Genomic DNA, 65208 nt, shown 5'->3' on the forward strand with positions numbered 1-65208 from the left:
AGACATGAAGAAGAGGGGACACATGTTGATGAAGAAGAGACATATGAAGAAGAGGGGACACATGTTTGATGTAGAAGAGACATGAGAAGAGGGGACACATGGTGATGAAGAAGAGACATGAAGAAGAGGGGACACATGTTGATGTAGAAGAGACATTGAAGAAGAGGGGACACATGTTGATGAAGAAGAGACATGAAGAGAGGGGACACATGTTGATGAAGAAGAGACATGAAGAAGAGGGGACACATGTTGATGAAGAAGAGACATGAAGAAGAGGATTTTTCACAATAGGTGACCTTTAACTTTTAAATACAACCATTGTGTTTATGGTTCATTTCATCAATAAGGTTCTTTATAAATCTAGCATCTACATTTTGCTCCAGATAAATGCATTTCACTTAAAAAATGTACCGAATGTTCTTGCAGTGCAGAAAGCCCCCGGACCACCCTGGAGGTCCACCCACCATGATTACATAATTCTACAGGAAACTCAAAGTGAAACATTTGCAATTAAATTAAAAAGCAATACTGAAAAACAATCCCAAAAGAAGCTCACTGTTTACTGAGAAGTTTCCAGCTGGCGACGACAGAAAGAGAGAGATATCAGGGCGGCTGCGGAAAGCACTACTTTTAAGAATTAGATCAAATATGAAATCTCCTATGAATACATGAAAGAGTCGTTCATTAACATTTCAGAGCATCTGTTTACAGACTTCAAAAACAAAGTGCCAAATAATCAGAAATAGCCAACTTCAGAGAACGACATGTTAAATGTGACGGGGCGCTGTCCGTGGTGCTGATCCTGAGAGTCTGCAGTGACTCTCCTCACTGCATTATGACATTAAAACACGCTCATCTTGCCCTATCAAAAACATCCATAGGCTATTATTTTCTTTTGGCTTCAGAATCGTCTTTGATTTCATGAAATGGAATCCAGTCAAATCAAATCAACATTTCAGCCTTTTATGTAGCACTTTATCCAGTCTTTAAAACTCCTCAAAGAGCTTTTTAAGTCAGCATTCACCCATTTATACAGAAGCAGAGGAACAACGAGCTCAAGCAATGCAATTATTATTAAGTGGGTTTAAGGATACATGACATGTTGACTGGAGGGGATCGAACCCACACTAATCCGATTGAAAGACGACCCCACCACCTCACAGCCACAGTTGTGACTGTTCTTTAAAGGTCCCTATTGTACTGTTTCTCATCAATATATCACAGGTCTCAGATATATCCAGAACCTGTCTCTGATTGGCTGAAACACCAAACAGATCATTGCAGCATTACCCATAATCCCCTCTGTTTCAGCCCTGTTTCCAAAGTGCTGATTCTCTGTCTGTTACTTTAGATGAAAATAAGGAGCCCCTCCCCACGCCCCTCTGAGAGACATTTGGTTACAAAGAACTCAATGGTGCTCTAGGAGGAGATTCAGGTGATAAGGGGGGGGGGGGGGTTACCTTGGTTGCTGATTGGCTAATGGTTACACAAGACAAAACATCGTTATGACATCATCAAGTGGCCAAAATCTGATCAGCTCATTTTCAGACAGGTTTTTATAGAAATGGATCAAAAAGAGAGAGAATCTTTGTTCCTGAAACTTTCAGAGTCTCTTTCCACAGAGGGGACACATGGTGATGAAGAAGAGACATGAAGAAGAGGGGACACATGGTGATGAAGAAGAGACATGAAGAAGAGGGGACACATGTTGATGTAGAAGAGACATGAAGAAGAGGGGACACATGTTGATGAAGAAGAGACATGAAGAAGAGGGGACACATGTTGATGAAGAAGAGACATGAAGAAGAGGGGACACATGTTGATGAAGAAGAGACATGAAGAAGAGGGGACACATGTTGATGAAGAAGAGACATGAGGAAGAGGGGACACATGTTGATGAAGAAGAGACATGAAGAAGAGGGGACACATGTTGATGAAGAAGAGACATGAAGAAGAGGGGACACATGGTGATGAAGAAGAGACATGAAGAAGAGGGGACACATGTTGATGAAGAAGAGACATGAAGAAGAGGGGACACATGTTGATGAAGAAGAGACATGAAGAAGAGGGGACACATGTTGATGAAGAAGAGACATGAAGAAGAGGGGACACATGTTGATGAAGAAGAGACATGAAGAAGAGGGGACACATGTTGATGAAGAAGAGACATGAAGAAGAGGGGACACATGTTGATGAAGAAGAGACATGAAGAAGAGGGGACACATGTTGATGAAGAAGAGACATGAAGAAGAGGGGACACATGTTGATGAAGAAGAGACATGAAGAAGAGGGGACACATGTTGATGAAGAAGAGACATGAAGAAGAGGGGACACATGTTGATGAAGAAGAGACATGAAGAAGAGGGGACACATGTTGATGAAGAAGAGACATGAAGAAGAGGGGACACATGTTGATGAAGAAGAGACATGAAGAAGAGGGGACACATGTTGATGAAGAAGAGACATGAAGAAGAGGGGACACATGTTGATGAAAGAAGAGACATGAAGAAGAGGGGACACATGTTGATGAAGAAGAGACATGAAGAAGAGGGGACACATGTTGATGAAGAAGAGACATGAAGAAGAGGGGACACATGTTGATGTAGAAGAGACATGAAGAAGAGGGGACACATGGTGATGAAGAAGAGACATGAAGAAGAGGGGACACATGTTGATGAAGAAGAGACATGAAGAAGAGGGGACACATGTTGATGAAGAAGAGACATGAAGAAGAGGGGACACATGTTGATGAAGAAGAGACATGAAGAAGAGGGGGACACATGTTGATGTAGAAGAGACATGAAGAAGAGGGGACACATGTTGATGAAGAAGAGACATGAAGAAGAGGGGGACACATGTTGATGAAGAAGAGACATGAAGAAGAGGGGACACATGTTGATGTAGAAGAGACATGAAGAAGAGGGGACACATGTTGATGAAGAAGAGACATGAAGAAGAGGGGACACATGTTGATGAAGAAGAGACATGAAGAAGAGGGGACACATGTTGATGTAGAAGAGACATGAAGAAGAGGGGACACATGTTGATGAAGAAGAGACATGAAGAAGAGGGGACACATGTTGATGAAGAAGAGACATGAAGAAGAGGGGACACATGGTGATGAAGAAGAGACATGAAGAAGAGGGGACACATGTTGATGAAGAAGAGACATGAAGAAGAGGGGACACATGTTGATGTAGAAGAGACATGAAGAAGAGGGGACACATGTTGATGAAGAAGAGACATGAAGAAGAGGGGACACATGTTGATGAAGAAGAGACATGAAGAAGAGGGGACACATGTTGATGTAGAAGAGACATGAAGAAGAGGGGACACATGTTGATGAAGAAGAGACATGAAGAAGAGGGGACACATGTTGATGAAGAAGAGACATGAAGAAGAGGGGACACATGTTGATGTAGAAGAGACATGAAGAAGAGGGGACACATGTTGATGAAGAAGAGACATGAAGAAGAGGGGACACATGTTGATGAAGAAGAGACATGAAGAAGAGGGGACACATGGTGATGAAGAAGAGACATGAAGAAGAGGGGACACATGTTGATGAAGAAGAGACATGAAGAAGAGGGGACACATGTTGATGTAGAAGAGACATGAAGAAGAGGGGACACATGTTGATGAAGAAGAGACATGAAGAAGAGGGGACACATGTTGATGAAGAAGAGACATGAAGAAGAGGGGACACATGTTGATGTAGAAGAGACATGAAGAAGAGGGGACACATGTTGATGAAGAAGAGACATGAAGAAGAGGGGACACATGTTGATGAAGAAGAGACATGAAGAAGAGGGGACACATGTTGTTGAAATAATGTCTGTGGTTAACACAAGATGAAGAGATTTTTATTCCAAGACATAAAATACGTCAGTAAATAAATTCCCCACTGGTGAAATTAAAAACAGTGGTTGCTAACAAGTGACTAAATGAGACGACTGAACGTCATCACGCCCCAACATTAGCCGCCTTCAGCTTCCCTTAACGTTAGCTTTTTACTTTCAAAAGTCCTAAAGTGGTGATAACGTGTGGAGATGATCCTGCAGAGCACAGCATGGAGGAGTTATAAACGTTTGTTTGTCAAAGCTCTGATTGGGTTATAAGATAGTATGATGATTTGAATGATTGAAAAGTATATCGTTCCACAAAGCTCAGGTTTAAACCCAACTTCACGGTAAAACTGCCGCTGGCCAGATGTGACCCAAGCCGTACAGCTGTGGTGAAGAAGAACAACAACAACATGAAGAACAACAACAACAACAACAACAAGAAAAAGAAGAACCACGTCCAAATGTACGACTGAATAAGATATGCATGAGCACACATAAGGAAAGGATCTGTTTGACTTCTCTCATGAAAACAAACCTAATTCTCTGTTTGTTGACCAAACTTCATTCAATCAGACACAAAGCACGACTCAATTCAAGTCTGATGTCCAACAGTAATTAGTTATTGGATCAAATCAGTGAAATACTTTCATCAAATGTTATTGTTGTTGCTCATTTTAATTCTAAACCTACATTACAACCTGACTCTCTTTAAAGGCCCGGTCACACCGAGCCGATTGCGGCCGTCGATAGATGTCTGGCCGTCGATTTCGCCCTACTCAGATGGGTGTGTCCCGCACATAGACTGTATATATAAATGGACGTAGGGTCCGTGACGTCACCCATAGGATTCTGCAGAGTTGCCGAGAAGCCCTTAGTAGGCGGAGTCGGCCACTAACGGCTCGACAGTGACGTCAGAGTTCAACCCCCGCCTGCTCCAAATAAGGGCAAAGAGGCGGAGCCGAGGCGGGACCTGCTGCCTCCGGCCTGGAAGTTCCAGAGCTAGCTGAAGCTACCAAGCTAAGCTAACATGCTCCCCATCTGCACACTGCCGTCACATTTTACGTTTCTAAGGTAAGCGGACATGAAACTATTCAGCAAAACTATAAATAATAATCTAAGTTATTGAGTTTTTAGCATAATACTTCAGAATCTTAAAATCCCTTAACGTTTGTATGCAATGTGCTAAATGCAACGCTGGAATCAAGCAAATATTAATATGTTTGCATGACATTAGTTATTTATATTTTGCCATCACTTAATTATACGTTTAATACATTTAAGTTAAGCTAAGGTGCATGTGATGATAGCTAGTTAGCAGCGACGTGCAGTCAGTGGAGGCAGGGGAGGCAGAGCCTCACCTGTCATACTCCAATGTAACGAAAAACAATTAAAGAAAAACTAAATAATAATAATAATAAAATGTCTCCACTGATCTTGTGTAAATGTGATTTCTGTATGATTCCAATCGCATTTTATAGTCAAAATCAGCAAATTTGCCGAGCTCCGCTACGGGAGCGATGAGAAGTGAGGCAAGCACGAGCTCTGCCTCTCGTAAGCCCACAGTAACTTGCTGGAGCACGGGCACTAATTTAGCGCGGCCACTTATTTTGTGAGCGCGCTCAAGCCAGTTACTGTGAGGTGAGGTGAGGCACAGATGAGATCTGCCTCACCTCAGAATGCGTCACCCCACAGAAACTGGCTGGAAAGCGGGCCCTAAGCGCATGCCTGTTACCATCTCACTGTAGGTCACCAATGTAATGTTTGATCCCTTTATTACATTTATCCTCGCCATCCATAGTCTCTAAATAACTTATTTCACGTATATATGATATTTAGGCCCGCTGGTCTCATCGTACAACGGCAATGAAAAAATCACCAGGAGAGGCAGCCATAACCTCTGCCGCACTGCAGGGGGCGCACGTGAGCCCACAGGTTCTTGTTGCTACTGTTATTCTACCGCAAACAACAAAGAAACTAGACTTTTGAAACTACAGGAAGATAAGGAGGACTTTTACAAAACAGTAATAGAGATTGTTGTCCAGAAGGATAGCATGGACTTCATCTTCAAGTCAAGGTAAGACCACAACTGTAATGAAAATGGGATCTTACTTAGAAAGAACAATCCAATATTTAGATATTGGGTATCCTTTTGTTGATAGGTCTGTTTAAAATTAATCATAGCATCAGACTAAAAAAGCTTTTGAAAATAACAGAATATTTCGATTAAGGTCAAAATAGGCTATAATATTTGTAAATCTGACTCTGAAAGAGTCAGTGCCTCACCAGCCATGAACCTCACCGCACGTCACTGCTAGTTAGTGCTCTTACCTGTGAGGCCTCCTCCAAACAGCATTATAACCAGACTGTATCATTAAAACTACAAGTACCAGTTCTAGATCCTTGACTTTAGACAAACAATTCAAAAGACAAAATGTATTTAAAGACCAATCTTTATTTGAAGGTGCCTCTTAACCTGAGATATTAGTTATACAGTAATAGTATTGACAATCTAAAAAAACTGAGCAACTCAACGGTTCACTTTTATATTTCTTATTGTCTAAAGCATTTATTATTTTCATTTCCCCCTCTCATATTCAGTGTGGATGGATTGAGACAGCGTGGTGTCCAGAGAGCTGCAGAGACTTCAGGGAGAAACCTCCGTGTGATGGACGGATTGAGACAGCGTGGTGTCCAGAGAGCTGCAGAGACTTCAGGGAGAAACCTCCGTGTGATGGACGTCCAGTCTGTTGGTTTGGAGAGGACTGAGGGTCTTTCCTCAGCGAGGAGGACCAGGCCTGATGGAGGAGCCCATGCATAGCTGATACCAACTGATCAGGCCTTGTCTGTCACTTTATTTGACTAAATGTGTTTACTTATACATTTAATAGGGTTACACCTTCTGTCCATATGTGCTTTTTATTTAAAACATGTTTGATTAACTTTTGGTTCAGATTTCAATAATTTGTATTTGCACTCCTTTTGTCCATTATTCTTACTGAAAATGTTAGATTACACATTCACATCCGACTGAAGATTGGCCCCATTTATTTGCGTTGCAAACTCTGCGGTACAAGGTACATGTTGTGAAGCTCATAAAGTGAGGCAAATAGAATTAATCAGCTGATGGAGTGTAGATGTGGAAATAGGTGCATTCGATCAGCTGACTTCACAATAAAAGTAGTTTCTTAGTGAATGTCCTGTACTGGTCTTAACATCTCATAACATCAGCTTTTCATTTTCCTCTTGGATGTTCTTCTTGACCCTCAGAGAAGGAGAACATGTTGAGTCGTGTCTTTCAGGCATGTCCTTTCCTAACAGAAATTACAGGAAACATAAAACATATTATTATTGTGTTATTTATGAAAGCGGTGTGTTTGTGTTTAGGGGCTGTAGATATAATTATTTTATATGTTGAACTACAAAGACAATCAGATTATGAATGAACAGTATTAAATTCATCAACATTGAAATATATTATCAAAACTTAGTGCAACTGTAGAAGCTTGCTCTGTTGTCTCACTGAAAGAATCACTTTTACCACGTTTTTACAGACAATATTGAGAGATAAATAGCAGTTCTCACTATGTGTTAAATATCTTTGCCTTCAATACATTAAATTAGAAAGCTGACCGTCATATTGCTTGTTAACATCTAAATGGAAAAACCCCTCAACTTCACTGATGTGTAGGTGATCTAGTATTTAGTATTGTTTAATGGAATGTATATCAGTGTATTAAAGTCAATACTTCATTTATTTAAACCAATATCTTTCTTGATTCTTTGTACAGTATGAAAAAAGAGTATTTGTACCTGTGCTGAAGTTCACTGCTGTGAGGAGTCCAGTTCTGTCTCTCACTCTCTGGTCCAGCCTGTCTGCATCACCTGGACACTTTAAACAAACAGATATATATGTAAAGAACCATGTGTACAAACAATATAACTTATTCTCTTCTGTTGAACATGTTGGATTGTGTATTGGCCGAGTCAGGGTCCTTTTTATTTTACTGTAACTTTGGAAGTTGTGTGACCAATGCTTACTGTTTATTTGATACCAATTTGGTAATGCAATTAATAAAAACAACAAGGTTTGGGTTCGTTCTTCAGATGACTGTGACGTTAATGTGTAAGCTCAATAATGAACTCCAGCTCAACCAACCATATTGTAATATCGAAGTAATCATCTTGAAATATGACATTAATAATTGTAATATACACACATCTTATTGTGAGGTTGATTTCACATACACTACTTCGACGTTAGCTTGTCTACATACTCGAGCATAGCCAATTTAAATGAACCTTAGCGATGCATACAGTTCCTACCTACTTAATAAAATATCTCTCTAAGTTACAAGGATGACCTTATTTTATCAACCTCAAACAGAAGCCTTTTGTTCTCCAGTATTATCCCACTTAACGCTTAACACTTGTCTATTTCGTTTTAACCTTTATATATACAGTCTATGGTTTTAAGTTAACTTGGAGGCTACGAATAGCATCGTTAGCACCGATGTAGCTACCACTCGCTTACACGCTAACACATTCATTACGTAGCTGATTAAAATCATAAACACATAAATAAAGTACTCGAATTTCACTTACCGCAAAACGGCATTCATGCACCGTCTGTTTTAAGCGCAGAGCGAGTCACAATAGTCCGATATATAAGCATGAAGAACAAACAAACACGGCCGGGGTCAAGTTGTGTTCCCTGGATGAACTGAGCAGGCAGAGTCCCTGTAGCTTCACGGACGGAGCAGCTAGCAGAGAGACAAGAAGCTAACAGCAGCAGTCACTTGACAGAGCTGTCACTCAATGTGACCACGCCCTAATTTATGCAAAAACTTTAAGACCTAATATAAATAAAAGGGTCAAGTTAGAAAACAATTCACTCACAGATTCATAATCATGAAGGTGGAATCTAACTATATCTATAATAATATGTATTGGATCCATGGGTAGAAACATGTTTTTTTAGGCTGTGAAATTGGGCATTTTAACATTGGGGTCTATGGAAATTGCTCCTTTCTGCAGTCAGCGCCTATCGGCCAATATATGAACTGCAGTTTGTGGGCACTTCCGTATTGGCGTCCCGGCTCTTCCCCAGAGTTTGCCGCTTGGTCCCGCACCGTCGTGTCTTTTCGGGCCGTGCCGACACCTTCCGGGAGGCTGTCGGCAAAAGAAATCACTCTGATTGGCTGTTCAGCTCAGCGATTCAGAGCATGAGAAGCGAAACGGAAGTGAAGAAGGCACACACAGACGGCTATTATTTTTCATTTTCTAGTAACGCACTAAACATGTTTTAGATTACAAGTCGTTATGTGAAACAGTCTGTGATGGACGAGAGTGAAAATGGAACGCACGCTATTTGTTGTTTGTATATATCACGCAGTCTGTCTTCCGGTTGTTGCCTCTTTTGAATGACGAATACACACTACCGCCGCCTGCTGGTAAGGAGAGTTATTGCCACTCACGCATGCGCAGTTCGTACGTGCTTCTTGGTCGTCGGCTGAAGTCTTTGCGGTGTGTTCCAGTGCGACACATGGCCAAGACGCAGAGACGTGAGGCGACGCAACAGTCGGGTCCGTCGGGACGTGTTCTTTGGTGTCAGTTTGGTGTCAGTTTGGTGTCAGCTCGGTGTGTCAGGGCCTTTAGTGACATTGAATGAATTTGGGAAACGAGTGACGACGATTAAAATATTATAACTCTTTTAAAACACAATTAATTACATTTTTTGCCATTTTGTGTTTTATATCTGTTAGGGTTAGTTTATTTTCAGTTTTATTTTCTAATGTCAAGTTCTGTCTTTGCTTCCCGTTTGACTTTGAAAGGTGTTCACACCCCATGTCTCATGTCTGCCTGTGCTTCCTGTCTGTGTCTTCCCTCCTGTCTGATTGTCTGATTGTGTTCACCTGTTGCCCCTGTGTCTCACCTGCCCTCTCCAGCTGTGTCTCACCTGCCCTCTCCAGCTGTGTCTCACCTGCCCTCTCCAGCTGTGTCTCACCTGCCCTCTCCAGCTGTGTCTCACCTGCCCTCTCCAGCTGTGTCTCACCTGCCCTCTCCAGCTGTGTCTCACCTGCCCTCTCCAGCTGTGTCTCACCTGCCCTCTCCAGCTGTGTCTCACCTGCCCTCTCCAGCTGTGTCTCACCTACCCTCTCCAGCTGTGTCTCACCTGCCCTCTCCAGCTGGGTCTCACCTGCCCTCTCCAGCTGGGTCTCACCTGCCCTCTCCAGCTGGGTCTCACCTGCCCTCTCCAGCTGTGTCTCACCTGCCCTCTCCAGCTGGGTCTCACCTGCCCTCTCCAGCTGGGTCTCACCTGCCCTCTCCAGCTGTGTCTCACCTGCCCTCTCCAGCTGGGTCTCACCTGCCCTCTCCAGCTGTGTCTCACCTGCCCTCTCCAGCTGTGTCTCACCTGCCCTCTCTAGCTGTGCCTCACCTGCCCTCTCCAGCTGTGTCTCACCTGCCCTCTCTAGCTGTGTCTCACCTGCCCTCTCCAGCTGTGTCTCACCTGCCCTCTCTAGCTGTGCCTCACCTGCCCTCTCCAGCTGTGTCTCACCTGCCCTCTCTAGCTGTGTCTCACCTGCCCTCTCCAGCTGTGTCTCACCTGCCCTCTCTAGCTGGGTCTCACCTGCCCTCTCCAGCTGTGTCTCACCTGCCCTCTCCAGCTGGGTCTCACCTGCCCTCTCCAGCTGGGTCTCACCTGCCCTCTCCAGCTGTGTCTTGTCTTGTGATTACCCTTGTGTGTATCTAACCTTGCTTGCCCTTGTGTCCCTTGTCAGTTTGTTGTCGTTGGATGGTGGTTTGGTTCCTGGTGTTCTGGATTTCCCTTTTCTGTTCGTTCCGGTTTGTTTGTTTGAGACTTTGTCTTTTGTTCCGCCTGCTCCTGTGGTTTTTTGTATTGTCAACAGCTTCTTATTTGACATCCCCTTCTCTGCCTTCTTTATACTGCTTTTGGGTCCGCATCCTTGCCAAACCTGACAATATCTTTGTCTCTTCTGGGCTGAAACTTTCCTCCTGGCATGTTTTCAGATGTTCTCTCACTTGGTATTTATAGAGAATGTATAGTTATTTATTTATAGTGCTCCATGTTTAATTCCTGCAGGCTATAAAGGTTGACATCCACAATAGATCGGCTGCATATGCATGACACGTACATCAACCCTCCCTGCTTTAGAACGTCTGCCTGCAGCAGATGAATACATCAACGTTTACTTTATTAACCTGACCCAGGAATATCAATTATAAAGCTGTTTATTGCACATAACGTTTCATTTTCATACTGAACTATTCATTTATTATACAGCTTCCAGAGATGTGAAGTCCATTCAAAGTGTTTCAGCTCCAGATGCGAAGCTTTGGGAAGCTGGTGTAGAAATGTTAGAGTTTGCAGTAAAAACTCACTTGTTATTCTGTATGTGTTGTCCTTATCTTATTCAACTCAAATACAAACAGAAAACATTGCATGGCTGCAGATCGATCCACTTCCTGCTGCCGTCAGGAGTCTGCAGAGAGTTCATGAAGGGCAGGAGAAACTTTTTATACAGCATTTAAATCAGCTTTTGCAACTCACACTGTGAAATCACTCGTCCTGGATGTATATACAAACACACAGTGATGAATCATTCATGGACTAAAGTGAAACTCTCTTACCGAACACAGCTCCTCACTTTGACAGGATGTTGTTGATGTCTTACTTCGACAGAAACAGAATTCCCTCTGAGAGTCAAACATGTCTGCAGCTCTCCGACTGCACATTAAAACAGAAGGATCTGAGCACACAGGCACCGAAAGATCTCTTCCCTGTCTAAGTAGCACACCACTTAGCCCTTCTTTCATTTTGGCCGCATTCAAACCAGCATTATTTACTCATGTCATAGGAACTATTATAATGACTCACATGTGTACAGGTAGGTCGCTGATTCATCTCCATCTCTCCGGCTGTCAGTTTGTGAGTTTCTCTGAAGGTGTTTCTCAATGTCGAGGACGCTTCCTTGGTAGCACATGTCCCTCCGAGTCACTTCAGAAGCGAGGCAAGAATCCTTCCTAGCCTCGGAAAACGAAGAATGGGGGAACAGGTGTGCAGCTGTGCAGGTGTGCGTCATATGTGAGGCCCCGCCTTAAATGGAGCGCGATTTCCGCCAAAGATTTTGGAAATTGGTCCGTGCGCAAAGCATTGTGGGTGTTGGGGAAATATTTTCCAAGGCCCATAACTTTGACCCAGTTCATCAGTTCATGTCCGTTCATATTTCGTAAAAAAAGAAATTCTAACTTTATTGTAAGAAAAACATTTTTTTTAGAAAATTCCAACAATAAAGTATTGCTTTGAGTAAGAATTAGGATCAAAGAATTCTTAGTCAAAGCAATACTTTGACTAAGAATTATAGTCAAAGTATTGACTATAAAGAAACATAAAGAAAGAAAGAAAATAATGACTCAATATTTAAAAAAAAAAAAAGTATTCAGAAGAAAAGAGAAAAACTAAATAAAAAGGATTTTTTTTAAAAGTGAGTTTTAAAACAACAATTGCATTTTTCACTTTTTAAAACCAAGTTGTTGTCATTTTTGCAATAAGGTGCATTTCCCCAAAATTAGTCATTTTTGAAAGAAATTGTGATTTTTTTAAATTAAAGGTCCCATGTCACGGCCATTTCTACTGATCATAATTCCATTGTTGAGCTCTACTAAAATAAATGTACATTGTTCAATGTTCCAAACTCACATTGGTTTCTCATACAGCATCTCTGTATAGTATGTGTATTCACTCTGTCCTACACGGCTTGTTGGAGCTCCTGCCCCCCCCCCCCCCCCCCCCCCCTCCCTGTGAGCCCATTGGCCGTCTGCGAGACAGCGAGACACAGCGGAACCCAGCCCGAAACACACACACACCCGCAGCCTGGCTGGGAGTTTGTGTGTGTGCCCAGGCTGAGTTCCACGGTGTCTCGCTGTCTCGCCGACCCCACAACAGTGAGCCAGCTCACACTGTCCCACTCCTCACAACGTCCCGCTGAGAGTGTGTGTGTGTGAGGAAGTCCGCGGATTGGTCCAAACGTAATGGCTCCGCGGACGTTACGTTACATCACTATACCCGAAATACGTCACTATACCCAAGAAGTAAACAATGGAAAAAGAGAAATCCCCAACGAGGCGTTCTGGGGCAGCATAGAGAGGTCTTCTCTGTGTTAGAGTTTACTCTCTACAGCAGGGCTCTCCAACACGTCGATCGCGAGCTACCGGTAGCTCGCGGGCAGCTTTTCAGTAGCTCGCCGCTCGATTATCGATTATAGCGTAGTAAGGTTGCTTATTGATTTTTCGGCCGCGGCTGGACAATAACGTTTTTTTATTTTAGAATTTTTTCTGTCACACGAATATCAAATGGTCGGTGATGCAGAGATCAAGGAACAGACGTGACAGCAGCACAGCGACAACACACACGGAGCAGTCTGCTTTCTCCACCAACACCAGTCCAGAACCAACAGCAGAATGACCCGCTCTGAATCAGGCCCTGTCGCTGCGCCTCAGAGACACACAGGGAGGGATTTGTGTTTTTTGAAAAACACTCGTTATCGTCATGTCAGGTTTTTGGTGGATTTAATCAAGTCTTGGATTGCAGAGTATGAATGTCCTCTTGCTATTTTCAGTTGATAAATACTTGTGTAAAGTTTGTGAAGGCAGGAGGAAAGCTTCCGCGATCACCGTCTCCTCTCCGTTCCTCCAAACCCCGCCCCCTCCTGAAAATAATGAGTGACAGGCTGATAGTGACCCGATAGAAACTTTATTATTCACTTAATCACTGATTGAGATATGATGAAGCTAACTTAATCTCATACATTCATGGGATTTATGTAACAGTAAGACAGAGAATGTAAGTGTGCACCCACATGCACTATTTTTGTTTTTATAATGCTGTTGTAAATACTCCTGCTGTGTTCAGACTTAAGTCACGTGTGTGATGCCACATTCAAGACATTCAGTGTCTTTTTTTTAACAGAAGACCGTAGCTAGAAGCTGCAGCTAGACTGCAGAAGTATTAGTTTTTTGTTTTTGAGGATGGAACCATTTTCACACACAGATATAGGGAGGCTAGACCTATACAATTGATTTATTATGGTTTATAATTTAATGTCAAGACGAAGAAGAAGAAGAAAAAGATGGCTGAACAACTGTTCAGTGTCAATCCTGTGGAGATCTCCAAAATCATGTTCAGCTTAAGTCTCAGCAAAACTCACAACATTTCTGGAGCCTTGTAGACCCAGAAAACTATAGAACATTCACCAAGCAGCACTGAAAATGTCTGCTTTATTTGGTTCTGTTCTACAAACCTTTGTGAAGCAGCTTTTTCTGACATGAATGAAATCTAAATACAGAACAAGACCGACTGATGAACATTTAAATGACTCTATTAGAGTGAACCTAAGTGGGTCCAGCATACACCTGTATGGTGGACTGCATGCAGTGCCATTCATCTCACTAACAAAAGAGTGAAATGCTTGTAAGATGGTGATTAAGGACACTTATGTGAATGTTCAGTGATGTACTTATTATGTGGGCCATAATAATATGTGAGAAATCTTCGTTTTCTTGGACCTTGATGTGAAGTTAAGATTTTTGATAAGCTTTAGGTATTGCAATTTCACACGTGTACAAAAGTATAGCTTAATTCAACTGATGAGGGCTATGTGAATAAATGTAAGCGATGTGATGCAAGTAGCTCTTGGCCACTTTCATTTTTTCAAAGTAGCTCTCAGATGAAGAAAGGTTGGAGACCCCTGCTCTACAGGGTGCACTCTGAGGGTTTGTGACTCTGCAGACCGTTCACATGCAGAAGCTTCAGAACACAAGGGGACGGGTCAGAACCAGAAAAGCATGACATGGGACCTTTAAGTAAAAATTGGAAAATAACTTATTTTAAAATGTTGTTTAAAATAAATAAATAAGTGATCATGACAAAATGTAGCCTTTTTTGAAGTATTAAATATTTTATGAATACAGACCCTAACCCAAAAACAAAACAAAAGGTCTTTACAATAAAGCTCCTGCTCTGTGGTCTATAGTCGTTATGGACTGAAGAGGACTCTAATGGCGCGTTTCCACTACACGGCCTCGCTCGGCCTCGCTCGGCCTCGCTCGGTATGGCTAGGCCTCGTTAGGACTGGCTCACTTTATGGCGCATTTCCATTACAGTTTAGGAACTGGGTAGTAACTATAGTAACGCAGTGTAGGCGGAGCCGTGACGTCATCTTCAATGAGAACCCCAGAAAAACAACACAGCCGTTAGCTGTTAGCACTCAGAGCTCACAGCTCCTCATATCTGTTCAGAAACTAGACAGAAGTGAAACAAGTACAAACCACAGACTGCCTGTGTCATGGTGAATACAGTCGCTGCTTTATTTATGTCTGTATAGGCCGTTGTTGTGAGTGTGGACGGTCGGAGCATATACTGCGTTAGCTTAGCCAATCTCCATTTAGAAAACACGCATTTTAAAAGGTGTTTCTCCTGCCGTCTGTCTGCAGACTTGTCAAAGCATTAATTCATGGTTTTTACTAACCGGTATCAGTATGTTGTTACTTCGGCATCATTTTGAAACGTGTATTACAATTAAATCACGGTCAAATATGTCCATCTTGTTGTAGTTGTAGCCCCCTTGCCAGCGATGCTCTCTCTAGTTTAGCATACTCAGCCCGACTCAGCCTCGTTGTCTCTGGCCCTAGACCCACGATTTTATGAGGCCAGAAAAACTGTGAATTAGGACCCGCTAGCCGGTACTAGGCCAAGTGGAAACGCAACCAAAGACGGGCCGCTGACGTCACAGCCCTCTTAAACCGTGCTCCGCGCTGTAGTGGAAACGCGCCATAAGAGACCATCAGGACTCAATATCCTGCAGACTGAAGGTTTACAAACTCTCCCAGGAGCTCGTTAATAGAGGAGCTCGTTAATGGAGGAGCTCGTTAATAGAGGAGCTCGTTAATGGAGGAGCTCGTTAATGGAGGAGCTCGTTAATGGAGGAGCGAAGAAGTTGAACACAGTTGTGTTTGTGTTTGTTCCTGCTAACCTCTGAACATAAAACACAGTAAAGTGTTCCAGTCAGTCCGATCTGAAGCTCTCTGGGGCAATTAGTGGGAGCTGATGCTCTGTGCTTTTAATATGAGAGGCCACAACCACAGAAGAAGAAGAACAAGAAGGGTCTAAGGACAGGAAGACATGTGGGGAAGTTAGGAACATTCTTGCTGTTGAGGCCACTTTCTGCAGTGAGGACAGTTTGAGATACAACAGGACATTTCTGGATCAGATCATTTAAAACAAGTGAGAACATTTGAGGTTAAACATCGAGGCTCGAACATGAACACTTAACAGAAGCTGCAGGATCTATGTCATCTCTGTGTGAATCAGTCACAAAGCTTTCATTGTTCTCTATTTAAATAGAATAGAATAGGGAGGGATGAAACCCTCTTTAATGGTCACACATGCAGAGCACACAGCACACACAGTGAAATTTGGCCTCTGCTTTTAACCCATCCTAGTACAAGGAGTCTAGTACTAGGAGCAGTGGGCAGCTATTGTACAGCGCCCGGGGAGCAATGGGAGTGGGGGGGAAGGGGGGTGTCCGGTGCCTTGCTCAAGGGCACCACGGCAGGGCAGGAGGTGAACTGGGACCTCTCCAAGTAGAAGTCCACACTCCATATTTAGGTCTGGTCGGGGACTTGAACCAGCGACCCTACGGCTCCCAGTCCAAGCCCCTACTGACTGAGCCACTGCCAAACACAGCGACACTGAGCTGTGCTCCTGAGCGCTTTATAAACTGATCATGAAGCCACTGATGGTTAGGTTTATGTCTTCCTGCTGATACAGAAACACCATCACAGGTATGAAGAGGCATTTCCCCACCAACTGCTGACACATGCTCCCCGCTTACCTCAGACATATTCAACCTGAGCATCCTCTTTCTTCACTCCACACACACACACACACACACACACACACACACACACACACACACACACACACACACACACACACACACACACACACACACACACACACACACACACACACACACACACACACACACATTAATAACCCAAACGCCTATATTACATGACATGTCACTTGTTAGACGCTTTTATGCAAAGCGACTTACATACTCAGTACTGTGGGCAATCACCACAGGAGCACTTTGGGGTGAAGTGTCTCAGGGACACAACGACATGCTGACTGCAGTGGGGTTTGAACCTGTGACCCCCTGATCCGAACACCAACGCACAACCCACTGCACCACACGCCTCCCTATGGACAAAGAACAAATCATCATCGCCATGTCCACATGTTAGTTTTAGAGTGGTGCAGGAATGAGTCATACAACCTGGGAATGAGTTAGCATTTCATCCCAAGCTAAATAGATTTTTACTTTAAAAATGATACATTTGTGTTAATATGTGGAGATTATTCCGCTTAACAAAACGTGTGTTCGATATTACTTTCTGCAGGAGCAGTGGCGATCCTAGAGTCGGTGGGGGCCCTAGGCAAACATTCACTGGGGGCCCCTCGAACCAGCTTTTCATCACCACGCACAGCCGACAGCACGGCAAGGCAACGAAACTTAAAATAAGAAGCAGCATTTTACGGCGCGCTAAGCATGGGGCGCCTTGAGGGGGTTTCCCGACATGTCGTTGCAGTAAATTAAAGGGTGTTTCATGTTGTCGTTGCTGTGGACCTTCTTAATCTACCTTCTTTGGGGGCCCTCTTCTGCTCCGGGACCCCAAGCAGTTGCCTGCCTTGCCTGTTCGCAAGGAGCGCCCCTGAGTAGGAGTGGGTGTGGATGTGAACCTCACAACGGTACCTTTGATTTGACGGATAATAAATAAAAAAGTGAAAGTGTTTTTGTACGAAGCAGCAGGGGTATCCTGTGTCAGCAGTTAGAGCTTCTTCACTGAAGTCAACATCTCTATCTATTATTAACAGAGCAGAAATCTGCCCCTCGTCAATAATGCAGAGAGCTGAGAGGACGGGAAAAGTTAGGAAGAGTTTTCCTGTTTGGATGGAGCTCAGTTTCCTCTGCTGTGAAGACATTTATTTTAAACTGAGGACCGTATTAAATTGATTTATGTTCCACTTTCCAGAAATCTCTTTCCTTCCTAAACATAAACTGAGATCCCTATAAAGGGACATTTTTCAAAAAAGGTTTTCAATCATTATCTGAACTTCCCAAAAATCGCTTCACTTGCAAGAAAATGTGTTCACTTCCCGAACAATTGGCCCAAAACGTTCCTGACATCCAAAGAATGGCTACACTTTTTTAAAGGTCACCTATCATGCTATCTGTAGGCAATAGCATAGGTCTCAGATATATAACAATATATAAAAAACATGTCTATGAAGTGTTTTGCTCAAGATACCAAACAGATCATTCTAGCCATGCCTCATATCCCTCTATTTCACTTCCTGTTTCTAAAGTGCTGATTTGGGTATAAAGCTTTAAAGAAATAAAAAGGAGGGGGTTGAGCTCATGCGGGACCCGGCAGCTACTGTCTAAACTAAATGCTGCCGTGATGAAACGCCATATCATGGATTATCAAGGATTCTCTCTGAAACAGTATGGAGCTCAAAGGCTTTCTCTCTTGCCGGTTATACCACAAGGTGAGTTCCTTTTTATTTCCTGCTTCTTCACACACATGCTCTCCAGTACAGGTTAGCTCTGAGTGTTAGCGATGCTAATGTAAACACCGACCATATTACGTCCAAAACAGTCGGGCATTGTTTCTGATAGCAACGTTTCTGATAGGGCCGTGGGTCCACATTTCAGATATTACGTCATATCGGACGCTAATCTGGATCAGCTCCGTTGTTCCCCCGTTTTTAGAGATTTGGGTACGGAGGAAAAGAGAGAGGGTTTTATTTCCTGGCGCTGCGTGAGTTCCCCGACACACCGGGGACACACCGGGGACACACCGGGGACACACCGGGGACACACCGGGGGACACACCGGGACACACCGGGGACACACCGGGGGACACACCGGGGACACACCGGGGGACACACCGGGGACACACCGGGGACACACCGGGGACACACCGGGGGACACACCGGGGGACACACCGGGGACACATGGTGATGTAGAGAAGACATCAAAAAGTGCATTTTGCATGATAGGTCCCCTTTAAAATGTCTTCACTCTACAAAAAATGCTCCACTTACAAAATGTCCTCACTTCCCAAAAAATCTGACAAAAGAAGATGATAGGAACGTACTACCAAAACATGTCTTCACTTCCAAAGATGTCTTCACCTTCAACACAAATTACATCCACTTCCAAAAAATGTATCTCAAAATATCATCCATTTTAAAAAGATCTTCATTCTCCGATGTCCTCCTTTCCAAACAGTAAATCACAGTCAGTGGCCACCGTGTCATGTGACCCCAAATTACACGATGAACTCAATAATTAAGTAATTACCGGGGGAACAAAGTGAGCCTCCATCTTTCCTGTCTGTGAGAGCATCATGGAGACTGAACCGGTCCATCTGCTGGTTCCGCTGATGTCATTAAGACCTCGTTAACCTCGTTAACCTGCTAATGAGGAGAAGTGTAGCATAATGAGCGCCGCCAGAAGCTAACAGGGAGATAGATACAGGATGCTACTGTACATAAACACATCAACACATCAACACATCAACACATCAACACATCAACACATCAACACATATCCTGCTTCTTCTCCTTCTTCTTCTGTGGTGTTTTCTTTTGATGGAGCTGCTAACAGGTTGTTTTAGTCTTGCTGTTCTGATCAGCTGTAAAAGAAACACCCAGAATCCTCTCTGAATGTGAGCAGCTTGTTCTTACCTGTCTCCGACCGGAGGGCTTCTGCTTTATTAATGTTTGGGGGCGGGTTGTTCTGAGGTTCTGCAGAATATAAAACATATTTTATTCATCGCTGCTGTGCTCTGAGCGGTTTCCTGTCCCCTGAAGAAGAACATGAATATGTGGGGGTGTTTGTGACAGATCGATGTTGTTCTCCGTCGTGTCGCTGTCGATTCACATCCAACTTTAAAGACAGGAAGGTGGAGGGAAGATGGAGTCTGTGTGTGTGTCAGTAATCAGGACACAATTTATAATTATAAAAGACAGCAGAGATTTAGTGAATCCTTTCATTATGCATATTAATAACACAGGAACACTTTCATTTACATTACTCAGTGGTGGGAAGCAAATAACCTTTACTCAAGTACTGCACTTAAATAACATGTTGAGGTACTTGTGATTTACTTGAGTATGTCCATGTTATGCTACTGTGTTCTACTCCTCTACAGTTCAGAGGTAGATGGTGCACTTCTCCTCCACTCCATGTATTTAATCCCTTTAGTTACTTTACAGATCTGGATTAATGATGTGAAATATAATCATGTATTAAAGGTTTCCTATCATGCAAAATGCACTTTTTGATATATTTTATACATAAAGATGTGTCCCCGGTGTGTCGGGGAACTCACGCAGCGTCAGAAAATAAAACCCTTTCTCTTTTCCTCCGTACCCAAATCTTTTAAAAACGGGGCTACAACGAGCTGATACAGATTTGCTGCCGATATGACGTAATATCGGATTGGCTAACACTCAGAGCTAACCTGTACTGGAGAGCACGTGTTTAAAAAGCAGGAAATAAAAAAAGGAACTCACCTTGTGATAAACCCGCAAGAGAAAAAGCATTTGAGCTCCATACTGTTTCAGAAATAATCCTTGATGTGGTTTAGAACAGGATGGCGTTTTATCACAGCAGAATTTAACTTTATCTCCGGTAGAATTCTGATCAGGCATTAGCTCCGCCTCCTCTTTTCTTTTCTTTTGGAGCTAAGGACCCAAAATCAGCGTTTCTCTAACAGCTGGAATAGAGGGGTTTGAGGGATTTCTAAAATGCATGATCTGTTTGTATTTTGAGCAAAACACATCATAGACATGTTTTTATATATTTTTTTATATATGACACCCATAATATATGCCTAAAAATAGCATGATAGGTGACCTTTAAATCAGACTTTAGTTCCACCTGGAGTAAATTCACAAGCGACCCTGCAGTATACTGACATTGTTGAGTGTGAGATTTGATGTGCACGTTCTGCCCTCTGCAGGAGACACTGTGAAAACACTCAAACCATATTTAAATAATGATGCATTATCCAGGCAGTACTGACACTGGGCTGCAGGGGGAACCAAAAGCTAAGTATTGATATTTATAGTCTATTAGCTGTCAGAGAGAAATTATGACAGGGGTGTCAAACTCAAGGCCCGGGGGCCAAATCCGGCCGGTGACTTCATTTAATGCGGCCCCACAAGAGCTCTGAAAGAATATAATATGTTTATATGGTTACATGCCGATTTACGGAAGCACGTTGCCCATAAACTACATGTCCCACAATGCATCTCAAATATGACTTTTTTTTCAAAATGTCACTTTTTAAAATATTTATTTAGACTTTTTTTCCAGAATTTTTCTTTTCTTTTAAAATCATTTTGTGACATTCTCATTGAAGAGACTTGCAATTATTTGCCCCAGGCGTAGTTAATTATGAAGTTATTACCCTATCCGATAATAATCCAATGCAGAGGCAATAATGTAATATAATACATTATTTTATATATATTATATATGTATTTTTATATAGTCTTAAAGTTACAACCGGCCCTTTGAGTGCAACCATAATGCTAATGTGGCCCGTGATGAAATTGAGTTTGACACCCCTGAATTATGAGGACCAATCTGACCAATAAACTGGTATCTGAACATGACTGAGCAGCAGCTGGTTAGCTTAGCTTAGCATACACACTGGAAACAGAGGGAAACAGCTAGCATTCACCTTGTTTAAAGCAAACACAAATCAATAAGAATCAAATATGTGTATAAAACACAATGGATGATGAAAGTATAACAAGCAGTTATCGTACATTTAATGGAATCAACTTTTTAGTAAAGTGACATTTTTCATTCTTCCCCCACCCCCCCCCCCCCCCCCCCCCCCCCCCGCATCAGTTTATGGACTCACACGTTAAAAAGACATCAGACTTCATTTTGATTTGCTTAGTTTTTATTTTTGTTTCTGCAGAATGAACACAGACAGTGAGCAGGTGTGTCATCAGATTTATATTCAACACTAACAGTAAATGTGAACGAACAGCTGACATTTATCTAACACGTTAACCAGATCATTCGATTCGAGCTCCATTCAGACTGCGGTGGATTTTCAAGCCTTTGATTGTTTGTTATTATCAATCACTTTATTTTTTCATACTCTCGCTGCTAATTCAAAACAAATTCTTACCATGTATTGAATTGTATTAATGTGTGCTTCCCTCCTAATTCAATATGTTAGCTATACCTACTGTGTCTACCTTTTCATCTGTTCCCTTTAACATTTCTCAGGGACGGAAAATTGAGGATTTCTGATTCAGATTATTTTAAACTGTCTCCATTCAAAGTCTGCTAAATTCTCTTTAAGCAGTAACATGTTGAACATAAGGTATTCAAACCCTCACTCACTCAATTATAAATACTAAAAGTCACACTTGATGAGATCAGATTTTTATATATGTGTGTGTTGAATTTCAATAAGTCATCAAAAGGGAGATTTTGTGTCATCATGGTTTAAGAATAAATGAAATGATATGTGAGCACGGTGAGGCTCCTCCCGTCTGAATGGAGCTGGAACCCTCATGTTTTTCTGGACCTACAGATATTGGATCTAAAGTCTACCCGGTGTAGGGAAACCTGAGGAGCGCGGCCTGCTGGGGGCCGAGCCGCAGCTCCTTCAGGTCCACGCTGCTGTCGCCGGGCAGAGCGCTGCTGTTGGTGCTCAGCACGACGACCGCCTGCGGAGGAAGAGCCGCGTCGACCAGCTGCAGCACCGCAGACTCTGATGCAGCGAAGTTAAAGGCCGCCACGTAACGCTCGCTCTGATCCCACACACGCAGGAACGCCAGCGAGGAGGAGGAGGAGGAGGAGGAGGAAGAGGAGTTAGAGAGCAGCAGAAAGTCTCCGAACATCAGAGAGCGCTCCTTCACTCGCAGCTCGCTCAGAGTCCGGAAGAATCTGCGGAGCGACAGGCGCTCGACTCGCTCCTCCTGTAAAGAGAGGAAGAGGAGGAAGTCAAGAAGATGAAAGACTATAATAGATGTCTGAAATAAGGTCTGTGGTTAGCACACACTGAAGAGATTCACATTTTCTTATTCCATGACATTAAATACGTCAGTTAGCCACCTTTAGCTTAGCGGTGGTGACGTGAAGTCATGTGACCGTGCTGTAGTTCCTTTATAGCCCAACATTAGCCACCTTTAGCTTAGCGGTGGTGACGTGAAGTCATGTGACCGTGCTGTAGTTCCTTTATAGCCCAACATTAGCCACCTTTAGCTTAGCGGTGGTGACGTGAAGTCATGTGACCGTGCTGTAGTTCTTTTATAGCCCAACATTAGCCACCTTTAGCTTAGCGGTGGTGACGTGAAGTCATGTGACCGTGCTGTAGTTCCTTTATAGCCCAACATTAGCCACCTTTAGCTTAGCGGTGGTGACGTGAAGTCATGTGACCGTGCTGTAGTTCCTTTATAGCCCAACATTAGCCACCTTTAGCTTAGCGGTGGTGACGTGAAGTCATGTGACCGTGCTGTAGTTCCTTTATAGCCCAACATTAGCCACCTTTAGCTTAGCGGTGGTGACGTGAAGTCATGTGACCGAGCTGTAGTTCCTTTATAGCCCAACATTAGCCACCTTTAGCTTAGCGGTGGTGACGTGAAGTCATGTGACCGTGCTGTAGTTCCTTTATAGCCCAACATTAGCCACCTTTAGCTTAGCGGTGGTGACGTGAAGTCATGTGACCGTGCTGTAGTTAGTTTATAGCCCAACATTAGCCGCCTTTAGCTTAGCGGTGGTGACGTGAAGTCATGTGACCGTGCTGTAGTTAGTTTATAGCCCAACATTAGCCTCCTTTAGCTTAGCGGTGGTGACGTGAAGTCATGTGACCGTGCTGTAGTTCCTTTATAGCCCAACATTAGCCTCCTTTAGCTTAGCGGTGGAGACGTGAAGTCATGTGACCGTGCTGTAGTTCCTTTATAGCCCAACATTAGCCACCTTTAGCTTAGCGGTGGTGACGTGAAGTCATGTGACCGTGCTGTAGTTCCTTTATAGCCCAACATTAGCCACCTTTAGCTTAGCGGTGGTGACGTGAAGTCATGTGACCGTGCTGTAGTTCTTTTATAGCCCAACATTAGCCACCTTTAGCTTAGCGGTGGTGACGTGAAGTCATGTGACCGTGCTGTAGTTCCTTTATAGCCCAACATTAGCCACCTTTAGCTTAGCGGTGGTGACGTGAAGTCATGTGACCGTGCTGTAGTTCCTTTATAGCCCAACATTAGCCACCTTTAGCTTAGCGGTGGTGACGTGAAGTCATGTGACCGTGCTGTAGTTCCTTTATAGCCCAACATTAGCCACCTTTAGCTTAGCGGTGGTGACGTGAAGTCATGTGACCGTGCTGTAGTTCCTTTATAGCCCAACATTAGCCACCTTTAGCTTAGCGGTGGTGACGTGAAGTCATGTGACCGAGCTGTAGTTCCTTTATAGCCCAACATTAGCCACCTTTAGCTTAGCGGTGGTGACGTGAAGTCATGTGACCGTGCTGTAGTTCCTTTATAGCCCAACATTAGCCTCCTTTAGCTTAGCGGTGGTGACGTGAAGTCATGTGACCGTGCTGTAGTTCCTTTATAGCCCAACATTAGCCTCCTTTAGCTTAGCGGTGGTGACGTGAAGTCATGTGACCGTGCTGTAGTTCCTTTATAGCCCAACATTAGCCTCCTCTAGCTTAGCGGTGGTGACGTGAAGTCATGTGACCGTGCTGTAGTTCCTTTATAGCCCAACATTCAATTTTACTTCTGGAGATTGCATTAAAACTTCAAAAATCATAAAGTGTTTTTTGCCACAGAGATTATTTTCCTGCAATATTCCAAATTGGAAAGCTTTTTGTTCTGGGAGCCATCATAGCTTCCTGATTGGTCTACAAAAACACGTCATCATGCATAACTCTCCTTCTGATATCTCTGGTACGTCTACTGGCTTCCCTTCACCTCTCAGTTCTCATGTGACCTTTAGTTATAACAAGAGGCGGTTTCTCCATCTTTAGTTTCTTTACCTGTAGAGTCCCGTTCAGCTCCTCTTCAGAGTCCCAAAGCATTCTGGGAAACTTGGTGTCCTTTAGCACAGATAATAAAATGTCAAGATCAATTACAAATCATCAAGTTTAAATAGCTTTTGGGAAATATCTAGAAAGGTATTATATCTGACCATATTCTATAGATCCGAACACACACGCACACACACACACACACACACACACACACACACACACACACACACACACACACACACACCACACACACACACACACACACACACACACACACACACACACACACACACACACCACACACACACACACACACACACACACACACACACACACACACACACACACACACACACACCTCACTTCACACCTCAATGATGTAAACAAAGACATAACAAGTGTCCTCACCTCGTCCATCAGGCCGATCTCGTCCCCGTAGTTGAAGACGGGGGTCCCGGGCAGCGTGAGCAGCAGCAGCTGGTGGAGCCTGAGCAGCGCCGCCCCCCCCACAGAGGCCAGGTGCCCCCCCGCCGGGCCCCCCAGGCTCCAGGCCAGCTGGCTCTGGCTGTGGGACGAGTAGAGGAGCTGGAGGGACTGAGAGGGGTCTGCAGCGGGGGGGCGGAGGACCCCCGAGAGAAGGAGGTCCACCCCGGAGGAGGAGAGGAGGGAAGATACCTCTTCAGCCGAGGAGCGCTCTGTGATGCCGATCAGGACCCTGCACACACATGAGGATTCATTTCATTATTATTTATTGTTTTATTCTTTATTTATTCCAAGATTCAAGGCTTTTATTGTCATTCGTGCGTTAGCTGTAGATCACAGGCTCCAACAGATCACATATTTAAATAGTGCAAGGAGTGTCTCTATACAAGTAATTAGAATATGATATACATCAGGGTATATGCAGGAATCCTGAAGTCACATGTAAGACCTTTTAAGACCTTTTAAGACCCTTTCCATACATTTCAAGACCTCATCTCCACTTTGAGTTTTAACCGGTTACCTTGGCAACACACTTTACCTCACATTGACTATATACAGTATTGATTGTCCTTCCTCCTTATCTTCCAACCATTTGGACGCAGACTTGCATTTCCCCATAACCATGTTGTTTAACAACCGGCGTAAACGGACCTTCGCGCGCTATCAAGCAGTGAGCGTGCGATGTCCTGTTCAGATGACGTCAAACCCAACGGGATGCCATCAATAAACTACACAGAATCACACTACACACCTACGCAATGATTACATTCAGGCAGACTGTAGAATACAACCTCTTTGGACAATTCATATACTTATTGAAAACAAGCTACAAAATGTAATACCTTGGAAAATGCCCTTTAATACTTTTTAATACTTTTTAATAGCCTTCATTTTCACTAAATTAATTTATCAACTTGTAATACTTTTTAAGACCCCGCGGACCCCCTGTATTAGAAACATAATTTGTAAGTTGCAAACAGATGAATGTTATGGATGATTTCTTTTTTGTATCTTTAATATTTGTTCTGCATGCGTCTTAGTTAAAGGGGACCTATCATGCTATATTTGAATAATATAGCATGATAGGTCCCCTTTAACATGAAGCTGTCTTCGGCTCTTTCCCCTCTGTGGGACGAATAAAGGGATTCTGATTCTGAAACTCCCTCTGGAGGGAACACGGGATTTTAGCCTCTGCAGACCATTTACATGCACTAAAATAAGATAAGAAGTACTTTATTGATCCCAATTTGGGAAATGTTTGCGTTGCAGCAGCATAAAGAGACAAGGCATAGAGAGTCTCAGTGACGCGTCCTGAACCCGGAAGTAAGTTAGCATTTTACCTCTTCCGGTTCCTTCAAAAAGCAATGAGATCTCTCCAGAGGGTTTAGGATAATATCTGTAACTAAGGTCTGTGGTTGAAACACATTGAAGAGACGGGTCACGTTCTGTTCAGCCGGATCATCTCCACACGTCTACCTACTTTGATCAGTTTCTAATCATAAATCTATCGCCATCGACATGTGGAAGGAACCGGAAGGACTTTACTTCCAGGTTTGAGGACACGTCACTGTGGCTCTCTATTGGACATTAGAGAAATTAAAAGACTATAAATAAACATCCCAACATGTGAACTTCTCAAATAGAAATAAAATAGCATTAAAAAGGTAGAAAATATACATGTTGAATTACACATTTACAGTAACAAAATATGAAGCAGGAAAAAAGACAAAACTCTATAAGACACAGGTCGCTGCTGCAACCGGCTGAACGAGCACCTGTAGAGCCCAGAGAACAGGGTCTCTGTAAAGTGTGTTCCCTGACCTCTTGTCGGGACCCTCGTCCGTCCCGTTCTGGACGATGGCTCGGATGTCGGCCCACAGAGTCGGCACCACGGCAGCGACCCGCTCCACCCCCGACAGCTGCACCCCGTCCACACCTTCCTTCATCCAGAACACCAGAGCAGACTGAGGACAGAGAGAGCTGTGAGAGACCAGCACTCACACGGCAACACTCTCTGGAGACAACCAGCTCTTAAAGGGGACCTATCATGCAAAATGCACTTTTTCATGTCTTCTCTACATCAACACGTGTCCCCGGTGTGTCCCCGGTGTGTCCCCGGTGCGTCCCCGGTGCGTCCCCGGTGCGTCCCCGGTGCGTCCCCGGTGCGTCCCCGGTGCGTCCCCGGTGTGTCCCCGGTGCGTCCCCGGTGCGTCCCCGGTGCGTCCCCGGTGCGTCCCCGGTGTGTCCCGGTGTGTCCCCGGTGTGTCCCGGTGTGTCCCCGGTGTGTCCCCGGTGTGTCCCCGGTGTGTCAGGGAACTCACGCAGCGTCAGAAAACCCTCTCTCTTTTCCTCCGTACCCAAATCTCTAAAAACGGGGGAACAACGGAGCTGATCCAGATTAGCGTCCGATATGACGTAATATCTGAAATGTGGACCCACGGCCCTATCAGAAACGTTGCTATCAGAAACAATGCCCGACTGTTTTGGACGTAATATGGTCGGTGTTTACATTAGCATCGCTAACACTCAGAGCTAACCTGTACTGGAGAGAGTATGTGTAAAAAATCAGGAAATAAAAGTTGTGTCTTGAAAAACATAATAATAACAACAGTAATACTTGTATTTATTTTATTTTGTCATTTTGTAAAAACATAAGAACATAAATAAAGTTATTCCTCAGGTCATTGTATTCACCTTGAGTCTCTCGGCCACGCTGGTCACACTGGTGTTGGAGAACCACGGTCCAGATGTTCCCTGATAGTTCGGAGTCAGATCCAGAACCACAGAGATGCCTGCAGAGACACACAGCATGTGTTCAACTCAAACCTCTTATTTATTTCTGCATGATGACGTTTTTTGTAGGCACATAGTAGAACAAAATGTGAAAATCTCTTCAGCTTGTGTTAACCACAGACCTTATTTTAAGCTAACAACTAAAAACACATACAAAAAAACTTCAAGACGAGGTGTTGGGAAAACACTGAATGTACTCTTCCAACATGAGAGTAACATGCTAACAAAGGTACCCCAACTGTAGCTGTGAACATGACAGGATGTATGATTACCTAGAAGAGCATCAGGACTGTTTGAGGCATATGATAGCTATGTGATTAACATGATGATTCAGCCTCTATGGAGATAGACATATGACAAGCATGCTCATTTCTGACGTGGAGCTAATCTGAAGTAAACATTGAATACTGCTTTCTATTCCTCCATCTTGTGACTGTGTAACTCCCTCTCTTGGATATCAGCATGTGAAGGACACTGTTCAGGAACTACTTGATGCTCTGTATGTGATGACTACTTCCAGATTTTGAGGAAAAGTTAGAATTTTGAGATTTTTAGAAAAAGTCAGAATTTTTAGGGAAAAGTCAGATTTTTGAGATTTTGAGAAAAAGTCAGAATTTTTAGATTTTTAGAAAAAGTCAGAATTTTGAGGGAAAAGTCAGATTTTGAGAAAAAGTCAGATTTTTGAGATTTTGAGAAAAAGGTCATAATTTTGGGAACATTTTTTAATTTTGAGGAAAAAGTCATAATATTTAGGAACAAGTCATAATTTTGGGAAAAAGTCATAATTTTGAGGAAAAAGTCATAAGTGGAGATTTTGAGAAAAAGTCAGAATTTTGATATATAAGGTATTCTGTATGTGATGACTACTTCCATTCTGGAGAGGATCAGAGATACATGGATCCTGAGATTGAAGCTCAAGCCGGGGACCAGTGATTATTAACATTTTTAAGTATTTTAAAAAAGTCATAATTTTGAGATTTTGAGAAAAAGTCATAATTTTGAGAAAAAAGTCATAATTTTGAGAAAAAAAGTCATAATTTTGAGAAAAAAGTCATAATTTTGAGAAAAAAGACATAATTTTGAGAAAAAAAGTCATAATTTTGAGAAAAAAGTCATAATTTTGAGAAAAAAAGTCATAATTTTGAGAAAAAGTCATAATTTTGAGAAAAAGTCATAATTTTGAGAAAAAGTCATAATTTTGAGAAAAAAAGTCATAATTTTGAGGAAAAAAGTCATAATTTTGAGGAAAAAAGTCATAATTTTGATAGAAATCAGATTTTTGATATTTTGATAAAAAGTCATAATTTTGAGAAAAAAGTCATAATTTGATAAAAAGTCATACTTTTGAGAAAAAGTCATAATTTTGAGAAAAAAAGTCATAATTTTGAGAAAAGGTCTGTATTTTGTATATGACAGGATGATTAACTAGTTGCATCTTGTGACTGTGTAACTCCCTCTCTTGGATATCAGCATGTGAAGGACACTGTTCAGGAACTAGTTGATGCTCTGGATGTGATGACTACTTCCATTCTGGATCAGAAACACATGGATCCTGAGATTGAAGCTCAAGCCGGTGACGAGTGAGATTTGTCTAACCTCAGGGAACGAGGAGTGGTAACATCCTGACTAATTTCCTGGTGTTAGGACTCATTCCTGCACCCCTCTTTACAGTCTGACTCCTGATAGTTCTCACCCTTCTTGTGCGCGGCCTGCACGAGGCTCTTGAACTGCTCCAGGCTCCCGGTCTCAGAGGAAACCTCTTCGAACCTCAGACTCATGGCATCGTCAGCCGGAGCGACGTGGACCGGCCCGAGCACCAGGCCCCGGACCTTCAGCTGAGACAGACTGCTGATCTTCTGCTCCACACCTGAGGGGGGGGGGACAAAATGTCTTATTATCTTATATTAAAGGTCACCTATTATGCAAAATCCACTTCTTCATGTCTCTTCTTCATCAACATGTGTCCCCTCTTCTTCATGTCTCTTCTACATCAACATGTGTCCCCTCTTCTTCATGTCTCTTCTTCATCAACATGTGTCCCCTCTTCTTCATGTCTCTTCTTCATCAACATGTGTCCCCTCTTCTTCATGTCTCTTCTTCATCAACATGTGTCCCCTCTTCTTCATGTCTCTTCTTCATCAACATGTGTCCCCTCTTCTTCATGTCTCTTCTTCATCAACATGTGTCCCCTCTTCTTCATGTCTCTTCTTCATCAACATGTGTCCCCTCTTCTTCATGTCTCTTCTTCATCAACATGTGTCCCCTCTTCTTCATGTCTCTTCTTCATCAACATGTGTCCCCTCTTCTTCATGTCTCTTCTACATCAACATGTGTCCCCCTCTTCTTCATGTCTCTTCTTCATCAACATGTGTCCCTCTTCTTCATGTCTCTTCTTCATCAACATGTGTCCCCTCTTCTTCATGTCTCTTCTTCATCAACATGTGTCCCCTCTTCTTCATGTCTCTTCTTCATCAACATGTGTCCCCTCTTCTTCATGTCTCTTCTACATCAACATGTGTCCCCTCTTCTTCATGTCTCTTCTACATCAACATGTGTCCCCTCTTCTTCATGTCTCTTCTTCATCAACATGTGTCCCCTCTTCTTCATGTCTCTTCTTCATCAACATGTGTCCCCTCTTCTTCATGTCTCTTCTTCATCAACATGTGTCCCCTCTTCTTCATGTCTCTTCTTCATCAACATGTGTCCCCTCTTCTTCATGTCTCTTCTTCATCAACATGTGTCCCCTCTTCTTCATGTCTCTTCTTCATCAACATGTGTCCCCTCTTCTTCATGTCTCTTCTTCATCAACATGTGTCCCATCTTCTTCATGTCTCTTCTTCATCACCATGTGTCCCCTCTTCTTCATGTCTCTTCTTCATCACCATGTGTCCCCTCTTCTTCATGTCTCTTCTACATCAACATGTGTCCCCTCTTCTTCATGTCCCCTCTTCTTCATGTCTCTTCTACATCAACATGTGTCCCCTCTTCTTCATGTCCCCTCTTCTTCATGTCTCTTCTACATCAACATGTGTCCCCTCTTCTTCATGTCTCTTCTTCATCAACATGTGTCCCCTCTTCTTCATGTCTCTTCTTCATCAACATGTGTCCCCTCTTCTTCATGTCTCTTCTTCATCACCATGTGTCCCCTCTTCTTCATGTCTCTTCTTCGTCACCATGTGTCCCCTCTTCTTCATGTCTCTTCTACATCAACATGTGTCCCCTCTTCTTCATGTCTCTTCTTCATCAACATGTGTCCCCCTCTTCTCCATGTCTCTTCTACATCAACATGTGTCCCCTCTTCTTCATGTCCCCTCTTCTTCATGTCTCTTCTACATCAACATGTGTCCCCTCTTCTTCATGTCCCCTCTTCTTCATGTCTCTTCTACATCAACATGTGTCCCCTCTTCTTCATGTCCCCTCTTCTTCATGTCTCTTCTACATCAACATGTGTCCCCTCTTCTTCATGTCCCCTCTTCTTCATGTCTCTTCTACATCAACATGTGTCCCCTCTTCTTCATGTCTCTTCTTCATCAACATGTGTCCCCCTCTTCTTCATGTCTCTTCTTCATCAACATGTGTCCCCTCTTCTTCATGTCTCTTCTTCATCACCATGTGTCCCCTCTTCTTCATGTCTCTTCTTCATCACCATGTGTCCCCTCTTCTTCATGTCTTCTACATCAACATGTGTCCCCTCTTCTTCATGTCCCCTCTTCTTCATGTCTCTTCTACATCAACATGTGTCCCCTCTTCTTCATGTCCCCTCTTCTTCATGTCTCTTCTACATCAACATGTGTCCCCTCTTCTTCATGTCCCCTCTTCTTCATGTCTCTTCTTCATCACCATGTGTCCCCTCTTCTTCATGTCTCTTCTACATCAACATGTGTCCCCTCTTCTTCATGTCTCTTCTTCATCAACATGTGTCCCCTCTTCTCCATGTCTCTTCTACATCAACATGTGTCCCCTCTTCTTCATGTCCCCTCTTCTTCATGTCTCTTCTACATCAACATGTGTCCCCTCTTCTTCATGTCCCCTCTTCTTCATGTCTCTTCTACATCAACATGTGTCCCTCTTCTTCATGTCCCCTCTTCTCATGTCTCTTCTACATCAACATGTGTCCCCTCTTCTTCATGTCCCCTCTTCTTCATGTCTCTTCTACATCAACATGTGTCCCCTCTTCTTCATGTCTCTTCTTCATCAACATGTGTCCCCTCTTCTTCATGTCTCTTCTTCATCAACATGTGTCCCCTCTTCTTCATGTCTCTTCTTCATCACCATGTGTCCCCTCTTCTTCAATGTCTCTTCTTCATCACCATTTGTCCCCTCTTCTTCATGTCTCTTCTACATCAACATGTGTCCCCTCTTCTTAATGTCTCTTCTTCATCAACATGTGTCCCCTCTTCTCCATGTCTCTTCTACATCAACATGTGTCCCCTCTTCTTCATGTCCCCTCTTCTTCATGTCTCTTCTACATCAACATGTGTCCCCTCTTCTTCATGTCCCCTCTTCTTCATGTCTCTTCTACATCAACATGTGTCCCCCTCTTCTTCATGTCCCCTCTTCTTCATGTCTCTTCTACATCAACATGTGTCCCCTCTTCTTCATGTCCCCTCTCTCTTCATGTCTCTTCTACATCAACATGTGTCCCCTCTTCTTCATGTCTCTTCTACATCAACATGTGTCCCCTCTTCTTCATGTCTCTTCTTCATCACCATGTGTCCCCTCTTCTTCATGTCTCTTCTTCATCACCATGTGTCCCCTCTTCTTCATGTCCCCCTCTTCTTCATGTCTCTTCTACATCAACATGTGTCCCCTCTTCTTCATGTCCCCTCTTCTTCATGTCTCTTCTACATCAACATGTGTCCCCTCTTCTTCATGTCTCTTCTTCATCAACATGTGTCCCCTCTTCTTCATGTCTCTTCTTCATCACCATGTGTCCCCTCTTCTTCATGTCTCTTCTTCATCACCATGTGTCCCCCTCTTCTTCATGTCTCTTCTACATCAACATGTGTCCCCTCTTCTTCATGTCTCTTCTTCATCAACATGTGTCCCCTCTTCTCCATGTCTCTTCTACATCAACATGTGTCCCCTCTTCTTCATGTCCCCTCTTCTTCATGTCTCTTCTACATCAACATGTGTCCCCTCTTCTTCATGTCCCCTCTTCTTCATGTCTCTTCTACATCAACATGTGTCCCCTCTTCTTCATGTCCCCTCTTCTTCATGTCTCTTCTACATCAACATGTGTCCCCTCTTCTTCATGTCCCCTCTTCTTCATGTCTCTTCTACATCAACATGTGTCCCCTCTTCTTCATGTCTCTTCTACATCAACATGTGTCCCCTCTTCTTCATGTCTCTTCTTCATCACCATGTGTCCCCTCTTCTTCATGTCTCTTCTTCATCACCATGTGTCCCCTCTTCTTCATGTCTCTTCTACATCAACATGTGTCCCCTCTTCTTCATGTCCCCTCTTCTTCATGTCTCTTCTACATCAACATGTGTCCCCTCTTCTTCATGTCCCCTCTTCTTCATGTCTCTTCTACATCAACATGTGTCCCCTCTTCTTCATGTCCCCTCTTCTTCATGTCTCTTCTTCATCACCATGTGTCCCCTCTTCTTCATGTCTCTTCTACATCAACATGTGTCCCCTCTTCTTCATGTCTCTTCTTCATCAACATGTGTCCCCTCTTCTCCATGTCTCTTCTACATCAACATGTGTCCCCTCTTCTTCATGTCTCTTCTACATCAACATGTGTCCCCTCTTCTTCATGTCCCCTCTTCTTCATGTCTCTTCTACATCAACATGTGTCCCCTCTTCTTCATGTCCCCTCTTCTTCATGTCTCTTCTACATCAACATGTGTCCCCTCTTCTTCATGTCCCCTCTTCTTCATGTCTCTTCTACATCAACATGTGTCCCCTCTTCTTCATGTCTCTTCTTCATCAACATGTGTCCCCTCTTCTTCATGTCTCTTCTTCATCAACATGTGTCCCCTCTTCTTCATGTCTCTTCTTCATCACCATGTGTCCCCTCTTCTTCATGTCTCTTCTTCATCACCATGTGTCCCCTCTTCTTCATGTCTCTTCTACATCAACATGTGTCCCCTCTTCTTCATGTCTCTTCTTCATCAACATGTGTCCCCTCTTCTCCATGTCTCTTCTACATCAACATGTGTCCCCTCTTCTTCATGTCCCCTCTTCTTCATGTCTCTTCTACATCAACATGTGTCCCCTCTTCTTCATGTCCCCTCTTCTTCATGTCTCTTCTACATCAACATGTGTCCCCTCTTCTTCATGTCTCTTCTTCATCACCATGTGTCCCCTCTTCTTCATGTCTCTTCTTCATCACCATGTGTCCCCTCTTCTTCATGTCCCCTCTTCTTCATGTCTCTTCTACATCAACATGTGTCCCCTCTTCTTCATGTCCCCTCTTCTTCATGTCTCTTCTACATCAACATGTGTCCCCTCTTCTTCATGTCTCTTCTTCATCAACATGTGTCCCCTCTTCTTCATGTCTCTTCTTCATCACCATGTGTCCCCTCTTCTTCATGTCTCTTCTTCATCACCATGTGTCCCCTCTTCTTCATGTCTCTTCTACATCAACATGTGTCCCCTCTTCTTCATGTCTCTTCTTCATCAACATGTGTCCCCTCTTCTCCATGTCTCTTCTACATCAACATGTGTCCCCTCTTCTTCATGTCCCCTCTTCTTCATGTCTCTTCTACATCAACATGTGTCCCCTCTTCTTCATGTCCCCTCTTCTTCATGTCTCTTCTACATCAACATGTGTCCCCTCTTCTTCATGTCCCCTCTTCTTCATGTCTCTTCTACATCAACATGTGTCCCCTCTTCTTCATGTCCCCTCTTCTTCATGTCTCTTCTACATCAACATGTGTCCCCTCTTCTTCATGTCTCTTCTACATCAACATGTGTAAAGAGATGATCCATTTCTATAAAAACCTGTCTGAAAATGAGCTGATCAGATTTTGGCCACTTGATGATGTCATCACGATGTTTTGTCTTGTGTAACCATTAGCCAATCAGCAACCAAGGTAACCCCCCCCCCCCCCCCCCCCCCCCCTTATCACCTGAATCTCCTCCTAGAGCACCATTGAGTTCTTTGTAACCAAATGTCTCTCAGAGGGGCGTGGGGAGGGGCTCCTTATTTTCATCTAAAGTAACAGACTGTGGCCGTTTCTCAATCTCGAGTACGCTTGCTTGGTCGCACAGCCGAGCCGAGCATCTTGCTTCAGAAGCGAGGCAAGAATACTTCCTGGCATTCGGAAAACGAAGAGTGGAACAGGCTAGCAAGTGTGCAGGTGTGCGTCATCTGAGAGGCCCCGCCTCTTACATCTTCCGCCACAGATTTGGGGAAATTGGTCCGTGCGCAAAGCATTGTGGGGATTTTAAGGACGCGAAGTCTACTCATGTGCAGCCTCGAAATTTCCCCCAAACCAAGGACACGGCCTCTGTGGAATTCCGAGTATGCTGGAGATTGGAACAGTCCTTCGGCGGCACTCGATGACGTAGCATCCTTAAAATATTGGCTTGGAAGCCAATATCCTCGCGATTGAGAATCGGCCACAGAATCAGCACTTTTGAAACAGGGCTGAAACAGAGGGGATTATGGGATGCTGCAATGATCTGTTTGGTGTTTCAGCCAATCAGAGACAGGCTCTGCATATATATGAGACCTGTAATATATTGATGCAAAACAGTATCATAGGGACCTTTAGGGGACTTTGAAAACCAAACTGTCTCAGTGTCTCCCAGAATGAACCTCTCGCTCCTCCTCACCCTTCAGGTCCCGGGTGTCGCTGAAGGCCTGGATGTCTCCCACCTGGTACAGCGGACCCTCGTTCCACCAGTTGATGGCGGGAAGGTCTCTGCAGCGCGGCGCCTGCAGCACGATGAGCACTGCTCCACCCAGCATGCCCAGCCAGCCCAGCCAGAAGACCACCAGCAGCGCCCAGCGGGTCCGCACCCAGCTGAGGAACCACAGGAGCATCAGAACCATCACACACACACACACACACACACACACACACACACACACACACACACACACACACACACACACACACACACACACACACACACACACACACACACACACACACACACACACACACACACACACACACACACACACACACACACACACACACACACACACACCTCCCCTCCAATAACAGGTATTCTAATAGTAAAGCCTCAAAATAAGACGAGATAAAGGATTCAGACTTGCACTTCGTTAATGCCGCCATATTAACCAACATATGAATATATAAAACATACTGTATATCAGTTTTTTACAATATAAATGTTTGTATGGATGGTAGAGGTGTGTATAAGGATGCTTTATTGTCCAACTCTGCCTGTATGTAGGCCAACTGATTCATTCATTGTGTGTGAGGGGCCTGCTCACCCCGGAGTGCCAGCCACCCTCATCAGTTCCTCTTTACTCAGCCCGGTGAACTTCACCTCCTCCGGCTCGTCCTCGGGGATCTTCAGCTTCACGGAGCCGTTCTTCTCACCCACGGCTCCCGGTTCTGCTCCCCCGGCAGAAGGTGCCTCCACGGCCCGGTCTCCCTCTCCCCCGGTCATCGGTAGCTTCTCCTGCTCCTCCTGGTCCAGATCCGCTTCACTCACATCGGCCTCCGTCGCATCAGCATCCGCGGCGACCGGAGCGCAATCCTCAGCCTCCTCCTTCTCTTTCGGCGTAGCATCTTTGGTCTCCATCTCCTTCAGGTCCACGTTCGTCTCCTCGGTGGTCATACCGGCGACTGTCCGTTAATTTACCGTTATTTAATCTAATGTAAGAACCCGGTGAATCCCAGTGCTGCACGTTGAGAGGTGGCCGTGATGTCTGTCTGTCTCTATGGTCTGTCTGGAACACTGAAGACAGGTGGTGCGTTCAACGCTGTGGGAAATATGGAAACTCGTGTTGACCGCACAATTTTAAAATATCAGTTTGAAGGCGAAACGAATTCATGGTTTCCCGTGAAAACAGAGTCCTAGCTTTACCTTTCTGAGTAGATGTGTACACGATGTTTTTTAAGCAACACACTTAAATAAATACATGTAAGAAATAACAAGATTAAGTGAAGTTTGCGAGCAGAAACGTGAACCTCAACCTTTGAGTCTAAAGGAAACACTTAGATCTACACACCCGAGGACAATAAAGTCATAAAAGTCCATATTTGATCTTGTCTTGTTGTAGTTTTTAAGAGATAAAGAGATTGAAGGGAACGTTTTGAACACAGTGAGAGGCTCCACTCGGCAGCTGCAATACCACCAGCGGCCATGGCGGCGCTGTGTCGCCTAAACCAAATCTTTGAAAAATCATATAAAATCATTAAAATATGATAAAATATGGCAATATATGCCTTCTGCTGTTCTTCTATGCATGTTCCAAATGTCTGACCAATGGCTGTCCAGGCTTGGTTCCATCTTTCGCCCAATAGGGAGGCCGGATATGTTCCATAAGAGAGAATCAAACTTTCGGGGCTTTTGGCGTCCAATCGGTGAGGCGGATTTGTTCCAAATTCTCAGCAATCTCTCCTCCGTCCGCCATTGTTTTTTCACACTGATTGACTTCAACAAAGCGACACTGTGAGTAAAATGTGCATTAATTATTAGCAAATACGCGTGTAAACACTGTTACAAACGCACTTCTATGTCCGAGATTAGTCATACTGAGTTAACCGTGGTGTTTGTGCGGTACTTTGTGAACAGCTGATGAACTGCTGTGTGTGTTTACCTTTAGCTAGCGGCCAAGCTAGTGGGACGCTACGGAGCCCAGCTATCCGCCCTCTGAAGCTTTTAGGGCCGACAGGTTGAGGAGGATGTCCCGCTCCTGTGTGTGTGTAACGGAGCTCAGATGAGAGGGCTCTGATTACAGTTTTAATCCTCTGTCAAACTGCATGTTTTCTGCCATATTTGATGAGAGATAAAATGATTTTCTGCCACAGGAGTTTGACAGAGAATAACTGAAAAAGTACACAGTAAAATAACTCATGGCCACTGAGTACCTGGAGTGCCGATGAACACAGATTCTGTGTTCAATAGAGAGTGCATCAATAATGATAATAATAATAATAATAATAATAATAATATGTATTCAAGACTCTTTGCTCACAGCAGCATTTCTCTCCTCCTCCCTCCTTCCTTTTCTCCTCAGGAGGAGATGCAGGGTCCTGATGGCCAGCCAGGATACCAGCATGTCCTGAAGCTGGCCAAGGCCCTGCTGGAAGCCAGGAGCCTTCAGGGGCTTTCTGACAAGAGGGTGGACGAACTCATGGCCCTCTGGCAACGCCTGCCCGAGCCGGACAGGCGACGAGTCGTCTACCCTCCCAGACACCGGGAGAGGCAGCTGAAGGGGCGGTTCAATGATAGCACTTTTTTCTTTAATTGTCTTTTATCTTTATTTATTTAAATCTATTTTAAAATAAAAACTCTGAACTGAACTTTGTGTGGAAACTTTATTTAGAATTCATTACATGTCGTCTGATATTTCACTGCAACACGGGTCAATAAAACACAACATGGTGCATAAATAAGCACAGTAGAGATGATGAGATGATACACACACACATATATATATATATATATAATATATGATGCATCATAATACAGCTCTGTAGTACAAACCTTTCTTTAATCAAATCAGTGTTATTGATTCAGATGTTATCTCACAGCACTTTACAGATACCGTACTCATTGTAGTTTATTACAATCATCATCATTTACCAAAACCCCCTGTTTCAGAGTCACTATGTGTCAGTCAGTGCTGGCTGTCATGGCTGAGAGGGGAGCTCTTCCCCATCTCTGCCACAGCTGGGGATCGAACCGCTGACCTTCCGCTCCCCACAGGCCCACTTCCCTCTCCTTGCCCCCCTGCTTTCACAGAGAAGAATGGGCAGTATCCACCTCCTTCAGATCCACGTTCGTCTCCTCGGTGGTCATACCGGCGACTGTCCGTTAATTTACCGTTAATTAATCTAATGTAAGAACCCGGTGAATCCCAGTGCTGCACGTTGAGAGGTGGTCGTGATGTCTGTCTGTCTGTAACACTGCAGACAGGTGGTGCGTTCAACGCTTTGGGAAATATGGAAACTCGTGTTGACCGCACAATTTTAAAATATCAGTTTGAAGGCGAATCGATTTCATGGTTTCCCGTGAAAACAGAGTCCTAGCTTTACCTTTCCGAGTAGATGTGTACACGATGTTTTTTAAACAACACACTTAAATAAATACATGTAAGAAATAACAAGATTAAGTGAAGTTTGCGAGCAGAAACGTGAACCTCAACCTTTGAGTCTAAAGGAAACACTTAGATCTACACACCCGAGGACAATAAAGTCATAAAAGTCCATATTTGATCTTGTCTTGTTGTAGTTTTTAAGAGATAAAGAGATTGAAGGGAAAGCGTTGAACACAGTGAGAGGCTCCACTCGGCAGCTGCAATACCACCAGCGGCCATGGCGGCGCTGTGTCGCCTAAATCAAATCTTTGAAAAATCATATAAAATCATTAAAATATGATTAAATATGATTAAATATGGCAATATAGAACGCTTCACGAATTTTTTCTCTGTTCCAATGTTCCAATTTCTGACCAATGGCTGTCCAGGCTTGGTTCCATATTTCGCCCAATAGGGAGGCCGGATATGTTCCATAAGAGAGAATCAAACTTTTGGGGCTTTTGGCGTCCAATCGGTGAGGCGGATTTGTTCCATAATTCTCAGCAATCTCTCCTCCGTCCCCCATTGTTTTTTCACACTGACTGACTTCAACAAAGCGACACTGTGAGTAAAATGTGCATTAATTATTAGCAAATACGCGTGTAAACACTGTTACAAACGCACTTCTATGTCCGAGATTAGTCATACTGAGTTAACCGTGGTGTTTGTACGGTACTTTGTGAACCGCTGATGAACTGCTGTGTGTGTTTACCTTTAGCTAGCGGCTAAGCTAGCGGGACGCTACGGAGCCCAGCTATCCGCCCTCTGAAGCTTTTAGGGCCGACAGGTTGAGGAGGATGTCCCGCTCCTGTGTGTGTGTAACGGAGCTCAGATGAGAGGGCTCTGATTACAGTTTTAATCCTCTGTTTTCTGCCATATTTGATGAGAGATAAAATGATTTTCTGCCACTGGAGTTTGACAGAGAATAACTGAAAAAGTACACAGTAAAATAACTCATGGCCACTGAGTACCTGGAGTGCCGATGAACACAGATTCTGTGTTCAATAGAGAGTGCATCAATAATGATAATAATAATAATATGTATTCAAGACTCTTTGCTCACAGCAGCATTTCTCTCCTCCTCCCTCCTTCCTTTTCTCCTCAGGAGGAGATGCAGGGTCCTGATGGCCAGCCAGGATACCAGCATGTCCTGAAGCTGGCCAAGGCCCTGCTGGAAGCCAGGAGCCTTCAGGGTCTTTCTGACAAGAGGGTGGACGAACTCATGGCCCTCTGGCAACGCCTGCACGAGCCGGACAGGCGACGAGTCGTCTACCCTCCCAGACACCGGGAGAGGCAGCTGAAGGGGCGGTTCAAGACAGCGAAGGGGAAGAACACCTCCTGTCCTGGGAAGGAGAGTCTCCAACGGTAAGACTTGCTTCAAATATTCCTGTTTCCTGTACTAAATATTGGCTGCGTATTAACCCTCACTGTCCTCTCCGTGACTCAGCTGTCTTCTCGGGTTTGTCTTACAGGTTCTCTCGGCAGTACAGGTGGGACAAGGACAGCCCTTCAATTACAACATCCCGGAGGTGCCGGGACCTTCAGGGGTGGGTCTGCCTGCCTCATCTGGCCACATCCCCCCTCCTCCTCCTCAGACACTGGTCCCGGCTGTCCCTCTCATGGCTGCCCCTGCTGCTCAGCCTCCTCCTCTTCGTGTGCCCAGGACAACAGCCTACAGGAAGAGGAAGGCGGCGGAGGCTGATGCTGCAAGGGGCGGGCCGTCGCCCGGGAGCAGACAGGTCAGTACACCTGCAGCAAGTGTGGCCAGGCCAAGAGGATCAACACTGGCCACACTCGCATTGCAGGTGTGTCTTACTGTGCGGCTGCCGGTGGGAAAACTGGCGGGAGGAGATGAAAAGACTCAAAAGGGACCCAGAGGGGGGGGGGAAATGATAGCACTTTTTTCTTTAATTGTCTTTTATCTGTATATATTTGAATCTATTTTAAAATAAAACTTTGAACTGAACTTTGTGTGGAAACTTTATTTAGAATTCATTACACAACGTCTGACATTTCACTGCAACACGGGTCCATAAAACACAACATGGTGCATAAATAAGCACAGTAGAGATGATGAGATGGTATACCGTACTCTTTGTAGTTTATTACAATCATTCTCATTTACCAAAACCCCCTGTTTCAGTCAGTGATGGCTCTCATGGCTGCCCCTCCTCCCCCTCCTCCTCCTCCTCCTCGAACTCAGATCCAGAGAGCAGTTTACAACCAAAGACTGAGGACGACACTGGAGACTCTTCTGAACCTGACGCTGAACACAGTGCTGATTGGAAGGAGACCAGAGAACCTGCCTCAGGCTCAAAGTCACTGAAAAATAGACAAGAATCTGTCAGTGATCCACGACGTAGTGCTGAAAAGAAACCCTTTGGCTGCTCAGTCTGTGAGAAAGCTTTTTCACAGAATATACATTTATATATTTATAATTTATATTTTTAAATAAAACTCTGAACTGAACTTTGTGTGGAAACTTTATTTAGAATTCATTACGCAACTTCTGATATTTGACTGCAACACGGGTCAATAAAACACAACATGGTGCATAAATAAGCACAGTAGAGATGATGAGATGATGAGATGATACACACACACACATATATATATATATATAATATATGATGCATCATAATACAGCTCTGTAGTACAAACCTTTCTTTAATCAAATCAGTGTTATTGATTCAGATGTTATCTCACAGCACTTTACAGATACCGTACTCATTGTAGTTTATTACAATCATCATCATTTACCAAAACCCCCTGTTTCAGAGTCACTATGTGTCAGTCAGTGCTGGCTGTCATGGCTGAGAGGGGAGCTCTTCCTCATCTCTGCCACAGCTGGGGATCGAACCGCTGACCTTCCGCTCCCCACGGGCCCACTTCCCTCTCCTTGCCCCCCTGCTTTCACAGAGAAGAATGGGCAGTATCCACCTCCTTCAGATCCACGTTCGTCTCCTCGGTGGTCATACCGGCGACTGTCCGTTAATTTACCGTTAATTAATCTAATGTAAGAACCCGGTGAATCCCAGTGCTGCACGTTGAGAGGTGGTCGTGATGTCTGTCTGTCTGTAACACTGCAGACAGGTGGTGCGTTCAACGCTTTGGGAAATATGGAAACTCGTGTTGACCGCACAATTTTAAAATATCAGTTTGAAGGCGAATCGATTTCATGGTTTCCCGTGAAAACAGAGTCCTAGCTTTACCTTTCCGAGTAGATGTGTACACGATGTTTTTTAAACAACACACTTAAATAAATACATGTAAGAAATAACTAGATTAAGTGAAGTTTGCGAGCAGAAACGTGAACCTCAACCTTTGAGTCTAAAGGAAACACTTAGATCTACACACCCGAGGACAATAAAGTCATAAAAGTCCATATTTGATCTTGTCTTGTTGTAGTTTTTAAGAGATAAAGAGATTGAAGGGAAAGCGTTGAACACAGTGAGAGGCTCCACTCGGCAGCTGCAATACCACCAGCGGCCATGGCGGCGCTGTGTCGCCTAAATCAAATCTTTGAAAAATCATATAAAATCATTAAAATATGATAAAATATGGCAATATAGAACGCTTCACGAATTTGCGTGTCATCCTTGCGCAGGGGCCATGCTAATCTTCTCTGTATCGTTCCAATTTTAGTATATGTGCTACCGTAGTAACACAATAACAACCTGTATCTGAGGGGTTAATATAGGTCTTTGAGCATGAAGAACCTTGTCTTGAGGTAGCAGAACACATACAGCTAAAAAGGAGCAAAACACTGGCTTTAAATGGCTTTAAAAGGGCATAAAACACAGCATGCGGAGGTCTGAATGCTAATGCTGTGAGTCTGGCACCTTAAAAGACTCCTCAGGACCGGCTCTGACCCACGTTAGGTCCAGTCTGACCTGTTGAGGAACTGCTAGGGTTCATGGGAACTTTATGCAGAGCGCTTTCACGTCACACAGCCAGATCTACTCACCCCTCCTCCTCCTCCATTCATTCCACAGAGGCAGACGGGGGTGGGGGAGGCACACGGGGGTGGGGGAGGCACACGGTCACCCACATGTCTTCTGCTCTTCCACTCAGACGTTCACGGCAGCAACAACCTCCTCTGATCCACACAGACGGAGGACTTCAGCTCCAGGCGTCAGGCAGTGGACTCCTGGAGCTGCTGAGCTGCTGTTAGATCAAGCCTGAGCGGAAAGAGAGACACAGTTTGGGTGAATTTCACAACCAGAAACAAGCCTGAAAACAGAAGCTGTGTGTAAAGAAATCAAGCAGGAGTAGAAGAAGAAGAAGAAGAAGAAGAAGAAGAAGAAGAAGAAGAAGAAGAAGAAGGAACAATGTGGAGGATACAGCTGAAGCTTCATGTATTGGATCATGTTGGAGCACAGCTTCATTATTTTAGAGGCTTTAGAAGGGAATAGGAAGAGGTCTTTGGTCTGCATGACAACATCTGCCTTGAATGGAGTACACTGAAACACATACAGACAGGACATATGTACACATTTGCAGTTTAACTAACAAGGTTCCTGAAAACATTCTCAAAACATGTTTGTACAACTGATCTGACTTTTATTTAAGTGAATAAACTCTAAAATGTTATAGTTTCCTGCTTTCTGCTACTTCCTGTTTACATTCAAAAAATGCTAGTGCAGTTTCACAAAGTCACCACCAGGTGTCAGCCTGAGACCAGTGTGTGCAGAAAGGAGCTGCTGTCGCTGGTCTCTGAAGAACAAACACAAAATACTGTATAAAACAAAAGAAGCAACCTATGATATTCAAATGTAGTTCATGTGCATTATGCATTGTTTCAACAGTAATACATCCACAAAACATGCAGTAATACTGTGTGGTCGGGAATCGCCAAACCAAAGTCCATTAATAAAATCTCACTGTTTACATTTGTTTCTCTTTTTTATAAAAAGTTCTCACCGCCACAAATATTAAAACAGTGCTTTCTTAATCCAGAGTGTAAACTGCATAATTCGGCATAGGATAAACACACCAATGAGCTTTATTTCATTAACTACTGTTGTCCTAAATTTAGAATTTCCCAATTTGGGATTAATAAAGTAGGCTATATATCTATCTATAAAGTATATATCTATCATATAAAATACACAGCGTAGGGAGGACACGAATGCGAGCAAAACAGTGTGTATATTTATATAATATGCTATACTATGGTGTAAAACGCATATTATAAATTCTAATTATACAGGGATAAATTGTCTCTTTATTAGTGATTAGTGATATAGCCGTAAGCACTTGGAGGACTCAAGCAAAGTCACCCCAATCACAGCCCGATAAATCGTCAATAGTGTATAATTGTATTATATATGCATGTTTATTTATATATATATTTACTGTCAATCTGATATTTTAATAACTGTTGTGTATTCTACTCAGCCATAGCAGCTGTTGCTATGACGACTTTGGTCTTTCCCGTAGTAACCAGGTACATTTGGTTTATATTTCGTGGGATTACCTGGGATAGTTTTGTTCTAGTTGAAGGCCTCAGGTGTTTCTGATATATTCTCCCCTCATAGCCATCACTGTCAGTCAGAACAGAGACTGAAATCTTCACAAATAAGCTCTCCTCCGGGACGATAAGGACGAACCGACGTTTCAAAATGGCGACAGGTGAACTCGTTTAAAAAGTAAGGACTTCAACAAAAACAAGGAAAACGTGTATTTAAGTTTTCCGGAAGTTAGTTTGCAGTCTTTGCTCAGATTAACTAAAGCTGGAAGATGTATCCTCTGGGAAGCAGTGTTCTTTACTTAATTATAAATACAAATACTTTGGTCTTAAAATACTCCACAAAGTATTTAAGTCCTGATTTCAAAAATACGACTAAAAGTAAAAAAGTATCAGGATAAATTAAAGTACATAATGTAGAAAGTACTCTGCAATATGACCCATTTCAGAATAACAAACTACAGAAGTATTATCAGCTAAATGTACAATATGTAAAAGTACTCGTTATGCAATTTTCTTTTCACAATATTATATTATTATGGTTATTATTTCCCCCTGTTTTATACGTGGAATAGCTTTTAGTATTGTAATGTGTCAATGTGGACCACATCTAAGTGATATACTGAGTAGAGAAGTAGTACAGTAAGTACAATTTTGAGGTACAACTTCACTTGAGTATTTCCATTGCACGCTACTTTCTACTTCTACCCCACTACAGTTCAGAGGTACATGGTGTACTTTTCCTCCACTACATGTATTTAATACCTTTAGTTACTTCACAGATGTGGATGAATGATGTGAAATCTAATCAAGTGTTAAATCAGACTTTAGTTCCACCTGGAGTAAATCCACAAGCTACCCTGCAGTATACAAAGTCATTCAAACTAGCTGCACCTTTACCAGCTTTGAGAACACTTTCATGATCAATCATTATAAAACATATCATATATATTATTCTGAAATGGACCAATCTGTACAATGACTACTTTTACTGTCGCTACTTTCACTATATTTTGATGAGAATACTTTTATACTTTCACTTGAGGAACATTTTGAATGCAGGACTTTTACTGAAACAGAGTATTCCTACACTCTGGTACTTCTACTTTTACTCAAGAACAAGACCTGAGTACTTCTACTTTTACTCAAGTACAAGATCTGAGTACTTCTACTTTTACTCAAGAACAAGATCTGAGTACTTCTACTTTTACTCAAGTACAAGATCTGAGTACTTCTACTTTTACTCAAGTACAAGATCTGAGTACTTCTACTTTTACTCAAGTACAGGATCTGAGTACTTCTACTTTACTCAAGTACAATACCTGAGTACTTCTACTTTTACTCAAGTACAAGATCTGAGTACTTCTACTTTTACTCAAGTACAAGATCTGAGTACTTCTACTTTTACTCAAGTACAAGATCTGAGTACTTCTACTTTTACTTAAGTACAACATCTGAGTACTTCTACTTTTACTTAAGTACAGGATCTGAGTACTTCTACTTTTACTCAAGTACAAGATCTGAGTACTTCTACTTTTACTCAAGTACAGGATCTGAGTACTTCTACTTTTACTCAAGTACAAGATCTGAGTACTTCTACTTTTACTTAAGTACAGGATCTGATTACTTCTACTTTTACTCAAGTACATGATCTGAGTACTTCTACTTTTACTCAAGTACAAGATCTGAGTACTTCTACTTTTACTCAAGTACAAGATCTGAGTACTTCTACTTTTACTCAAGTACAAGATCTGAGTACTTCTACTTTTACTCAAGTACAAGATCTGAGTACTTCTACTTTTACTCAAGTACAAGATCTGAGTACTTCTACTTTTACTCAAGTACAAGATCTGAGTACTTCTACTTTTACTCAAGTACAAGATCTGAGTACTTCTACTTTTACTCAAGTACAAGATCTGAGTACTTCTACTTTTACTCTAGTACAAGATCTGAGTACTTCTACTTTTACTCTAGTACAAGATCTGAGTACTTCTACTTTTACTCAAGTACAAGATCTGAGTACTTCTACTTTTACTCAAGTACAAGATCTGAGTACTTCTACTTTTACTCAAGTACAAGATCTGAGTACTTCTACTTTTACTCAAGTACAAGATCTGAGTACTTCTACTTTTACTCAAGTACAAGATCTGAAACAATCATTATTACATCCTTGTTTCCTAGTAATCAGCACATGGTGATCATCTAAAGACCATATCCTGTCTGTGGATCTGGATCAGGAGTAATGGATTCCTGTCGTGGCTCCATCCAGCTGAAGAGATCTCAGCGTCTCTTCCAGAAACTGATCACTGAAGCTGCCACTGGCCTCAGTTTCTCCCCGGACACACTGGAAGACCTAACACCAGGCACAACCTCCTACAACCAGGCCGACTTCCAGCAGCTCTTCAAGCCCAGTGGAGTCCTGAAACCGTTCGCAAAGCGGAAAACAAAAGAGAGGAATCTGTGTGGACCGGCTCCGAGGCCTCCAGGGAGATTCACAGGTTTACTTCCTTTAGTGAAGTCTGAGGATCAGGCGCTTCTTCAGCAGCAGACGGTATATATTGTGCAGGAGTCCCAGAGTAGAACCAGGCCGACAGCAGCTACAACGGACAAACCTGCTCACATGGCGGCTCATAGAAACCAGGACTTCTTGAATCAGATGTTAAAATCCCAAAAGAACCTGCAGAGGCTGAGCGGCTCAGAGGAGATGGCCACACACCCCAACAGTAAGTTAGGCAACAGTGGGAATGAATGATGTGTTAATAACACAAGATAAAGGGGCCTCATCCATCAAGAGCTTTCACATTGTTTCCATGAGAAAGGTTGAACGAAAAGGCAGATTACGTATGTCCATTATGTTGTTGTTCAAAAGGAGATAAATATATATTTCTTTCAATAGAGAGCCTGAAAACAGACCTGAGTGTCCCAGAGGACCGCAACTCCACGTCTGTCAGCAGACCACCAACAGGTACAACACTGCATAAAGACTGTGTGACTGTGTGACTGTTTTCTGCCTGAAAACAACTCTCCATTAATGTCTCTATAGACTCTTCTTTCTTTCTTATTTCTGTTTTATCTGGGGGGCGTGTGGCGCAGTGGGATGTCCGTAGGTGTGGGTCACAGGTTCAAACCCCACTGCAGTCAGCATGTCGTTGTGTCCCTGAGACACTTCACCCCAAATTGCTCCTGTGGGGATTGTCCACAGTATTGAGTATATAAGTCGCTTTGGATAAAAGCGTCTAGCAAGTAACATGTGATGTAATGTAATATGTATTTACTTGCACACCTCCAAACATTCTCTTGCACTATTTGATCTGTTTTATTTGTTTTATGTCCTATATATATTCATGTTGCACTGTTGGAGGAGCCTGTGACTTAAAGTGGACCTATCATGCTATATTATAATAATATAGTGTAGGACCATACCTATATAAGGCATATTTATACTTTTTTTTTTTCAAAATACCAAACAGATCATGCATTTTAGCCATGCCTCATTTTGCTCAATTTGAAAAATGTTAGCTCTGTTTTAGCAAGGGCTGATTCAGTGAGAACAGCACCACCTACAGGCCTGGCATATGTACTACAGCGTCTCCAGCGCTTTGGAACGGCAATGCCGTGGCTGTCTCCTCCTGATTGGTGGAGTTGGCCCAATAGCCGTAGCGCCACCGTCCTGACGTCAGGACAGTGTTCAAATCTGGATCAGTTTTTATCAGATCCGTTGCAGCCCCTTTTTTAGAGATTTGGGTATGGAGGAAAATAGAGAGGGTTGTGTTTTCTGACACTTGGTGAGTTCCCTGGAACACCGGGGACACATATTCATGTAGAAAAGACGTACACAAGTGCATTTTGCATGATAGGTCCCTTTTAAGTTTTCCATTGCAATATCTCCACTGTAACTACTGTACACATAACAATAAAGCCTTGAATCTTGAATCTTGAAATGTCGCCTACGTACCTTTTACTAAAATATCCAGAATAATACTGTGCACTCTTGCTCCGAATGAAAGCAAAAGATGGCAGTGCTCATATCCAGGTGTTTCGGCTTCATTTTGTAGAGTGCCAGGTCGTGGAAACACAGCACCCATCTTTATTTACAGTCTATGGTTTTTTACATCAAATAGTGCTCTGAGAGGGTTACTGACTCACAACGACTTGCATCACTTTATAAGATGTTTGGAGTCTAGATGATGTGGTCTAGATGATGTGGTCTAGATGATGTGGTCTAGATCAGCGGTTTTCAAAGTGTGAGGCGCGCCTCCCCTGGGGGGCGCCAGAGAGCTTCAGGGGAGGCGCAGCGTGAGAAAAAAATAAAGAGAAACAGTGAAATCTAGCTCGTTAACTTCAGCTAACTTTATGCGAGCGGCAACATGGATCGTTTTTAGTGAAGTTACCTAAAGTGAGAGAGGAGACAGCGTCTGGCCACCCCAGTTGGCAGCTTTGTTTTGAAATAAAAGTTGTGGCTCATCGGACATTTATCAGAGAAAATCCCTGATGTCCGAGTGCAAGTGAATGCAGCACAAGACGCGAGCCTTGTAACCCTGGCGCGAGCGAGGAAATGTGATTGGCGGCGATTTCAATTGAACGGGCGGCAGAAACCGAGAAGCATTCGGACCCAAGTACACGGAAGGAATAAGGTATTTGCGGTCTACAATGACAGAGAAGAGACTGTCAAGTTTGGCTGTGCTCAGCATTGAATCAAAACGCACTAAAGCTTTGGATGTTAATACGTTTGTGAGGCGTTTTGCTGAACAAGATGGTAATCGCCGCATTCAGCTGTAATAGGCATGCCAACTTGATGCTCTGCTCACGGATGACTCGAGCATAAAAAACTGTTAAGATGATGACCTTACGTGTGTACATATATTTTTTTCTTTGTGGGGGTCTGCCCTGAGAAAGTCAAATAAGATGGTGTGTAAAACTACACTGCCCAGACAAAAATAAGTAACCACTTTGATTTAACTAGGCCAGTAGGTAAGGGCATTCCACTGGATAATAATACCCCTGCATTATAGCAACAACAATAATAATAATAATAATAGCAATAATAATTGGGAGGGGGGGCGCGGCTGTTCTTATGTTCTCTGAGGGGAGGCTCACCTTCCCACACTTTGAAAACCCCTGGTCTAGATGATGTGGTCTAGATGATGTGGTCGAGATGATGTGGTCTAGATGTGGTCTAGATGATGTGGTCGAGATGATGTGGTCTAGATGATGTGGTCGAGATGATGTGGTCTAGATGATGTGGTCTAGATGATGTGGTCGAGATGATGTGGTCTAGATGATGTGGTCGAGATGATGTGGTCTAGATGTGGTCTAGATGATGTGGTCGAGATGATGTGGTCTAGATTATGTGGTCTAGATGATGTGGTCTAGATGATGTGGTCTAGATGATGTGATGTGGTCTAGATGATGTGGTCTAGATGATGTGGTCGAGATGATGTGGTCTAGATGTGGTCTAGATGATGTGGTCGAGATGATGTGGTCTAGATGATGTGGTCTAGATGATGTGGTCGAGATGATGTGGTCTAGATGATGTGGTCTAGATGATGTGATGTGGTCTAGATGATGTGGTCTAGATGATGTGGTCGAGATGATGTGGTCTAGATGTGGTCTAGATGATGTGGTCGAGATGATGTGGTCTAGATGATGTGGTCGAGATGATGTGGTCTAGATGATGTGGTCTAGATGATGTGGTCTAGATGTGGTCTAGATGATGTGGTCTAGATGATGTGGTCTAGATGATGTGATGTGGTCTAGATGATGTGGTCTAGATGATGTGGTCGAGATGATGTGGTCTAGATGTGGTCTAGATGATGTGGTCGAGATGATGTGGTCTAGATGATGTGGTCTAGATGTGGTCTAGATGATGTGGTCTAGATGATGTGGTCTAGATGATGTGGTCTAGATGATGTGGTCTACATGATGTGGTTCATCGTCACAATTTGTCTAACAGTCGTACAGAAAGATTAAAGTGATGTTCATTTTCCTAATAAACTGACTTTTGAAGCTCAAGGTTCAAGGTTCAAGGTTCAAGGTTCAAGGCTTTTATTAGTCATACGTACATAGCTACAGTGCAGTTATGTCGATGAACATCTTAGGTCACAGGCTCCTCCAACAGAGCAACACAATAAAACAGAAAAAATAGTGCAAGTAAATACAAAAAGAAAAATAGTAAAATAGTGAAATAGTGCAATAAGAGTCTATACAGCTGCTAATATTTTGGAATTGTGATGAATAAGTTGTCCTTCACTGCATTTATCTCTCAGTACTGACTCGGTATAAGTATTTGAGCTTCCTTTAACCACCTGGTCTTGTGTCTCAGATTCTGCAGGTTCAGGTGCTGCCGGCTGGCTGGCTGCACAGTGTTCAGCTCATGGAGGAGATCAGCATCACAGAGTCATCCAGAGACTGATAGCACAACTCTGTGATGCTGATCAGCAGGATGATCCGGATCCACCCCTCGAGGCTCAGCTGGTGGTTCCTCTGCTCATCTTCCTCAGCAGCCAGACGGTCAGACACACAGAGTTAAAGTCCCATCAGTGTGTTGATCTGCACTCAGAGAGGTTATAATCTGAGACCACATGCACTGTAGAGACCGACATGTTGCCATTAGAAAACGTGGTACATGAAATCAGAGCAGAGAATTCATGGTGCTCTAATCCACTTCAAGAAACCAGATTGCTTTTTTACATGACATATAAGAAATCCACTGTCTGTCTGTACACACATCTGTGCATGCAAACACACTGATGTTTTGGTGTATCTCTTAGCTGGCTGTCTGAATAGTAAAGCTTTGTGAGCAGCTGATGGTTTACAGTAATTACACACTTAGAACATATGTTATACTAAACAGTTTGGTGTGTTTTCAGGGACATGATTGGTTAAACAAGTTAAAAACAAAGAAATTGTGTTTATCTTCCACTGAGTCTTCTAACCCGTCCCCCGTTGTTTCTTCCAGACTCTTGTCCGCTCACTGTTGGCGGAGCAGCTGAACAGCCCTGAGTGGAGAACCAGACTGGTGTCCTGCAACACTCTCTGCTGCCTCAAAGGGCCCATTAATAAGGTCAGAAGATACTAAAGAAATCAGCACGCTGCCTCCTCCCAGGCTCTGGGTGTCACTCTGTCTCTGCTGGGTTACAGGACGTGGTGCACAAGCTGCTCCACCTCATGTTGAACGACCACAGCAACCCTGTCCGCCGCGCTGCCGCAGAGACGCTGATGAAGCTGGGGAGGATTCAGCAGGTTCACACTGAGTTAAGGTGCTGTGGTAAACGCTCATCAGCACTGCCTACGGATAACAAGAGGCAGCGGACATGGAGACACAAAAAACAAGCCGAGTTCAAAATCTGAATTTCTTTATTGGTCCCGCAGTGGGGAAATGTACAGTGTTACAGCAAAAGTGGCATAGCAGATAAAAAAGGCATGAAAAATGTTGTAAGCTAACTTATCAGAATCAGAATCAGAATCCCTTTATTAGTCCCACGGAGGGGACGCGTAGTTACAGCAGGAAACAGAGCCACAGACAGCTTCATGTTACATAGGTTAAATATGTGACATGCATTAAAAAAAAGTACTAAGTTATGATATAATAACAAATATAATAAAAAATAAAAAGTTACATAATTTAAAAAAATACACATCCTGTAACAGTTCTACGGATTTAGCAGCCAGTTATATATAGCACAGTTATTAACGGCATCTATATATATTGCACATCTAGCACATATTGCACATAGGTGGTTGGTATTTAACAGCAGCAAGTTACACAATTTACAAAATACAAAATACACACCTTGTAACAGTTCTAAGGATTTAGCAGCCAGGTCTATTATTAAATAGAGAGAAGAAACACATCAATGGCTAAAAATGAGCAGTTGCAAGAGACATAAGGAACATATCACGGAGACATTCATAATATAAATGTGTATGTATTGCACATTGATGATTGGTTGCAGAAGTGTCAGCACCTCTTCTCTGCTGCAGGTTGAAGCTGGAGGAGGGTCGGGGTCTCCGGGGCCGGATGGAGGCTCTGGATGTAATCTGCCATCTGAAGATAAAGACAGAGACGCTGCTGGAGCCTGTGATTCGCTGCCTGAGTGATGAGTTCACTGCCCTCAGGAAACAAGCCTGTCTGACGGCTGCATCTATGCAGCTGAGGGAGGAGAGGGTAAGAGAGGAGGGCGAGTATTTATTATATTAAGGCTCTCTGAGATAACCAATGGGAGGAGCTGAACACTAAGTGAGACTGCATCGGGAAGACCGGGGAGGGCGGGACCCTAAATGAGAAAGGTGGAAACTAACAGTTCATATTAACCTTAAAGGTCCCCTATGATACTGTTTCTCATCAATATATCACAGGTCTCAGATATATCCAGAGCCTGTCTCTGATTGGCTGAAACACCAAACAGATCATTGCAGCATTACCCATAATCCCCTCTGTTTCAGCCCTGTTTCCAAAGTGCTGATTCTCTGTCTGTTACTTTAGATGAAAATAAGGAGCCCCTCCCCACGCCCCTCTGAGAGACATTTGGTTACAAAGAACACAATGGCGCTCGAAAGCGCTGGTGACGCTGTAGTACATATGCCAGGCCTGTAAGTGGCGCTGTAGTCTGCCACAAAAGCAGCGAAGAAGACTTCCCGCCCATAGTTACCATGGTTACCCTTCTGTTTATTCTCCGCTGTGGCTTTCTTTCTCCCTCCCCGAGGCAAGCGTTTGCTCCCGCTGCTTTAATTCAATGCAATCCCTCCCCGTCGAGGCAAGCACTGTAATTCTCTCCGGTTAGTCCACCAGCAGATGACAAACACCCACCTCTCCGCCTCTTCCAAGGAACGAGGGGACCGTGCGGCAGAGTTTCAGTTTCAGTTTCTTTCGCCGGTCAAGATGTCCGTTAAAGTTTAAATCTTCCGGACAAAATGAGAAAAGTGCCGGTCAAAGGTCTTCTTTGTTATTTATTGAGCTTTAAAACAAATGAATAACGACTCTATATAATAAAACACGGAGGACGGAGATCTCTTTTTCTCCCCCTCTTCTGACAGCCCAGCAGCTGATCAGAGCACGTCTCCCCTCTCCTGCAGGGGGGCGTGGTCAGCAGAATCAGACCCGTAGACAGCAAACAGCACATAGAGCGAAATGAGGCATGGCTAAAATGCATGATCTGTTTGGTATTTTGAAAACAGAAACGTATAAATATACCTTATATAGGTATGGCCCTGCAATATATCATTTAAATATAAATGGTGATAAGTGATGGGTCCACTTTAAATATAAAGTCTGCCCAGATGATAACCCAAGCTTCCTCTCTTTTATACCGGCCAGGTTAAACTGTTCAATGACAACATACGGTGCTGCTAAATTAGAAATACCAGAAGTTTACGACAGCCACAAAAGCATGCAGACAGGACTGCAGGTGATGTTATGAAATCATGAAATACTTAATGACTTGGCAAAGGTTTGTTCTCTTGACAAAGTGGCTAGTGAGACTCAGAAATGTAACAACAAAATAATTGTCTATTAAATAACCTGTGAACTTTTATTGAGTCAGCGACTGCATCTCTGCAGCTGCAGGAGGAGATGGTAAGAGAGGAGGAAGAGGATTTATTATAATATCTGCACGGTGTGATATCAGCCGGAGTGTGTGTGGAGAATATGAACAATAACATTTGAATATGTGTTTGGGTTATAGGTGGTGAGTTGTCTGCTGCAGCTGCTGGAGCACGACGCAGCTCCAGAGGTTCGACTGTCAGCCATCAGAGGTAGATACAAAGAGACAGGACGAAGAACACCCATCACATTCATTTTGAACTGAGAAGGTGTCAATGATCTAATGAGCTGACTCTTATAACACAGCAGAGAGGGCAAAAGTACACACATCCTTTCCTCAAGTAGAAGTACAGATACTCGTGTTTAAAAATACTCTGGTAAAAGTAGAAGTACTGACTAAACTTCTTTACTCAAGTAAAAGTAAAGAGGCTTTGAAATGTACTTCAGTAAAAAGTACCCATAACTAGCAGCTGTTTTAAAGAGTACCTGACCTCCCTTTATATTAATAGAACAATAATGTCATTGTTAGCTAATGAATGTTTCCATGCTGAACAACGGCAACATGACAACGTTTCCATTGGTCCCTCTTCTTTAGAGAAGACCAGGAAATGATGGATACACGGATCGTGTTCAAATCAATAGGCACGCAATGACTCTAAATAATAATGATCACGCCACCAGACACACATTCAAACTAAAGGAACCAGCCTGTTTGGGAAATGTGAGAAGTAGAAAGTACAGGTATTTGAGTTCAACATGTAAGAAGTAGAAAGTACAGGTATTTGGGTTCAACATGTGAGAAGTAGAAAGTACAGGTATTTGTGTTCAACATGTAAGAAGTAGAAAGTACAGGTATTTGAGTTCAACATGTAAGAAGTAGAAAGTACAGGTATTTGTGTTCAACATGTAAGAAGTAGAAAGTACAGGTATTTGAGTTCAACATGTAAGAAGTAGAAAATACAGGTATTTGGGTTCAACATGTGAGAAGTAGAAAGTACAGGTATTTGGGTTCAACATGTAAGAAGTAGAAAGTACAGGTATTTGGGTTCAACATGTAAGAAGTAGAAAGTACAGGTATTTGGGTTCAACATGTAAGAAGTAGAAAGTACAGGTATTTGGGTTCAACATGTAAGAAGTAGAAAGTACAGGTATTTGGGTTCAACATGTAAGAAGTAGAAAGTACAGGTATTTGTGTTCAACATGTAACAAGTAGAAAGTACAGGTATTTGTGTTCAACATGTAGGAAGTAGAAAGTACAGGTATTTGTGTTCAACATGTAGGAAGTAGAAAGTACAGGTATTTGTGTTCAACATGTAAGAAGTAGAAAGTACAAGTATTTGTGTTCAACATGTAAGAAGTAGAAAGTACAGGTATTTGAGTTCAACATGTAAGAAGTAGAAAATACAGGTATTTGGGTTCAACATGTGAGAAGTAGAAAGTACAGGTATTTGGGTTCAACATGTAAGAAGTAGAAAGTACAGGTATTTGGGTTCAACATGTAAGAAGTAGAAAGTACAGGTATTTGGGTTCAACATGTAAGAAGTAGAAAGTACAGGTATTTGGGTTCAACATGTAAGAAGTAGAAAGTACAGGTATTTGGGTTCAACATGTAAGAAGTAGAAAGTACAGGTATTTGTGTTCAACATGTAACAAGTAGAAAGTACAGGTATTTGTGTTCAACATGTAGGAAGTAGAAAGTACAGGTATTTGTGTTCAACATGTAGGAAGTAGAAAGTACAGGTATTTGTGTTCAACATGTAAGAAGTAGAAAGTACAAGTATTTGTGTTCAACATGTGAGAAGTAGAAAGTACAGGTATTTGGGTTCAACATGTAAGAAGTAGAAAGTACAAGTATTTGTGTTCAACATGTAGGAAGTAGAAAGTACAGGTATTTGTGTTCAACATGTAAGAAGTAGAAAGTACAAGTATTTGTGTTCAACATGTGAGAAGTAGAAAGTACAGGTATTTGGGTTCAACATGTAAGAAGTAGAAAGTACAAGTATTTGTGTTCAACATGTAAGAAGTAGAAAGTACAGGTATTTGTGTTCAACATGTGAGAAGTAGAAAGTACAGGTATTTGGGTTCAACATGTAAGAAGTAGAAAGTACAGGTATTTGGGTTCAACATGTGAGAAGTAGAAAGTACAGGTATTTGTGTTCAACATGTAAGAAGTAGAAAGTACAGGTATTTGTGTTCAACATGTAAGAAGTAGAAAGTACAGGTATTTGTGTTCAACATGTAAGAAGTAGAAAGTACAGGTATTTGGGTTCAACATGTAAGAAGTAGAAAGTACAGGTATTTGGGTTCAACATGTAAGAAGTAGAAAGTACAGGTATTTGTGTTCAACATGTGAGAAGTAGAAAGTACAGGTATTTGGGTTCAACATGTGAGAAGTAGAAAGTACAGGTATTTGGGTTCAACATGTAAGAAGTAGAAAGTACAGGTATTTGGGTTCAACATGTAAGAAGTAGAAAGTACAGGTATTTGTGTTCAACATGTGAGAAGTAGAAAGTACAGGTATTTGGGTTCAACATGTAAGAAGTAGAAAGTACAGGTATTTGTGTTCAACATGTAAGAAGTAGAAAGTACAGGTATTTGTGTTCAACATGTAAGAAGTAGAAAGTACAGGTATTTGGGTTCAACATGTAAGAAGTAGAAAGTACAGGTATTTGTGTTCAACATGTGAGAAGTAGAAAGTACAGGTATTTGTGTTCAACATGTGAGAAGTAGAAAGTACAGGTATTTGGGTTCAACATGTAAGAAGTAGAAAGTACAGGTATTTGGGTTCAACATGTAAGAAGTAGAAAGTACAGGTATTTGTGTTCAACATGTAAGAAGTAGAAAGTACAGGTATTTGTGTTCAACATGTAAGAAGTAGAAAGTACAGGTATTTGTGTTCAACATGTGAGAAGTAGAAAGTACAGGTATTTGGGTTCAACATGTAAGAAGTAGAAAGTACAGGTATTTGGGTTGAACATGTAAGAAGTAGAAAGTACAGGTATTTGTGTTCAACATGTAAGAAGTAGAAAGTACAGGTATTTGTGTTCAACATGTAAGAAGTAGAAAGTACAGGTATTTGTGTTCAACATGTAAGAAGTAGAAAGTACAGGTATTTGTGTTCAACATGTAAGAAGTAGAAAGTACAGGTATTTGTGTTCAACATGTAAGAAGTAGAAACTACAGGTATTTGTGTTCAACATGTAAGAAGTAGAAAGTACAGGTATTTGTGTTCAACATGTAAGAAGTAGAAAGTACAGGTATTTGGGTTCAACATATAAGAAGTAGAAAGTACAGGTATTTGTGTTCAACATGTAAGAAGTAGAAAGTACAGGTATTTGTGTTCAACATGTGAGAAGTAGAAAGTACAGGTATTTGGGTTCAACATATAAGAAGTAGAAAGTACAGGTATTTGTGTTCAACATGTAAGAAGTAGAAAGTACAGGTATTTGTGTTCAACATGTAAGAAGTAGAAAGTACAGGTATTTGTGTTCAACATGTAAGAAGTAGAAAGTACAGGTATTTGTGTTCAAAATGTAAGAAGTAGAAAGTACAGGTATTTGTGTTCAACATGTAAGAAGTAGAAAGTACAGGTATTTGTGTTCAACATGTAAGAAGTAGAAAGTACAGGTATTTGTGTTCAAAATGTAAGAAGTAGAAAGTACAGGTATTTGTGTTCAACATGTAAGAAGTAGAAAGTACAGGTATTTGTGTTCAAAATGTAAGAAGTAGAAAGTACAGGTATTTGTGTTCAACATGTAAGAAGTAGAAAGTACAGGTATTTGTGTTCAAAATGTAAGAAGTAGAAAGTACAGGTATTTGTGTTCAACATGTAAGAAGTAGAAAGTACAGGTATTTGTGTTCAACATGTAAGAAGTAGAAAGTACAGGTATTTGTGTTCAAAGTGTAAGAAGTAGAAAGTACAGGTATTTGTGTTCAACATGTAAGAAGTAGAAAGTACAGGTATTTGTGTTCAACATGTAAGAAGTAGAAAGTACAGGTATTTGTGTTCAACATGTAAGAAGTAGAAAGTACAGGTATTTGGGTTCAACATATAAGAAGTAGAAAGTACAGGTATTTGTGTTCAACATGTAAGAAGTAGAAAGTACAGGTATTTGTGTTCAACATGTAAGAAGTAGAAAGTACAGGTATTTGGGTTCAACATGTAAGAAGTAGAAAGTACAGGTATTTGTGTTCAACATGTAAGAAGTAGAAAGTACAGGTATTTGTGTTCAAAATGTAAGAAGTAGAAAGTACAGGTATTTGTGTTCAACATGTAAGAAGTAGAAAGTACAGGTATTTGTGTTCAAAATGTAAGAAGTAGAAAGTACAGGTATTTGTGTTCAACATGTAAGAAGTAGAAAGTACAGGTATTTGTGTTCAACATGTAAGAAGTAGAAAGTACAGGTATTTGTGTTCAAAGTGTAAGAAGTAGAAAGTACAGGTATTTGTGTTCAACATGTAAGAAGTAGAAAGTACAGGTATTTGTGTTCAACATGTAAGAAGTAGAAAGTACAGGTATTTGAGTTCAACATGTAAGAAGTAGAAAGTACAGGTATTTGTGTTCAACATGTAAGAAGTAGAAAGTACAGGTATTTGGGTTCAACATGTAAGAAGTAGAAAGTACAGGTATTTGTGTTCAAAATGTAAGAAGTAGAAAGTACAGGTATTTGTGTTCAACATGTAAGAAGTAGAAAGTACAGGTATTTGTGTTCAAAATGTAAGAAGTAGAAAGTACAGGTATTTGTGTTCAACATGTAAGAAGTAGAAAGTACAGGTATTTGTGTTCAACATGTAAGAAGTAGAAAGTACAGGTATTTGTGTTCAACATGTAAGAAGTAGAAAGTACAGGTATTTGGGTTCAACATGTAAGAAGTAGAAAGTACAGGTATTTGTGTTCAACATGTGAGAAGTAGAAAGTACAGGTATTTGGGTTCAACATGTGAGAAGTAGAAAGTACAGGTATTTGGGGTTCAACATGTAAGAAGTAGAAAGTACAGGTATTTGTGTTCAACATGTAAGAGTAGAAAGTACAGGTATTTGGGTTCAACATGTAAGAAGTAGAAAGTACAGGTATTTGTGTTCAACATGTAAGAAGTAGAAAGTACAGGTATTTGGGTTCAACATGTAAGAAGTAGAAAGTACAGGTATTTGTGTTCAACATGTAAGAAGTAGAAAGTACAGGTATTTGTGTTCAACATGTAAGAAGTAGAAAGTAACAGGTATTTGGGTTCAACATGTAAGAAGTAGAAAGTACAGGTATTTGTGTTCAACATGTAAGAAGTAGAAAGTACAGGTATTTGTGTTCAACATGTAAGAAGTAGAAAGTACAGGTATTTGGGTTCAACATGTAAGAAGTAGAAAGTACAGGTATTTGTGTTCAACATGTAAGAAGTAGAAAGTACAGGTATTTGTGTTCAACATGTAAGAAGTAGAAAGTACAGGTATTTGTGTTCAACATGTAAGAAGTAGAAAGTACAGGTATTTGGGTTCAACATGTAAGAAGTAGAAAGTACAGGTATTTGTGTTCAACATGTAAGAAGTAGAAAGTACAGGTATTTGTGTTCAACATGTAAGAAGTAGAAAGTACAGGTATTTGTGTTCAACATGGAGAAGTAGAAAGTACAGGTATTTGTGTTCAACATGTGAGAAGTAGAAAGTACAGGTATTTGGGTTCAACATGTAAGAAGTAGAAAGTACAGGTATTTGGGTTCAACATGTAAGAAGTAGAAAGTACAGGTATTTGTGTTCAACATGTAAGAAGTAGAAAGTACAGGTATTTGTGTTCAACATGTAAGAAGTAGAAAGTACAGGTATTTGTGTTCAACATGTAAGAAGTAGAAACTACAGGTATTTGTGTTCAACATGTAGAAAGTAGAAAGTACAGGTATTTGTGTTCAACATGTAAGAAGTAGAAAGTACAGGTATTTGGGTTCAACATGTAAGAAGTAGAAAGTACAGGTATTTGTGTTCAAAATGTAAGAAGTAGAAAGTACAGGTATTTGTGTTCAACATGTAAGAAGTAGAAAGTACAGGTATTTGTGTTCAAAATGTAAGAAGTAGAAAGTACAGGTATTTGTGTTCAACATGTAAGAAGTAGAAAGTACAGGTATTTGTGTTCAAAATGTAAGAAGTAGAAAGTACAGGTATTTGTGTTCAAAATGTAAGAAGTAGAAAGTACAGGTATTTGTGTTCAACATGTAAGAAGTAGAAAGTACAGGTATTTGTGTTCAACATGTAAGAAGTAGAAAGTACAGGTATTTGTGTTCAAAGTGTAAGAAGTAGAAAGTACAGGTATTTGTGTTCAACATGTAAGAAGTAGAAAGTACAGGTATTTGTGTTCAACATGTAAGAAGTAGAAAGTACAGGTATTTGTGTTCAACATGTAAGAAGTAGAAAGTACAGGTATTTGGGTTCAACATATAAGAAGTAGAAAGTACAGGTATTTGTGTTCAACATGTAAGAAGTAGAAAGTACAGGTATTTGTGTTCAACATGTGAGAAGTAGAAAGTACAGGTATTTGTGTTCAACATGTAAGAAGTAGAAAGTACAGGTATTTGGGTTCAAAATGCAAGAAGTAGAAAGTACAGGTATTTGTGTTCAACATGTAAGAAGTAGAAAGTACAGGTATTTGTGTTCAAAATGTAAGAAGTAGAAAGTACAGGTATTTGTGTTCAACATGTAAGAAGTAGAAAGTACAGGTATTTGTGTTCAAAATGTAAGAAGTAGAAAGTACAGGTATTTGTGTTCAACATGTAAGAAGTAGAAAGTACAGGTATTTGTGTTCAACATGTAAGAAGTAGAAAGTACAGGTATTTGTGTTCAAAGTGTAAGAAGTAGAAAGTACAGGTATTTGTGTTCAACATGTAAGAAGTAGAAAGTACAGGTATTTGTGTTCAACATGTAAGAAGTAGAAAGTACAGGTATTTGAGTTCAACATGTAAGAAGTAGAAAGTACAGGTATTTGTGTTCAACATGTAAGAAGTAGAAAGTACAGGTATTTGGGTTCAACATGTAAGAAGTAGAAAGTACAGGTATTTGTGTTCAAAATGTAAGAAGTAGAAAGTACAGGTATTTGTGTTCAACATGTAAGAAGTAGAAAGTACAGGTATTTGTGTTCAAAATGTAAGAAGTAGAAAGTACAGGTATTTGTGTTCAACATGTAAGAAGTAGAAAGTACAGGTATTTGTGTTCAACATGTAAGAAGTAGAAAGTACAGGTATTTGTGTTCAACATGTAAGAAGTAGAAAGTACAGGTATTTGTGTTCAACATGTAAGAAGTAGAAAGTACAGGTATTTGGGTTCAACATGTAAGAAGTAGAAAGTACAGGTATTTGTGTTCAACATGTAAGAAGTAGAAAGTACAGGTATTTGTGTTCAAAGTGTAAGAAGTAGAAAGTACAGGTATTTGAGTTCAACATGTAAGAAGTAGAAAGTACAGGTATTTGTGTTCAAAGTGTAAGAAGTAGAAAGTACAGGTATTTGAGTTCAACATGTAAGAAGTAGAAAGTACTGATACCAGAAACATGTAGCTACTTAAGTACAGTAATAAAGTATTTGTACTCCACTGCTTCCCACCTCTGAACCACAGGTTGGTTTACAGGACACTTAACATGAGTAAAAGTAACACAAGTGAACTAATAACCTTGTGTTGTTGTTGTTGTTGTTGCAGCGATGAGTGCGTTGGGTCTATCCTCCCCAGACGTGCAGGAGGCTCTGATGCACTGTGTGGAGACTGAGAGGGAGGCCGAGCTGCGGGTGGAGGCCTGCAGGATGCTGCAGAGCTCTGGGGTTTCCTCAGGCCAGCTGCAGGGGTTCCTGCTGCAGCGCGTCCACTCAGAGTGCAACCCACTGGTTCAGAGGTAGAGGAGCTGTAACTAGAGGAGACACATGTGATCATATCTGAAGATAATATACTAAGGAGCTGTGACTAGAGGAGACACATGTGATCATATCTGAAGATACTAAGGAGCTGTGACTAGAGGAGATACATGTGATCATATCTGAAGATAATATACTAAGGAGCTGTGACTAGAGGAGATACATGTGATCATATCTGAAGATAATATATTAAGGAGCTGTGACTAGAGGAGACACATGTGATCATATCTGAAGATAATATACTAAGGAGCTGTGACTAGAGGAGATACATGTGATCATATCTGAAGATAATATACTAAGGAGCTGTGACTAGAGGAGATACATGTGATCATATCTGAAGATAATATACTAAGGAGCTGTGACTAGAGGAGATACATGTGATCATATCTGAAGATACTAAGGAGCTGTGACTAGAGGAGATACATGTGATCATATCTGAAGATACTAAGGAGCTGTGACTAGAGGAGATACATGTGATCATATCTGAAGATACTAAGGAGCTGTGACTAGAGGAGATACTGTGATCATATCTGAAGATACTAAGGAGCTGTGACTAGAGGAGATACATGTGATCATATCTGAAGATACTAAGGAGCTGTGACTAGAGGAGATACATGTGATCATATCTGAAGATAATATACTAAGGAGCTGTGACTAGAGGAGACACATGTGATCATATCTGAAGATAATATACTAAGGAGCTGTGACTAGAGGAGATACATGTGATCATATCTGAAGATACTAAGGAGCTGTGACTAGAGGAGATACATGTGATCATATCTGAAGATACTAAGGAGCTGTGACTAGAGGAGAGACATGTGATCATATCTGAAGATACTAAGGAGCTGTGACTAGAGGAGAGACATGTGATCATATCTGAAGATACTAAGGAGCTGTGACTAGAGGAGAGACATGTGATCATATCTGAAGATACTAAGGAGCTGTGACTAGAGGAGATACATGTGATCATATCTGAAGATAATATACTAAGGAGCTGTGACTAGAGGAGATACATGTGATCATATCTGAAGATACTAAGGAGCTGTGACTAGAGGAGACACATGTGATCATATCTGAAGATACTAAGGAGCTGTGACTAGAGGAGATACATGTGATCATATTTGAAGATAATATACTAAGGAGCTGTGACTAGAGGAGAGACATGTGATCATATCTGAAGATAATATACTAAGGAGCTGTGACTAGAGGAGATACATGTGATCATATCTGAAGATAATATACTAAGGAGCTGTGACTAGAGGAGATACATGTGATCATATCTGAAGATAATATACTAAGGAGCTGTGACTAGAGGAGATACATGTGATCATATCTGAAGATACTAAGGAGCTGTGACTAGAGGAGACACATGTGATCATATCTGAAGATAATATACTAAGGAGCTGTGACTAGAGGAGATACATGTGATCATATCTGAAGATACTAAGGAGCTGTGACTAGAGGAGATACATGTGATCATATCTGAAGATACTAAGGAGCTGTGACTAGAGGAGAGACATGTGATCATATCTGAAGATACTAAGGAGCTGTGACTAGAGGAGAGACATGTGATCATATCTGAAGATACTAAGGAGCTGTGACTAGAGGAGAGACATGTGATCATATCTGAAGATACTAAGGGAGCTGTGACTAGAGGAGAGACATGTGATCATATCTGAAGATACTAAGGAGCTGTGACTAGAGGAGATACATGTGATCATATCTGAAGATAATATACTAAGGAGCTGTGACTAGAGGAGACACATGTGATCATATCTGAAGATACTAAGGAGCTGTGACTAGAGGAGAGACATGTGATCATATCTGAAGATACTAAGGAGCTGTGACTAGAGGAGATACATGTGATCATATCTGAAGATAATATACTAAGGAGCTGTGACTAGAGGAGACACATGTGATCATATCTGAAGATACTAAGGAGCTGTGACTAGAGGAGACACATGTGATCATATTTGAAGATAATATACTAAGGAGCTGTGACTAGAGGAGATACATGTGATCATATCTGAAGATAATATACTAAGGAGCTGTGACTAGAGGAGATACATGTGATCATATCTGAAGATAATATACTAAGGAGCTGTGACTAGAGGAGAGACATGTGATCATATCTGAAGATACTAAGGAGCTGTGACTAGAGGAGAGACATGTGATCATATCTGAAGATAATATACTAAGGAGCTGTGACTAGAGGAGATACATGTGATCATATCTGAAGATAATATACTAAGGAGCTATGACTAGAGGAGATACATGTGATCATATCTGAAGATAATATACTAAGGAGCTGTGACTAGAGGAGAGACATGTGATCATATCTGAAGATAATATACTAAGGAGCTGTGACTAGAGGAGAGACATGTGATCATATCTGAAGATAATATACTAAGGAGCTGTGACTAGAGGAGATACATGTGATCATATCTGAAGATAATATACTAAGGAGCTATGACTAGAGGAGATACATGTGATCATATCTGAAGATACTAAGGAGCTGTGACTAGAGGAGACACATGTGATCATATTTGAAGATAATATACTAAGGAGCTGTGACTAGAGGAGATACATGTGATCATATCTGAAGATAATATACTAAGGAGCTGTGACTAGAGGAGATACATGTGATCATATTTGAAGATAATATACTAAGGAGCTGTGACTAGAGGAGATACATGTGATCATATTTGAAGATAATATACTAAGGAGCTGTGACTAGAGGAGATACATGTGATCATATCTGAAGATAATATACTAAGGAGCTGTGACTAGAGGAGACACTGTGATCATATC

At 42.1% G+C, this 65208-nt stretch overlaps 2 protein-coding genes and 1 non-coding gene across 4 annotated transcripts; 1 reads left to right on the plus strand and 2 right to left on the minus strand.

The window, feature by feature from the left end:
• Positions 1-21896: 21896 nt before the first annotated feature.
• On the minus strand, positions 21897-37111 carry LOC117496649 (4F2 cell-surface antigen heavy chain-like). Its single transcript, XM_034148365.1, has 8 exons — positions 36692-37111; positions 36061-36251; positions 29965-30138; positions 28173-28270; positions 27300-27442; positions 25404-25710; positions 25002-25061; positions 21897-22947 (listed from the first exon to the last, which is right to left on the minus strand). Exons 1-8 carry the CDS (start codon positions 37039-37041, stop codon positions 22576-22578), a joined length of 1695 nt encoding a protein of 564 aa, XP_034004256.1. The 5' UTR covers positions 37042-37111; the 3' UTR covers positions 21897-22575.
• A 666-nt stretch (positions 37112-37777) lies between these two features.
• On the plus strand, positions 37778-41432 carry LOC117496650. Of its 2 annotated transcripts, XM_034148367.1 has the most exons (4): positions 37778-37878; positions 38447-38644; positions 40812-40873; positions 40981-41432. In XM_034148367.1, exons 2-4 carry the CDS (start codon positions 38453-38455, stop codon positions 41399-41401), a joined length of 675 nt encoding a protein of 224 aa, XP_034004258.1. In that variant the 5' UTR covers positions 37778-37878; positions 38447-38452; the 3' UTR covers positions 41402-41432. The 2 variants fall into 2 exon arrangements, with proteins under 2 accessions (XP_034004258.1, XP_034004257.1); XM_034148366.1 differs by lacking the exons at positions 37778-37878; positions 38447-38644 and adding an exon at positions 39970-40072 and having other exon boundaries at positions 40614-40873.
• Positions 41433-43070: 1638 nt separating this feature from the next.
• On the minus strand, positions 43071-43176 carry LOC117496651. The gene has a single exon (XR_004557310.1). It is a non-coding gene; the product is annotated as a U6 spliceosomal RNA (small nuclear RNA).
• Between the last annotated feature and the right edge of the window lie 22032 nt (positions 43177-65208).

This window comes from Trematomus bernacchii, unplaced genomic scaffold (assembly GCF_902827165.1).
Source record: "Trematomus bernacchii unplaced genomic scaffold, fTreBer1.1, whole genome shotgun sequence".
Taxonomy (NCBI): domain Eukaryota; kingdom Metazoa; phylum Chordata; class Actinopteri; order Perciformes; family Nototheniidae; genus Trematomus; species Trematomus bernacchii.

Excerpts from the sequence above, each read along its gene's own strand:
- LOC117496650 (XM_034148367.1), top strand. The coding sequence starts at position 38,453 with ATGCAGGGTCCTGATGGCCAGCCAGGATACCAGCATGTCCTGAAGCTG. Across the intron at positions 38,645-40,811 it reads ACCGGGAGAGGCAGCTGAAG|GGGCGGTTCAAGACAGCGAA; the intron begins GGGCGGTTCAAT and ends AGGCAGCTGAAG. Across the intron at positions 40,874-40,980 it reads GGGAAGGAGAGTCTCCAACG|GTTCTCTCGGCAGTACAGGT; the intron begins GTAAGACTTGCT and ends TTTGTCTTACAG.
- LOC117496649 (XM_034148365.1), bottom strand. The coding sequence starts at position 37,041 with ATGACCACCGAGGAGACGAACGTGGACCTGAAGGAGATGGAGACCAAA. Across the intron at positions 30,139-36,060 it reads CGACACCCGGGACCTGAAGG|GTGTGGAGCAGAAGATCAGC; the intron begins GTGAGGAGGAGC and ends CCCCCCCCTCAG. Across the intron at positions 25,062-25,403 it reads AGATCGGCCTGATGGACGAG|GACACCAAGTTTCCCAGAAT; the intron begins GTGAGGACACTT and ends TCTGTGCTAAAG.